The sequence below is a fragment of the Pongo pygmaeus genome, chromosome 3 (assembly GCF_028885625.2).
Source record: "Pongo pygmaeus isolate AG05252 chromosome 3, NHGRI_mPonPyg2-v2.0_pri, whole genome shotgun sequence".
Classification (NCBI taxonomy): domain Eukaryota; kingdom Metazoa; phylum Chordata; class Mammalia; order Primates; family Hominidae; genus Pongo; species Pongo pygmaeus.
In genome coordinates, this window is record NC_072376.2 from 82,086,018 (window position 1) to 82,158,106 (window position 72,089).

Sequence of the window (72,089 nt, forward strand, 5' to 3'; positions counted from 1 at the left end):
ATCACTGATGGACATTTGGATTGGTTCCAAGTCCTTGCTATTGTGAATAGTGCCGCAATAAACATACGTGTGCATGTGTCTTCCTAGCAGCATGATTTATAATCCTTCGGGTATATACCCAGTAATGGGATGGCTGGGTCAAATGGTATTTCTAGTTCTAGATCCTTGAGGAATCACCACACTGTCTTCCACAATGGTTGAACTAGTTTACAGTCTCACCAACAGTGTAAAAGTGTTCCTATTTCTCCACATCCTCTCCAGCATCTGTTGTTTCCTGACTTCTTAATGATTGCCGTTCTAACTGGTGTGTGATGGTATCTCATTGTGATTTTGATTTGCATTTCTCTGATGGCCAGTGATGATGAGCATTTTTTCATGTGTCTGTTGGCTGCATAAATGTCTTCCTTTGAGAAGTGTCTGTTCATATCCTTTGCCCACTTGTTGATGGGGTTGTTTGTTTATTTCTTTTAAATTTGTTTGAGTGCATTGCAGATTCTGGATATTAGCCCTTTGTCAGATGAGTAGGTTGCAAAAATTTTCTCCCATTCTGTAGGTTGCCTTTTCACTCTGACGGTAGTTTCTTTTGCTGTGCAGAAGCTCTTTAGTTTAGTTAGATCCCATTTGTCAATTTTGGCTTTTGTTGCCATTGCTTTTGGGGTTTTAGACGTGAAGTCCTTGCCCATGCCTATGTCCTGGATGGTATTGCCTAGGTTTTCTTCTAGGGTCCTTATGGTTTTAGGTCTAACATGTAAGTCTTTAATCCATCTTGAATTAATTTTTGTATAAGGTGTAAGGAAGGGATCCAGTTTCAGCTTTCTGCATATGGCTAGCCAGTTTTCCCAGCACCATTTATTAAATAGGGAATCCTTTCCCCATTTCTTGCTTTTGTCAGGTTTGTCAAAGATCAGATGGTTGTAGATGGGTGGTATTAATTCTGAGGGCTCTGTTCTGTTCCATTGGTCTATATCTCTGTTTTGATACCAGTACTATGCTGTTTTGGTTACTGTAGCCTTGTAGTATAGTTTGAAGTCAGGTAGCATGATGCCTCCAGGTTCGTTTTTTTGGTGTAGGATTGACTTGGCAATGTGGGCTCTTTTTTGGTTCCATATGAACTTTAAAGTAGTTTTTTTTCCCAATTCTGTGAAGAAAGTCATTGGTAGCTTGATGGGGATGGCATTAAACCTATAAATTACCTTGGGCAGTATGGCCATTTTCACAATATTGATTCTTCCTATCCATGAGCATGGAATGTTCTTCCATTTGTTTGTATCCTCTTTTATTTCATTGAGCAGTGGTTTGTAGTTCTCCTTGAAGAGGTCCTTTACATCCCTTGTAAGTTGGATTCCTAAGTATTTTATTCTCTTTGAATCAATTGTGAATGGGAGTTCACTCATGATTTGGCTCTCTGTTTGTCTGTTATTGGTGTATAAGAATGCTTGTGATTTTTGCACATTGATTTTGTATCCTGAGACTTTGCTGAATTTGCTTATCAGCTGAAGGAGATTTTGGGCTGAGACGATGGGGTTTTCTAGATATACAATCATGTCATCTGCAAACAGGGACAATTCGACTTCCTGTTTTCCTAATCAAATACCCTTTATTTCCTTCTCCTGCCTGATTGCCCTGGCCAGAACTTCCAACACTATGTTGAATAGGAGTGGTGAGAGAGGGCATCCCTGTCTTGAGCCAGTTTTCAAAGGGAATGCTTCCAGTTTTTGCCCATTCAGTATGATATTGGCTGTGGGTTTGTCATAAATAGCTCTTATTATTTTGAGATACATCCCATCAATACCGAATTTATTGAGAGTTTTTAGCATGAAGGGCTGTTGAATTTTGTCAGAGGCCTTTTCTGCATCTATTGAGATAATCATGTGGTTTTTGTCTTTGGTTCTGTTTATATGCTGTATTACGTTTATTGATTTGTGTATGCTGAACCAGCCTTGCATCCCAGGGATGAAGCCCACTTGATGATGGTGGATAAGCTTTTTGATGTGCTGCTGGATTTGGTTTGCCAGTATTTTATTGAGGATTTTTGCCTCGATGTTCATCAGGGATATTGGTGTAAAATTCTCTTTTTTGGCTGTGTCTCTGCCAGGCTTTGGTATCAGAATGATGCTGGCCTCATAAAATGAGTTAGGGAGGATTCCCTCTTTTTCTGTTGATTGCAATAGTTTCAGAAGGAATGGTACCAGCTCCTTCTTGTACCTCTGGTAGAATTCGGCTGTGAATCCATCTGGTCCTGGACTTTTTTTGGTTGGTAGTTATAGCTTGATTTTGAGTTAGGAGTAAAATAAATCAGTTTTCCTGGGTACGCTTCTGGGAAAAGACAAAAGCAAGGTACTATAATACAGCTGATGCTTGTCTCAGCCTCTTAAATGAATCACAGTGAATAGGAAACACTAGTAAGTTGTTGAAATTGATGTGGTATAGTCAGTAAGGAAGACGGTAAATAAAGAGAACTTTAATATGGAAAAGTACATCTCTTCTGATCCCCAATCTGAAATTAACCAGTCTGAAATTTCTGTTAACCCAGAATAATGCCCTTTTCATATGACTGTGAAAAGGCTGTAAATATCATTATTATTTTTTATTACCTAGAATATATAGTATGATTATTTTCCTGTAAAAAAGCAAAGTCGCAGTAAACAACAATTTTTAAAAACCGTCTCTATTACGGATATTTTCCTCAGGGTATAGTATTTTTCTACATTGTATAATGATAGTTAACATAAAGGAACAGAGTCTGGGATAGGAGAGAGGCATTTTCATTTCTTTCCTTTATCTACTTTTAAAAAAATAGGAAATCAGAGGTATGTCATACTTTTCCAAAATCTTTTAAAATTAAAATTAATGAATAAATATTACTTCTAATTAGTCAATGTTATAATTTGTTAAATAAATACTATCACAACCAATATGCCTAAAAGAAAGCAAATAAAAAATTGTCTGCTGCAGGTTAAATACCACCAAAACAAATAGGACAGTTGGATTTCCTTCTTGGTAAAAAAGGTCAGAGCATATACAGTATAAGTTAATCCACAAAGCAGATAGTCACCATAAATAATAGAGGACAAGCTGCATTTTAAAAGGTAAATAAATGATGAATTCTTTTAATGGCCTAGTACACTGATAAAAATTGGAACGTTTCTAAGACCCTATTTTGTCCCCAGGATTTCCATTATAGGAATTGAATTTTTCAAAAGATATACAGAGAATTTTATTAATATGTTCCCTCTCAAATTATCCATTCAACATAAAATCATGTTTTTATAATAGCCATAAATTTGGAAATTTTTGTATTTTAATTTAGAATAATGCCACTTTATTTCTTGTGTAATCTGTTATCATAGCATGAATCACTCCCTGTTGAAAACTCTCAGAATTTCCTGGGAAAGGAATTGGACAGAAAATTAGTTTCCTATTTGGGAGAATTCTTAGAATTTAAATAAACCTATTGGTTGAACTGAAACCACAAAATTAGCATTTTCTAATTACCACATTTAAATAGCCTAAAGCAAAGAGATCGGCCATCATCTTGATCATCAACACAGCTTGCTTCTCTCCAGTCTTGGGCTTAAGGTACTGCGTTTACATACAGCAAAATTACTATCATTTTACATTATCTAATCTCTTTCTTCCTCTCTTTACTAAGAATATTTGTAATGTTTCCATATGTTTGCAAATATTAAACCTTCTTATGATTTTCTGGCACCTTAAAAGTCCTTTTGCAAATTCTGATACCATTTTAGAGCTTTAGGTGATGAATCAATAGAGTTTTATAAAAATACCAAATCATTTTTTGATAATTTTGTAACTAAAATATTATATATTTTTAAAGTTGATACATAATTTCAGTAGAGACTTGGGGTAAGCTAATTTAAATTATTTTTACCTAATTCTATGAGAAGTTGTTATGCAAACAATTTCTTATTTTTGTAATTATCATAGCAAAAACCATTTCTAGCAGAATATTTCAAGACCATTTTTGTTTCATGTCATTTGGGTAATAAGATTAACTCTACAATGTGAATATCTATCATAAATAATTAGCTATAGATGACTACTTTGTAACGATTATTAAATTTAGATATTCAGAAAGACACAAATAGTATATTTATTTGGGTTCAAAAATATGCCTTCTTTATTAACACATTTAGATTCTAAAATCTGTAGACTGAAGCAATATATATAAATGTCAGCATTAGTATGTTGATTAAGGTGTGAACAAATAGCATGTGTGACCTGATTTTTTTTTCTAATGATTTCTCTGGAAACCATTTTCCCAGTACATGTGGATGTCCATATTTCTGGGTTCTTGCAATTTAATGAAACTCTAGAAATCAAATATAAGACATGTCAATATTTTGATTCTATCCAATTCAATCATGTTTATATATTTATGTCATGAATATTCCAATGTAGCAAAACACGAAGTTATGGCTGGATTCTTTTTTTAAAAATTGAAAGAGATCAATAGCTTTTACATAACGTGCAGACAGGATTTTTCATGAAGACTCTAAAAGAAAAGAATGCTCTCAAATAGATTTAAAAGAGAAACTCATTTTCAAAACTTTTCAATAAAATTAAATTCCAGTTCTCAGCGGATTTAACTTTATTGCCCACTTTAGAAAATCTGATTTGTCATCTAGGAGGAAAAGTATTTTCTTTTTTCAATTGTATTTCAATATTAGCACTTCTTTATTTCTCCAAGCCATATTATTACATTAAGAACAAAATGTTATGTTTTAAAGTGTTAGTGAAGAAAAATGTTTGTAAGAAATTAGTATTTCTAAATAATATAAGAACTAAGAAAAATAACTAGAATGATAAACATTGATATTGAGTAGTAAAGTTTTTAAAATCTTAAGTTTATAAAAATTCACATTACAGCTCCTCAAGTCAGCCTATTTTTATCATAATTTGCTCCGTTGTTGAAAAATCAAGAATTTTTTTCAGGAAACAAATTTAACATAATAATATCTAACTCTTTCTTTTTTGTTCTCTTACATAGGCTCTGATAACCATGAGGCTTCTCATTCTCACCTGTCTTGTGGCTGTTGCTCTTGCCAGGCCTGTAAGTTCAGTAGAGAATTTAGAAAGCCTTAGGCTCTTGTTAGAAATGACCTGACACTTCATCAAACATAGGATACCCAGAGAAATAATCTTAAAGCACTGGATGATCTCTAATCGGCCTCTGAAGTCTTGACAATAGAAATGCAGTAATGCTTCACATTTTCATCATTATTGCATAGTCCACTGAGAGCCTTAACTCTGAATAAAACGTCTGACTTGAATTATAAGCACCCCACAATAAAAAAGTGCTAAAAATTTAAAAGTAAGAAAAAGAATAAGGTAGTGCACAACATAATAAATAGCAACAATCAATGTGATTAGGCCCGTTCCTTGAATCTACTACAAAATTCTCATATTTCTAAAAATGTAATAGTTGTCCAACATTTCTTTACCAAATATAACACAAAGCCACATGTTCCAATGTATCCTACTTTTGGAATCAAAGTCAAACCCTCATTTGAGATGGCTTGTGTCAACTTTTCTTCCCCCCAGAAAGGATAGAAAACTAGGGTGATTCAGCTAATTGAGTGATCAATTTATTGTGGTCACTGTAGACAATGAAACTAGATAATGTGAATTAAAATTACCTTTCTTCTCAAAAAGAATGTTTATATCAATTAGATGGTATGTGAACCATAAAGTTTCTCTGTTCTCCTGTTGTGTGTAGTTAATGAATGAGAAGAATAAACAGGAATCACCTGACTGGAAAAAACACCAGTTTAGAGGGATGATAAGAGATATTTGGACACTGAAATTATCTCATACAGAAGCAAAATTTCTGAAATGCAGATATAGTCTGTTATTTACACTGACAGACTTGCTATCTAAATTCTCCTTTAGAAAGTGCAGAATCAGTAATTGTCAACTTCTGAACCAATAGTCTTTGTTTATGCCATAAACTAAACATCAATAGAAAGAAATCTCTGCTTTCAAGTTACCAAAACAATGACAAAACTTCCTCAGGAATGAACTGTCTGAGCAGGTCTTATCTTGTCATTCTACCAGCAAGTGGGGAAAAGCAGCCCAGAAAATAGATGTTACACTTTTATTCCAAAGGAAATAATAGGGTTCTTTGTTTATTTGTTTATGTCACTGTTCAACATGAAGTCTTGTCTCCACACTCAAAATGCAGATTGAGATCAATTTTCATATAATTTAAGTGATGATAAAAATAAAACCCAGAAAACGTTTGAATTAGGAAATTATATTTTGCCCAACATTTTTTATACTAGTTTAAAATCATCTTTAGAACTATGGTGTAATATAAATAGTTCAGAAAACTAAATAAATTGTTTATTATTCTGGATTCAAACTAACCCAGAATTTTTACTTTTTAAAAGACATTTTACACAGTTTTCTCAACTACCAGCCATAATCTAAAGAAAGGAAGTGATTATTTTCCTTTGATATTTGTCTAAAAATAATTATGATTTCTTTCTTTTTCCCTGAAGTCCCAGAGAAACTTGGTCTCTGACAAATATTGCTATTAAAACACATACCTTTTGAAAATAGCAGTGTCAAAAATCATTGTATTATATGTGTATTATTATATTGTTATTGTCATTTTAGTTACTTTTTGTTTTACAATTCTTGCATTGTTTTTCACAGAAACTTCCTCTTAGATACCCAGAACGCCTTCAGGTAAATACTCTATTCTGCATTCCAAGAACTCACTCTAATTGTGAAGCACAGACTCCAAATGTGCTCTTCCCTTCTCTATGAAACAGCCTGCTTCACTTTTGCTGACGCATCATTTCTTTAGTTCAAGCACTGCCAGATGGTATTTGCTGTCACAAAACTTAGAGGACGGCACACTGACTTAGATAAACATTTATGTTAATAAAAATCTTATTTTTATTCCAGAGAAATAGTTAATTAAACAGAATGTGTTAACATGTTTATTTTAATGTATTCTTGCTTTTTTCACTGTTACACATGTTCAAGCATGTGATTTACAGTTTGGTCTCATTTGATATGTTGAATCTTGAATTAGTTACTTCTACCACAACTTTCTATGAGCACAATTAATCCTACTTTCTGTCCTGCAATTGGAATAATACCATTTAAAATTTATTATTTTTTACAGAATCCATCAGAGAGCAGTGAGGTAAGCTCTGTTTATAGGGAGTCAAGATTCTCTCTTCCTTTTTCTCTCTTTCAGTTACTGTCATGCATGTTGAATGTCTTATTCTTTACAATTTTTATTTCCCTTCAAATGCATCCAACAACTCAAGTACCTGGATTGCTCTCTAAATTCTGTTTTGATGAAATTCCTATTCGACTTCTTAGCCATTTTGGAAAGCATAGACTTATTAAATTTACTGGCCTTGTGAAGAAGGAACTAATTAAGGTGTAGGTGTTCTTTAGATTGTAGAATTAGATCATAAAACTAAAACTAATTATTTGTTCTTCTACCTAAGAAATCAGTTGGTTTACTGAATTAAATGGAGCATTTGTGTTCAAATGAGAATAATGTGGTTTTTTGGTGTTTTTATTATTTTTATAATTCACAATTTAATTTTAATAAGAAATTATCAAAGAAGGAAAGTTTCTCAGGCTTCTTCTGGTAAGTGTTACCCACTTATTCTTAAAAGAAGAAACATACTTTTCTGGGAAAAATTATTTAATTTTTGTTTATAAAAATGTTTTTTTCACTGGGTGCAGTGGCTCACACCTGTAATCCCAACACTTTGAGAGGCTGAGGCAGGAGGATTGCTTGAGCCCAGGAATTCGAGATGAGCCTAAGCAACATAACCAAACCCCGTCTCTACAAAAAAAATTTTGAAAAAAAAAAAATAGTCAGATGTGGTGGCATGCACTTGTGGTCCCAGCCACTTGGGAAGCTGAGGTGTAAGGGTCACTTGAACATGGGAGGTTAAAGCTGCAATGAGTCGTGATAGCACAAGGGCAACAGAGCAAGAAATTGCCTTAAAAAAAAGTGTTTTTTTGTTGTTGTTGTTTAAGCTAAGTTGATCAACCCTTCCCATCATTCAGTCATCCAAACGCCCAGAAAGAATATAAAAGCAAGATATGCATATGTTAAAGAGCTGCTTTATATTTTAATTTGTACCTAAACGTTTGCCTCTCCAAAACACTCTGCTCTCCTTTCCATGACGTATGTAGAGGTTTACAATTTCCTTACTCCTTATAATAGAATGCTCTTAACTATAAATAATACATATGTGTCATATTCTCTATAATTTTTTGACTTAATTGTTGAATAGAAGAACATCACATTTTAATTCAAGGACATTATCTAAATGATTTGATAGATGAACTCAACTATGAATGAATTTTAACATAATTTTTTTTGGCAGCCTATACCATTAGAATCAAGAGAGACAAGAAAGACTCCACAGAATTTACCATACAATTAACAAAGGGAAGTAAGTGTTAAAATCAGGAGACTCAGAACAGTGCCTAAAACAAAGTGAAAGTCAAGGATAACAAATTTGAGTGGAACAAACTTAAAAATATTATTAAATGCGCATTTACATACTAGCCTTACACAAGGAAAGTGTAGGGAAACACCACTTAAAGGTTAGAAATGATACAATAAGGAATCATAGTTCATTTGTGAAAAATAAATTTATTTTTAAATTTGTATCAGCACTAATGAATTCTGCTGAGAATTCTGAAGACTACTGATTTGATTGACTTAATTGTGTAGTGAGAAAGACCCCTTAAGATTAGAAATGATATAATAAGGAATATTAGTTCATTCAGGAAAAATGGATTTATTTTTAAATTTGTATCAGCACGATGTGAAGTACAGTTTCTCATAGATTTCCACTCATTTATGTCTTGTTTCACTAATATTGTTTATCTTTTCTTTTTTATCCCTAAGGAATACATCAATGGTATGAACAGGGTAAGAAACATCAATGAAATTTAAATTATGTTAAAAGTTTGTTTTCATGAAAACATATTTTACAAGGTACACTTTATTGATTTTAGCAGAGAAACATTCTGAGAGAAAAACAGAGTGATGAAATCAAGGTACCAAAGTTTTTCTTGAAAGAGTATGGCAAAAGTATATATTCTTGTAGTAGAAAAAAAGTTTTCATTTAGGAAAAAAAAAGCATTTTTCTATGGTTTTGTCCTTTCCTTGAACTTTTCACTCATACATTTGTAGTGACTAATGGAGTCTGCTGAGAATTCTGAAGATAATGATTTCATTGACTTAATTGTGCAACTGTGATGAAACAAGGCATTAGTGTGAATGAATGAAATAACAAATAAACAAATAAATGCGATTATGTATTCACATTTATCACCAAAATTAAAGTAATGCTTTATCAAGGGTATTATATGAAGTAATACAATATCTGGCTCAAGAATATTTACATAGTCATACTCAATTATTTTCTTTAATCATAACATCTTTGATTTGGATTGTCTACTAGTTTTCTAGTAGAATTGGTATTGAGAGAGCAGGTGCTCAAACTTTATGAGATAAAATATATATCTTCTTAACAATCTTTCACACCTGACTGATTGACTGTCTTGGCAGGATACTAGGAATGAGTCTATTGAGGTGAGACCCTTTGTTTTAAAATTATTAAACCAATATGAGGAAAAGAAACAATACATATTTCCCAAAATAAATTATTATTTTAAATAAAAACTATGGCAGATAACTCTAATTCAAAGAAAGAAAAGATATACTGTATCATACATTGGCCAGAATAACCAAACCAACACAAATATTTTAAATTTAAATTCTATGGATAATGTCACTGATCTCTGGGTTGCTGTAGTCATGAAAACTGAGCAAAACATACTAGATGGAGCAAGTTCTTTCGCTTAGGTATTTACACACCATTGAATCAGTGCTCTCCTTTAGTCCAGTTGTATTTACTGCATGAGCTTCAGTGCAGTGTCCTGCTCAGAATCCAGAAGCCAAGTTTTAAAAGAGGGAAAACAAAAAGTCATGCTGGATAAAGGAAAATGTAAACTTGTTTTCACTGATTTACTACAATATAGAGGAATCCAAAACGTTTTATTTAAACTTCAAAATGCAGATTCATTTAGCTCAGAGATAAAGTAGGCAGTTTTTTTAGTTTTTCTTATTACTTTTCTATTGTCTCAGTTTTCTATTTTCTTTGACATCCATTTTATTTGGTAATCATTACTTTTGTATTTGACTATTTGTCATGAAAAATGAAATTGATTATCTTTTCTTTCTTAAGAACTGTGTTATGGCAGAGCCTGAGGTAAGACCCATTCATTCTAGGGAACTCTACACTTACGTATCAAACATAGTATATGCAGCATGCTTCATTTTAAAAAGACTGTCTTCTGAAATTAAGCAAAATAAGAAACTGAATTTTAAAATGTTAACATTTTAATTTTAAATTAATCCTAGTCTAATTTTAACTTATTGAACTTCTCAAACAGGAATATTATACTCAAGAATGTACAATGTTGTGCTAGATAAAGTTGACATTGGAAGACGGAATTTAAGCCATTTAAATAATAATTAGTAAAAAGATCGCTCATTCATTAAAATATAAAATAAAAACAAAAGGTGCATGGATGTTTAAAATGAGAGTCCCACAGAATGCTGACTCTGACATCCCAGGGCATGAGATTACTTTTTAATTTTAGATACAAGTGCATGTATGTAAGATTTTTACATGAGTATGTTAGACACAGGTAGTGAGCATACTACCCAACAGGTATAGGTTGGTGCAAAAGTTATTGTGCTTTTTACCATTAAAAATAATGGCAATATTATTAGGTTGGTGCAAAAGTAATTGCAGTTTTTACAAAGTAATGGCAAGAACCTCAATTACTTTTGCACCAACCTAATAGTTTGTCAACCCACGCCCCTCTCCCTCTCCTTGGGCAGAAAGAATGTATGGCAGCAATTACCTAGGATCAGTGAGCTATACTACCTACTCTACAAATATATTTTTTTAAATGCTGACTTATTACATATGGTTAATCAACCATCCCCAGAGTAAAGTCTGTTGAATATTAAAATTAATCTGTTAAAATATGTATGTATTTGGGAAGTAAAATTATATATATATATAAATATAAACATAAATGACTTTGAAGAAAAAGTAAATATTTCAAAGTAAATATTTTAAAAGCTAATGTAATTTTAATTTCATCTTAAGATTGTGCATTGTATTTAATGTTTCCATTTTATTCACATCAAAGAAGCCCCAAGGACAGATGAGAATAGATGTTTAACCCAGCGTTCTGGGTACCCAGCTAAATATGGTTCTTTCTTAGAGGTTTCATTTTTGTCACAAAAATCTATGTAAATTTTGCATTCTACTCAATGATAAACTTGTGTTTGTTTTCCTAAATTAAAAACAATTGTTTTTAAGTTTTTATGTTCCCAGATAAGTTATTAAACCTACTGCCATAATTTTTCAAGTAAAATTGACACTCCAAGAAAATACAATATAGTACGCCTGAATTTTTCCATACCACTTATTCAATTATAATGTTACCATGGTAAGTATTTCACCATGATGATATGGAACTAGTTTCCTTTGAATTCTAAAAATCCCAGGGGATAATTAACACTAGATTTCTTTCTTTTAGAAGACGGAATCCAGCATCAGTTCATCAAGTGAGGTAAATAATTTTGATATTAATTCTGTGTCCCAATTAATTTAAAAAATTATGAAAACTTGTACCGTGAGGATTACATATCCCATAAGGTCTCATTGTACAAGGCAGTGTATATGTGGCACTATTCTAGTTTTAGCATGTGAGTAGCTATCCAAAAGAAGTAAGAAAGCAATTGTTTGTCAGAGACAAATTGACAAAATTATTTCTCGGCAAACAATCTTATCTGGCCATCTGTGATGTCCAAATTATTTATTTAACCAATTACTTTGTCTTTCACAGATTTTGTTAAAACTCAATCTTGTCATTAAAAATTCTAACAACTACCATGCTTATAAACCCATGAAGTAAACATTTCATAAACCATTTAGAATTTAACCAATTCTAGATTAATCAGACACTGGACTCCTCTAGCTACTCTCCACCCTTTGCCCTGTGTTTATCTTGAGAAAAAAAAGCCTACATAAAAAGTGGTGCGGTTTTTCCTTTGACTTTGGGAGAAGACCTTCATGCAAGTTACCAAAATAAAACCAACTCAGTTAAGTGGGGTTTCTGTTAATTGAATAAAGATCATTACTTCACATCCACCCCCAACGTTTGGAGCAATGTAGTGGTTAAAGCAGTGAGAAAAGGAAAAGCAATGTGATTATAATATGTGGTTCAAATTATTAACCTTGTCTCAATTTTTTGGGAATTTATCACTAAAATCAATTTACTGCAATTATTTAGTAACAGTTTTGTTGATTCATATTTTAACTTTAAATGTAAATTAATGTCATGAAATTAAAACTATGCATGTTTTTATTTTTTTAAAGGAAATTTCTCTCAGTAAGTGTGCGGTAAGACATATTTGCTAAATTTAAAATATACTAATATTTTCCAGGATAAATTAAAATGCACTTACTTTCACACACACAGACACACACACACACACACACACCAAGGGAAGACATGCTATACCAATGTCATCTGGAAAAGTGGCATTAAAGTTTTATCAAAGGCAAATAAATATACCAAGGAATGAGTGAGAATGTTGTATTAATAAATTATTTATCCTTTTCAATATCTGCTAGACTTTATTGTAACTAGTCTGATGGGATCCAGATGTTTTCTTATTCCCCCTCTAAAAATAAAGCTAGCGACTTTTTTTTATCCCAGGTATCTAATTCACAGTTTCAGTTGAATATTTGTAATTTATAGTCTCCTTTTGAATCTACATAACATAGTATTTAAGTGGCAGTCTATAGATCTGGTTACACTTGAGTTCAACTCATAGCTCTACCTTTTACACATATGTGATGTTGAACTGTTCACTTTCCCAGTGTAAGTCTATAACTAAATCCTAAAATGGCAATAATAATAAATATTAGATGATGTAAAGCAATTAATGTAATCCATGACACAGAGCAAACTGTCAATAAATGTTGGATAGCATTTGAAAAATTATTTTCCCTGTCCATTTAATATTCTAATCTAATTTGGCCAAAGTTAAATCTTCACAGTCAGAAAACAAAAAAACAGTTTTAACTTTCTTAATAATTCTGATATATTGTAACTAAAATTGGCTGGTACTAATTTATATCAGACAGAATTATAATTTAAACTCAAGAAATTGCTTTTTAAAATGTTTTTAAAAGGGAATAATGGAAGAGGTCCAAATTATTTGGGGTAGAAATGGCACTCAGGTGTAATAGTTCCTCATTCTCTACCCTTGGGAAAGAGCATTGTAAGATTCTTGTTTCATCATATGAAAATGATGGGGTTGGACTGAATGACATCCAAACAATTGAGAATATTTTTCTTTTTAAATAGGAACAGTTTTGTAGACTGAACGAATACAACCAACTTCAGCTGGTAATATTTTATTCATTATAATACAAAATCATGTTCTACTATAGAATTAAAACATATTGAATTTTAAATTGGGGCCATTTCTAAATATTTTTTTATTTTTCTTAAGAAATTATTTATTTTAGCCTTGCCCAATAATTGGCAAGTTATTTGTATGATTGCCTGCATATTTGCTGGCAATGCTCATTCTCTTTATTCCTGGACTAAAGTTCTATATATTATCCACACTTACTAACCAGGGAGAAAGTGACTACATTCTACCGCAAATCCACTTTTAACCTCCCGGATGATACATTATGTCCTGGTTGAGAATTTCACAAATATGCTTACCTGTGAAATCACAGATATGTCAAATAAACCTTCCATTTAAGGAAACAGGATAGATTCTGGGAAAGGAAACAGGAATGCTAAACATCAGATTTGCTTCTGTCAAAACTCACATAATCTGCTTATCACTGGTTTTGACCCTTTTGAGTACATAAAAGTCTTTCTTTTGGGAGGACAATAAAAACCTTTCAGTTACTACAAATGAATTTGACATAATGAAGACTTTGAGAAATGCTTGGTTTTAGTTTAGCAAAATTACATGCTAGCATTTTTAATCATTATCAGTAGAGGAAGATGAAAACCAATAATGAATTTAATTTGGACCCTAACTGTACTCTTGTTTCCATTTTCAGGTAACTTGTGTTTAAAATAGTATCCAAATAAATTTAAACACATCAGCACCCCAATAAAATTCATCATTATTGATCTAGAAAATTACCTGAATAATATATTTTAGTACCATAGTTATGATATGGCTAGTCTGTAACCTCCCCAACTGTTAGAACCTACTTGTCCTCCTGAGAGATTTTGTAGTATTTTACAGTGGTATCTCCAGTATTTAACATTTTCCCTGAACAAATGAAGGTACCCAGCAAATGTTTCTTATTAAAGAGTAAATAAAATGAAAATACTAAAACAGAATGCTTTCTCCTCCCTAGCAAGCTGTCCATGCCCAGGTGAGATTATTTATTAAATCTAAAGTATTTTAGTGTTTCCTTCATGTGTTATGTTTTTATAATGCATGCTTCTTTTTTTAACATAAATATATTCTGAGAGAGTGTTCTACCAACACTATCTGGTAACATTTTACTTAAAAGTCACAAAAGATAAAATTTAAATAATTAATAAATAGCCATAAATAGAAAAATATGTAGTCCTAGAGAAATGGTAGGTTATTATTTATCCTCAGAGTATGAACCTTACTAATTGTTTATTTTTCCAAACTATAGTGAGCTTAGCCTTTAGCTAAAATTTTTTTCTGACATTAGAAAATAAAAAGTGTTTTGACATTTTTTCCTAATTGTGGCATAGAATACAGTCTATTCTAAATTTCATGAATGATGTTATGTATACTTCTGGTGCAATGTAAGATAAATGTACTGTACCAGAAGATGTCTAAGTAATTTAGAATGTGTTTCCTTTTACGCAGGAGCAAATTCACAGAATGAATGAAAACAGCCATGTCCAAGTGGTAATATTTTGCTTAATATATTACAAAACGATAATATTTTGTTAAGCTTAAACATGTTTGCTCTTAAATAGCCCCCTACTCTTGAAGAGATTTTTTTCTTCTCAAACATTTTTCACTCCCAACTTAAATCTCAGTTCTGACAACTTCTAAGCATATGACCTTGAGCACATTGTGTATTCTCTTGGACCTTTGGTTTCTCATTTGTGGAGAAAAACAATATGTGTCTATCAATTTATTTCCTCCTCCAAAACTCCCATGTCTTGATGTTTACAGTGACATATTGTGTCTTCACATTTAAAGATAATAACTGTATGTTTAATTCAGTGTCTCTTGTCCATTAATGATTCAATTTATATACAACACGCTAATTAAAAAAAAAAAAACATGTAAAGAAAGCCATGGAACATCCTCCGTATGAATGCAACTAGAGAAAGAAACTTTTAGTTCCTCACAGTACATCAAATTTTACCCTCAATTTTTTTTTCTGAAATTCTGTAATCACTTTCACTGGCTAAAGTAAAAAGAAAATAAAGACAAGTATTCTCTTCATTTGGGCCCCAAAGAATTACTTGGTCTTAACTTTCCATGTGAATATTATTATTATTATTATTATTATTATTATTATTATTATTACTATTATGAGACAGATTCTCACACTGTTGCTGAGCTGGAGTGCAGTGGTGCAATCTTAGGTCCCTGCAACCTCCGCCTCCCGGGTTCTAGTGATGCTCATACCTTAGCATCCCAAAGTAGGTGGGATTACCGGTGAGCATCACAATGCCCAGCTAATTTTTGTATTTTTAGTAGAGACAGGTTTTCACCATGTTAGCCAGGCTGGTCTCAAACTCCTGACCTCAAGTGATCCTCTCGCCTTGGCCTCCCAAAGTGCTGGGATTACAGGCATGACCTATTACTTCAATGTAATTATTTTAAAAAAGAGTGTGACAACTATATATGCATTTTTCATATTAATGAGGGTTTGGAGTAGCAATAATTTGACCTATCCTCATGTTCAGTTGGATGTAAATTACTAAACTAGTGCCTTAGTTTGTTTTGTGCTGCTATAGCAGAATACCACAGACTGAGTAATTTATAATGAACAGGAATTTACTTGGTTAACAGTTGTGGAGGCTGTAAGTCCAAGATTGAGAGGCCAACATCTGTCAAGCAAGGGCCTTCTTGTTGCATCATCCCATGGTGGAAGAGCAAAAAAGAATACACAAGAGAGGGTCAAACTCAGTCAAAACAAACTCACCCTTGCAACAGTGAGCCCACTCCTATGATAATACCATTAATTAATTTGTGAGAGCAGAGCCCTTGTGAACTAATCACTTCTTCAAGGTCCCACTTCTCATCACTGTTGCATTGCATGTTAAGTTTCCAATATATGATCTTTGGGAAACACATTCAAATCATAGAAACTTATTTCTGTCTGTCTGTCTGTCTGTCTGTATCTCTCTCTCTCTCTGTCCCACTTCTCATCACTGTTGCATTTCATGTTAAGTTTCCAACATATGATCTTTGGGAAACACATTCAAATCATAGAAACTTATTTCTGTCTGTCTGTCTGTCTGTCTCTCTCTCTCTCTCTCTCTGTCCCACTTCTCATCACTGTTGCATTGCATGTTAAGTTTCCAACATATGATCTTTGGGAAACACATTCAAATCATAGAAACTTATTTCTGTCTGCCTGTCTGTCTGTCTGTCTCTCTCTCTCTGTCTCTCTCTGTCGGTCTCTCTATTAAGAACAGGGCCAATTCTATCTTGAGGTAGTTACCTTATTTTATCTTAAAAAATTCCAGATTTTATATTTGTTTTAATCTTTACATAGGCAGGTGTCCACAGCAAAATTTTAAATGCTTTTAAAGTTTTTCCTAATTCCAGCAAAGAACATCCACCTGAATATGTAGAGAATTATAAGCAACTGTTTCTATGTACAATGCAATTATTAGTATGTAGAAAAAATTAAGTGTAATCTCATTATGAATCAACAGAAGCAACTATTTGAAAATTATAGAAAGGAAAATAGTTTTGGCCCCGAAACTCTAGTGTTTGAAAAGAACACTGGCCTAGGAATTAAAGAATTATTATTTTTTTTCTGTTCCTGGCATTTCTGAAAGACAGCTATGTTGACCCCGGGTGTGGGGCCTATACTTTGACCCCAGTGGCTTTAAGGAAAATTATAGAACTAAATGGCAAAAATACCCATGAGTTTATAACGTAAGTAATAATGAAATGTATGCTTCTACTCTCTTCTGGGCTCTGATAAGTGGACCTGTGAGTAATGTGGGTTCTTGGAGTTCAGTCTTAAATAGTGTCCTTAAAAAAGTGATTTATTCATTGCCCCTCAGGTATCTTAAAAGAGCACCTTCTGAAAGTTTCTTCAACATGGTTAAAGAAATAGAAGATTTTGATTTATTCTTTCCCCTCACAGAGTAATCATCTTTTATCATGCTAACAGGCATCTTGGAAATGAATGAAATGTATTGATATTTTTCAGGGACTGAAAACAGCAATTGCTCATACACTGTTGCTTTTCAAATGTTTTTCCCTCTAGCCTTTCCAGCAGCTTAACCAACTTGCTGCCTACCCCTATGCTGTTTGGTACTATCCACAAATCATGCAGTATGTTCCTTTCCCATCGTTTTCCGACATCTCCAATCCCACTGCTCCTGAAAATTATGAAAAAAATAACGTCATGCTATAGTGGTGGTAAGTTCATTTAAATTACCACATCTTGATGTTCTACCAAAGGAATGAAATAGAATAGCTTGGAGAAGATACCGTAAGAACAGATTTAGATTAAACATGGCAAATCAATGCCTACTGCAAAGGACTAATATGTTCTGAAATGGAAAATTGATAATATTTTCTGGCACTTGTGGCTAATATTATCAATTTCTTAGTAACATGTGGAACAGTATTATCTATTCTATAAGTGATATTTATTCTAATGAGGGTGGAAAATAACTTCTTTTCAAGTTAAAAATATAAAGACTTCTGACATGCAATTCAACAATATCCTTGTTACGCTTTTACTAATCTTTAAATGACTTCCTTCTGGTTATACCTATGATAAGTATAAAAACACTTATCACAGGTAAGTATAAAAACACTTATCATAATATAGCACATATTTTGGTGTTCAGTAGTCCTAAATTCAAATCCTAACCTTTTTGCTTACTTGAAATTTTATAATAATCCTTATTTATTATAATCCTGAGGCTGATCAAATATAGTAATCTTTGTTAAGTATATTGTGGGCAAAATAAACACTGAATAGGTAGAAGTCTATTTTGCTTGATTTAGCAAATCTTTATTAATGACTTCCTTTAATCACATGATTTTAACAATTTTTGTTATTTCAGAAGAATTAAGTAAATTATCAGGAGCTCCACAGTTAAGGCCCTTGGTAAGTTTGGAAATTATGTATCTAACCATTGATCTTATTTTTTATGGTCAAATAGACATCCTTAACAAGTCACATAGAGAAATAAAGTGTTAGTCTGTCAACACCATCTAAAACGGTCTATAAATTTAATTATTTTCACCACTACATTGGAGCTTCTAATTGCGTGTGTATGTGTGTGTGTGTGTGTTTCCTTTTCCAATGGTGGAAACTTCCCTTCTAATACATTAAACCAAGGAAAATGACCAAATTTTAACCTATGTGAAAGCCTTTTACTCTAATTGCCTTGCCATATCTTCAGTAATACCACAAAACAAAATACAGTTTAGTAATAAAATTGTCTTTGTAGCTTAAAAACCAAGAGCAATGGATAGGTATGTCAGTAACAGGAAAGCATAAATAACATTGTGAGCTTGTCTAATACAAAGAGAAAATAGTAAAATGTGTTCTACCATAAGAGCTTTTCTTTTCTTCAAAAATATTTAATATAACTCACCACATATTTCTATTTCTATTTACAGATATGTTTGAAAATTTCATTCTCCGAATTTCTCCTCTCAAGAAAAACCATCTAATCTGAAGACTTGACTGCTGTTTTAGAATAGTAAAATCCCGTATTGAAGGAAATTGTTCTTTTTGAGTTATCTGCTTAATAGCATATCATTCTTTTGCGTAAGCTAAATTTTCCTAGAGAGTTTATTGTCTAAATTTCAGTTGTGTCTTGCCATATGGAGGGCACCTAATCAGAGGGTATTAAAGTCTTTACTAAGTTTTCTAGTGGACGTTTTGTTTAAAAAGTCTTTGAATTGCCAGTTCTATAAGTGCCATCTTTTAAAATAGTTTTGTGCAGTGACAGAGATTGTTTTCTTTTTTTCTTTTCAATAAATTACACTTTAAGGCAAAATCTATATTTTCTGTCATTATTCCATTCAACAGTATTTACATAATCATCTTAAGAGTCTTTGCATGTAACAGTTGTTCTCATTAAATTAAAATCCATATTTGCTGTCATTATTCCATCACCAGTATTTACATAATCCTGTTAATAGTGTCATGTATGTAACATTTTGTTTTCATTAATTTTTTATGACACTTTCAATCACATTTTAGTGAAGAATTGTAGAACTGTTCACTTCTGGATGGCACTAGCAGCCAGATCATAAAAGGCATTTGTAAACTTGTCCAATATCTTTAATTTATAGTCAGTGGTTTGTAGAACATTTTCCATGAGGACATAGTCAGAGCTGCAGAGAGGAACAACAGTGTGGCAGTTGTGGGCACACTAGAGTTTGATCAACCTGATTACACAGTTTACTTATGCCATCTGGACCTGTTTGAGTCCAATCTGGTTGATCATACCTAAGTTTATAGCTAGAGAAATAGGTAATAGTCATTAAAAGATCAGTTCAGGAACACAGTAACCTGGTGTCCTTCAGAGCCAAAGTAGGAGCTATTTGTCTAAATAAAAATACTTACTTGTTCTGATATTTTCAAAGCCCCAGGTGAGATTTACCTGTCAAGGTTTACTCCAAACTTCTCACACCAATCAATCTGTCATGATCTTTTAATGACCCATTGGATCCACCAGATCACAACACACAAGTGAAAAAGCTTCTCACCTCATGGCCTAGACAATCTAGATAGACATCAGATGCTCAGTATTCTACCAAATTTACATACATCAGTATTCTACTACATATATACAGAGAATATAAAATGATAATGTATTTTATATATATATATGGATAGAATATTCAGAACACTGTTTTATGTATGTGTGATTTTATGTATGTATAAAATCTAATATTTTATGACTTAAAAATCTAAAGAAACCAATTTAGCATTGGGTCTCCTGCCTTCTCCCTATGTTAGGAAGTACAAGGAGAAACAACTTGTTTTCTGATCTAGAGGAAAGCCTGTCAAAATACTGAGACTACTGGGCCTGCAGGAAATTAATGGAGGAGGCAGGCTCCTGCATCTTCATAAAATATATCTCTGCAAAGGCCAAATAAGAAAACAGAATAATATTATAATATGATTCATCACACTGCATTATTTTAGTCTTTAACATTCATGGCATTTTCCCTATAGACGCAGTACTGCTTTTGATTTATTCTTTTATTATAGAAAGAGACATGATAATGATTTCTAGTCAGTCTTTTTTGACCTCCTTACTGCATACAACAGGGAGGCAATATGGGGATTAGTTCAGTTTATATGTATTTAAACTATACACTAGGGCCGGGCGCAGTAGCTCACAACTGTAATCCCAGCAGTTTGGGAGGCCGAGGAAGCCTGGCTAAAATGGGGAAACCCCATCTCTACTAAAAATACAAAAATTAGCTGGGTGTGGTTGTAGATGCCTGTAATCCCAGGTAGTTGGGAGGGTGAGGAAGGAGAATCACTTCAACCTGGGATACACAGTTTGCATTAAGCCAAGATCACGCCATTGCACTCCAGTCTGGGCAGAAAGAGTGAAACTCTATCTCAATCAATCAATCAATCAATCAATAAAAATAAAAATAAACTGTAGTCTCTAAACTGGGAATTTACCATGAATGGCTTAGTCTGTCACTGGGCTACAAAGGAGGCAAACTCTGTTGGCAACACCATCTATTACCTGGCTCAAAGAAATCCCCACATGAAGACCAGATCATCAAGACATTATTCATTCCAAGGAATTTGTGATAAGACAGAGCATGGATTCAAGTATCTGTAAGAAGATCAGGTAGTTCCCTTTCTTCAAATAAATATCCAAAACTTATAGGCTCATGGTAAGGACCAGGATTAGATACAAGATGTTATAATAGGATCCTTCCTGTAGATCTTTGATTTTTCTCTTCATTCAAGGAATATGAATTCATAAACTTCTTCTTATTTAGCAACTGGAAGGTGAGAAGCGTCATTACTTTTTTTGATAAAACTTGAGCCAGAATTCTGTTCACCAGTCATGAATATATTTATATTTTTTTATCAAAAATCGTCCCAGTGTTACTGTCATTAATTTTTTTCTTGGAGCTATGATCATTAGCCTCAAACAGAAATCACTTCTGGTTTAGCCATTTCTCATGAAATAATTATTTATCTCTAAAATTTTAGCTACCACTTTGCTTTAGATGTTTACCTGTTACCATCTTGGTTTGAAACCAAACTTAGCTGTTTCCACTTTCCCTAACTCAAAAAGGCAATTTCAATTTCTGTGTGCCTCTCACTAGAGTTTTTAGTCAACTACACAGAGGTAGAAAATAAAAGTATTTAAAAGTACCTTTTAAAGTTTATTCAGGGTGAATAGGTGAAGTTATAGTCATCTTTGCTGTGCCTGTAAACACATGGAAGTGTAATTAGAATTAAAATACCTATCTATAGATGTTTCTGAATGTTTCTGTTTTCACTATGGCTAAAAACTCTCTTGTACTGCCTCATTTCACATGAGTAAGATAATGGTTGTGAAAAAAACATGAACTGAAGACTGCATGCCTCCCCCTCCCACTGTTCTTTCAAATCCATTTTTACCATTCAGGAATACAAAATCCAAGTGTGACCTGATACTGGGACTTATAGAAAAAAAAACTAGAAATGTGGATTCATGTATAAAATCTCCTGGTTTTAATGTTGTCAATTTTTTAAATACACAATGTGCAGTCCTCTTTTCCTCAATGAACCAAAGTTCACTGGCCATATTCGGATCCTAAGATACCAGTCATATACTCTGCTATACATTAAAGGAAGCCTTTTCTAGGTTTTTGTTTGCTTGGTTGGTTGGTTGGTTTTAATTTGTATTTCCAGTCAACATTAAACTTGAATCTTTGTTATGGTGAAGCAACAATATAGAATGGGAAATTAAGTTAGCCATTAATGAAGATAAACAAAAAATGTGTTATTTCATCATGAAAAACAGGTGCAGTGGGAAGAATTTCAGAAACATTTTGGAGTGATGGGTTCACTAATTTTTCCATCTATTTCAATATATTATACTTAGAAATTGGGGTTCTACTTTCCTAATTTTGAATTCCTGTGTTATTTTAATCTTTATTGCTGAATGTTTGTGCCCCCCTCTACATTCGTTTAAGACCTAATCCCTAATGTGATGGTATCTAGAGGCAAAGCTTAGGGGAGGTAATTAATTAGGTCATGAGAGTGGAGCCCCTCTGAATGGAATCAGTGCCTTTATAGGAGACACCACAGAGATGGATCCAGCAAGAAGGCGACTGTCTGCACACCAGGAAAAGGACCCTCACCAGATACTGAATCTACCAGTGCCCTGATCTTAGACTTTCCAACCTCCAGAACTATCAGAAACAAATTTCCGTTGTTTAAGCCATCCAGTTTATTATGTTATTTTGTTATGGCAGTGCAAACTGACTATAACATTAATTGTGTAATTCAAAATCTCGGTCTCAGACTTTTTATTCAAAAATTTAAGTCCTATAGCTATAAGCAATGAAAAATCTACTAGCATAGAAACATGGCATACAGGAATTGGATTTGATTTTGTCAGGGCTCTCATAGTACCAAGTGACAGAAAAAAACTTTATCTCAAATTGACAAAAACAAGAAAAGAATTTTTAAATTTATGTCATACAAAATCACAAGAGTGAAATACAGTTGTATTTAAGAGCTTGAAGGTGGGCATTAACTCTTTTGTTCATCTCTCATTATTACTCTTTTCTGTACTGACTTAATTTGCAAGCTATGTTCATGTGATTGAAAAGATGGCTTGCCCACATCTTGAGACTTGACAGATATTCAGAACCTAAACCCAAAGGAAGTGATCACATTGCAGCTTCTCTGAGTGTTCATGCATCAGTAGAGCAATGCTAGTTGGTTCTGCTTATAGGAAGGGCCTCTTCCTTTGGATAAGGGACTGTGGTTCCATGATAACCCTGGCCTGAATTATAGGTTCACTTATTTAGCTGAGAATCATTAAACTCTTTATTCCTCATGTTGAGATACACCAAATTGCAATTGCAAAATTTCAAATTAAATTTGGTACATTATTTGAGCTTTTATTATTTTAAAAATTTCTCACTTGAAGAATATATTTCAATGTCTTCCCATTTGCAAAAGTTGCTTTCAATAATTTCAGTAAAGCTAATATTTTCTGGTTCTTCATTTGTTAAATAATTTGAGCCAAGATTTCACCCAGTTTTTTAACAAACTCTAACCAAAATCTTGATGCTTTCTTATATTAGTTTCCGAGGGCTGTTGTAACAAAGTGCCATGAACTAACTGTTCAAAAAAAAGCATAAGTTCATTCTCTCACAGTTTGGGAAGGTAGAAGCCTAAAATCAGTGTGTTGACAAAACCACGCTCCCTTTGACGAATTTAGGAAGAGCCCTTCCTTGCCGCTCCCTACTTCTGGTAGTTGCTAGCAATCACTGGCATCCTTAAACTTGTAGCTGTATTTTGTAGCTGCATCGTCCAACTTCTGCCTCCATCTTCTGAGGCCATCTTTCCTCTGTTTATGTATGTGCACAGATTCCCGCCCCCCCAAATTTTTTTTTCTTTTTTTGAGAGAAGTTCTCTGTCACCCAGGCTGGAGTGCAGTGATGTGATCCTGACTGACTGCAACATTCCCTGCCCAGACTCCAGCGATGTTCCCTTCTCAGCCTCCCAAGTACTGGGACTACAGGTGTGTGCCACCATACCTGGCTAATATTTGTAGGTTTTATAGATACAGGGTCTCACCATGTTGCCAAGGCTAGTCTCGAACTCCTAAGATCAAGTGATCCAGTGAGTGTGGTTTTCCGTGGTTTATGTTATTCATGCATCTAGAATATGCTTGCATGACTAACTCATTACAAGAAAGCCTGATCATAAGCAGTTTTGAGCTTCCTAGCACTGAGATGATTTGAATGATCTCCATTGGTAGATTGAGAATTGTAGATGAAGCCAGCATTGACAAGGACTTTTTGCTTGACCAAACATTACTCAGGCTCCTAAAACTTCTGGGCCCATCTGTGTACTTCCTTGTAAAATCTAGTTTAAGCAAAGAACCTCGCTGAGTCTGCTTAGCAATAATCTTCCATGCTTGATAATGTGATTCTCTTCAATATCTGATCCGGTTTCTCGTCCCCCACAGTTTCCCAGGTGACGTCATATAGGCCTGTTCTCAGCAAGAATCCTGTTAAGTCAGCTTAACCAGAATCCCCCTGACCTCTGTTGTTTCCTGTCAGCAATTTTTCATTCACTGACCATCACTCTGCTTCTTGGCTATAAATTCCTATTTGCTCATGCTGTATTTGGAGTTGAGCCCAATTTCTCTTTCCCAGTGTAAAATCTCATTGTAGTGATCCCTGCACCTATCTCAATAGTTATGAAGAAAGTCTTCCTTACCATACTTTAATAAGTATCATTGAATAATCTTTGTCTTTATCATTATATACCTGAAGAAAGTAGAATCACTAGTCATATGGTATGCAGATGTATATTTTACATTCACTAAAATATAAGGCTGGTCGTGTAGCTAGAATATGGCTGCATGACTAGCTCATACTGTTGTATGAACCTACAGATTATTTTATTGGTTGTCTTTCTTACTGATTTGAAGTTCTTTATATATTTTAGAAACAAGCAGTTATAGTTTTTGCTGATATACTCTCTCTATCTCTGGCTTGCCTTTTAATTCTCTGAATGGTTTCCTGTGATTATCAGTTTTTTAATGAAGTCAAATTTTCAATAATTTATGTATGACTGTGCTCTTTGTTATTGTTAATAAATATTTTCTGAATCCAAAATAGTAAAGATATTTTCTATTATCTCTTGGAAGTTTTATTGTTTTACCATTCACAGTTAGATCTGTTGTCCATCTTGCGTTGATTTTTGTGTATTCTATGAGGAAGGCATCAACAATTTCTCCATAGGCATATCCAGTTGGCATCTTAGTCCACTCAGTCTACCCAGTCAGGGATTGATATTATTCAAAGCTGAGTTTCAGTGAGGTTTGTCTATTTTCAGTTCAGTTTTACTGGTGAAGTATATTTTTTCATCAACTCAACAAATACCTTGGGAAGTTTTCTAGTATTGCTCATCTTTATCAGGTCTCAAGTCCAATTTTTATATCCTAAGTCTGTGGGTCAGCTTCTCAGGCTCTTAGTTTGTACTCTCGTTATTGCAAAGTGCCTACCATTTAACAAAGGCACCCACGCTGGACTCGTCTTTAGGGGATAGTTTCTTACCAGTCTTACAAATACTTTTTGACTTGCTAGCTCCCCAGTGTCTTCAAAAGACATTTTTCAAGTATTTAATCCATATTTTCTAGTTTTGCTCACCATAAAACTTGGTTTAAATAATCTAGCCTATATTTTCTAAAAAGAACATCCTCCCCCCAAGAAAGGTTTTCAATGAATGACTGAATTATTTCATCTTTTTATTTTCTATGACATACTACATAGATTTGAGAAAATCTATGCTCATAAAAGATAATTCTGGTTGCTTAGTGAGAAAGATCTGCAGAAGGGGCAACTGAGAAGTCAGTTTGGAGGCCATTAGTATTTCAGAAAGAGATGATGATGATGAGTCAATATAAACTATTAATAGTGGAGCTACCGAGCATTGGAGAAATTCAACGTATATTTCCTAGGTTGAAATTTCTATACTCATTGATAAATGGATGTGAAAGGTGTATTAATTTCCTAGTGCTGCTTTAATAAAGTATCATAAGCCAAGTGGCTTAAAACAACTGTTATTTGTTTTCTTACAATTCTGGAAGCTAGAAGTTCAAAATAAAGTGTTGATAGGTCCATGATCTCTGAATAATCTAGTGAATAATCTGTCTCATGCCTTTCTTTTAACTTCTGGTGCTGCCAGAAATCTTGGGTATTTATTGGTTTGTAGATGCATCACTCCAATCTCTGCTTCTTTTGTCACATGACATTCTCCCCTATGTTTCTGTCTGTGTCTCTTCTTATAAGAGTAACAGTTACATTGGATTAAGGGCCCATATCACTCCAGTATGATCTCATCTTAACTAATTATATTTGAAACTAACCTAGTTCCAAATAATGAGCTTCCAGAAAGACATGGCATTTTGAGGGGCACTATCCAACCTAGAACAAGGATAAAAGAATAAATCAATGGTGACTGTTAAGCTTTTAGTTTTGATGACAGTGGAGACTGTAAAGCTATGTATTGATGTGGAGAAGATTGATTAAAGATCATGTTGAGGACTGGATTCAGATTAAGAGCTATGCTAGGCCATGCCAGGTATGAGATTTTAATTAGATACTTAAATACGGAGATCAAGAGGGCAGTTGAGTGCATAAGTTTTGAGTTCACAAAAGAAATAAGTTTGGAGATAGAGATTTGGAAGTCATTAGCATAAGAATGTACTTAACGCTAGCGAAGTGAACAGGATCAGCCAGGGTAAGGCTAATCTCTAAGGTACTCCAACCCTTAGGATTTGGAAAAGGAGAAAATACAAGAAGGGAGACTGAGAAGTGTCTAGTGAATTAAAGAAGAAACCAAGGGTTTATTAGGTTAAGGATTTCAAATGAAGAGAAGAATGATGTTTTAAGTAAGTAAAGATGACAAATTCTACCAAATAACACTGAGAGGTTGGGTAAAATGAACACAAATTAGCAATATGAAAATTATTGGTACCCTTGAAAAGAAGTGGCTTCAGTAGGGGACGAAATTTTGATTAGAGTGGGTTAAAAATAGAATAACATATGAGATATGGAAACAACCCTATGGTTACTTTAGTGTGACAATTGATATAAAGTAATCTAAATAATTGGGAGAGGTTTGGAGGTACAGTGTTAAGGATGCAGGTTTGTTCTTTAATGATGGGAGATATTATAGTATAAGCAGGTCTTCGATGATGCTTATGTTGTAATAAGGGCCAGGGAAACACTGGAAATATAAGAAAGATGTGATAATTGCTAGACATGAGTCACTGCATAAACTCAGGAAGATAAAATTGAATGTGCAAGTGGAGGAGTTGGTATAGAGAGAGAGAAAATCAATCACAATAAACAACTCTTCACAGTTAAAATTAATGGCTGTCAGAGTTTCACATCCCTTACTTTCTTCAACGTTGCTGGCTAACACCACATTACCCAGTTCATTTTGATTTGTCAGAATGCTTTGGTGCTGTGGTATAAGCAATGTCAGCAATGTGGAGCAATAGGGATCATCTATCATGTACTATACAGTACAGTTATCATGTTACTAATCTGTGATCAAATCTTCAGTAAAATTCTTTGCACTATTTTATCCATGTGGGAATTAAAGCTCTTACAGCATCACATAGCTACCCTGTGGCAAGCTGTATTTCAGTTTTCACATTTAAAGCTTTTTTCCCAGGGTCACCACAAAACTTAACACCCAATGCTGGATCATTTTGAAAGTCAAAGGCATAGCTATAATAATGACACTGGGAAAATAGGCATAACCCAAAACTTTCTATAGCAAATGGGGTATAAAAGCATCCTTTCTTTTCCTCCATTTTTTGATGTATTTTAATATTCAATTCAAAACATTCTATTCAATTTCAAAACATTCTTCCAGGATTATTTTGAACATCAATAACAAATAAAAGTTAACATTAAAGAGGCCGATTAGTTTTGAAAAAAAGACAGAACAACTGAAATATGCTTAAGGATAATTTATTGAAATAACTGGAAAGGAAATAGATTCTTAAAGAAATAATAATAAGCACAATTCCAGAAACAATTTGTATACGTATGTTTGATATGTCTGTAGCATTTCCAAATGAATATTGAACTTCTGTGGTACTAGTTGAATTAAAATTTGGAAAATGTAAATAGTTCATGAGTCAAATTTCAAATTAAATGAATGACATAATATATAAAATAAATAAAGGGACAAAGTTCATTTTTTCCATATAAACTCATTCAAACATACTTAATTTGGGGTAACATGATACAAAGATGGAAAAGGCATCATATTTCCAGTCTCAGTCAATTCTGTGGAATAGAGAGCAAATATACAATTAGTTATGTTATAACATGTAACTATTTAACTCTCTTCACTTTTAACTTTGGTGTGACTAATTCACAAAAGAAATTGTATTGCAAATGCATTCTGTTGTGGTTTGGAGGCATATAAAGTTTGTGTATAACCAAATATTAGTGAACTTGTTTCAGTGAAATGTCTAGTATTTCGTAATCCCAAAAGGCTTTTTATGTTAGAATTGCAATGCTATTCTCTCCTCTTTTTAACCTTTCCACTTGGAGTAATTTTAACCCATAAATTAAAAGACAATTTTAAGTAAAGTAAATACAAATTTTATGAAGGCTAGGTTAGAAATAAAAATGCAAATAGGCTTTTGTCAAAAGCTCAAATGTATTTCCATAAAAGTAAAATAAATATATATTCTGTTTTTCCTAAAAATAGTGACAATCAAATGTAAGTATATAGGCCCTTGAAAGCAAGCCAGTCAAATTTGTCAATAGTAAATAAATAAAATTAAAGTTATTTGAAATGCAAAAGATAGATAGTTTTAGGTGAGTAAATGATAGTCAACCATTAAATTGATAATTAATAAAAAAAGTTCTTGTATGTATGAAATTTTCACTGTATTGGGCTTCTCTAGGAGAATTACATGTAAAAAGACATCATGTATAAAAATGATCAATTTAATCTCCAAACTCCCAAAACTTACCAAAAATGAGGATGGAAAATTAACTTTGAAATCTTCTTAGACCTTAAAATTAAACAAATACAAATAAATAAATAAATAACCTCTTAGTAAGAAAACTTGCCTTAAGAATGTTGTAAGTAGTGAAATAAACATCTCAGTCTTTTGCCTTCATATATACTTATAGCAAAAACAAGATGTGAAGTAAGGTTTGTGTAAAATAGATGTGCACAAGGAAAATGACAGAACATTTTTTAGCTTTTTTTTCCAAATTCAAACATATTATTAAATTTAATTCTGGCTTTTGTAAGCCTTAATCACTTTATCTAAAACAGAATTCTCAACAGACTAATTAAATCAGAATTCGTGCAATAGTTTTTTTCTCAACACTCAGTTTCCTCTACACAAAAAACCAGAACAATTATACCAGAATCTCTGGGCAAGCATAGGCATTGGGATTTGTGGGGAAAAGTTTTCCAGGTGATTCTATTCTATAGGTAAGCATTAAGAATCACTTATCTATGAGAACACATGGACACAGGAAGGGGAACATCACACACCGGGACCTGTTGTGGAGTGGGGGTAGGGGGGAGGGATAGCATTAGGAGATATACCTAATGTTAAATGACGAGTTAATGGGTGCAGCACACCAACACGGCACATGTATGCGTATATAACTAACCTGCACGTTGTGCACATGTACCCTGAAACTTAAAGTATAATAATAACAAAAAAAGAATCACTTATCTAAACTGTTTTTTTTATTCATTTACTCTACATTTATTCTTTTATTCTACCATCACATACACATCTTGAATGAAACAGCAAAGTCAGTAAATTTGGACTTACACTAATGGGGTTATGAACTGGGGCAAGTGGCTGAGTCACAGGGTAGATCTGGTGGGTGGGGTTAAGTAGAAGTTCTTGGTTGAGCAGAAGGGCTTGAACAGGCACAGCTCTCTGAGGGTAGGGCACCACTTGCTGGGGGATAGGCAGGACTTTGGGCTGAGGAACAGACCACAGGGGCTGACGGGGAAGTGCAAGAGTCTGAGGAATAGGCTGAGGGACCTGGTGCATCAAGGGCTGGAGCAGAGGCAGAGGAAGATGCAGATTTTCAAGATCAGTGAGTTTTGGCATTTGAGGGTCAAAAAAGGGCATCTTTGGAGATTTAAGGACGGGCATCACTCTGCCATTAGTGTAGATAGTGTCTTTAGCTTTAGGGACTTCCATTGTTTCAGGCTGAGGGACAGGCAGCACCACAGCAGGCTGAGCAAGAGGCAGAATGTTTTGTGGAAGAAAACTATAGGGGATAGTCTCAACGAATGGATAGATCAGAGGCTGTGGCTGGGAAGAGGGGTAGATTTTATTCTGGTGTTCATCCTGGAAAGAAGGAAAAAGAATCTTTGAGTCCTTGATTAAGCTATAGTTGCCATTCATAATGAATTCATTTCTCTCTTTTAGACAATGATAAATGAGTAAAAAGAGAGGAAGAAAATATTTCACTTATTTTGGTTAAGAAATTATCTTGAGTCATGTGAAGAAAAATGAGTAAACTGTTTGTTGAAAAATTTTAATCCACTCACTTCATGGGTAACTCCACAGGCCAAAGTGAAATCAACGTTTGGATATTTCAGAAACATTTTTTTTTAACCTTTTTCTGAATTGCCTGGATAGCTGTAGCTGTACACTTTGGTCTTCAGAGAGAATTTACTTTTCAACACAGTTGTACCAATAGTAGACCAAATTGTTTTCATACAGTGTAAAGAGATCAGTTTAAAAAGATTTAGAGGGACAATTCCAAGGTTTATTTTTGTTTTGTTTTGGTTTGATGAAAAAGAAAATCAGTCTTAATTTGTGGCTAATCTCAGGAAGTAATTTAACACCGGCCAAATTCTTGCATTCCTTTCCTTGGGAGAAGATAGTCTCTTCAGTCTTTCAAGAGACATTGATTTTTTTGTTCAAATTTGATTTTAAAAATATTTTATGTGACTCCAAACAATTCATTGATACACAAAGCAACTGAAAATTATAATTGGGTAAACATATCACCATAAATGTAATTTAATGAAATACAGGATTTTGTGTTGTCCATACGGGAATAAAGGCAATATGGGACAAATTTTACATAGACTTTTTTACCAGCTGTATACACCTTTTCATTACCATATCCACCTTGAGAATAAGAGAATCATAGTTCCCAACCTGGAAATGTTCCCACCAACGTGTACTTGTTGAAAACAGATATACCATTAGTAATATCGTTATGTATTTAGTCTATATTCTAGAAATTAATTATAAGTTTAAAAATGCATGCATATGCTAGAAAATATATTGACTTTATCAATGTTTAATTTTTTACAGTGGTTGGTGGGTATATGGCATTTATTTTATTATCATTCTTTAGAATCAACATATATATTATAAATATTTTTGTATGTATTATACTTTGTAATAATTTTAGACATATACTTATCATTAACAAATTACCTCTCCTTGCTGCTGGTCCTCATGTTTAACCTTCTCAACTTTCTGCTAAAGATAAATCATATATAAAGATATGTTACCATCTGTAAAAATTAAACAGAGGAAATTTTGAAAATATGTACATTTTAAATGTGAAAACTTACCTCGTATTGTGTAATAGTTTCCTACAGAAAAATATAAAATAAAATTAGGTTTGGTTTTAACAATTCTTACTTTGCAATATAAATCAAGAAATAAAGGCATTAATTCTTTGATAAAGTCATTAATAACTTTGTATAATTATTAAAGCTTATATATTAAACTGTTCTATTTAAGCTTGTTATGTAAAAGAAAGTCAGATGAATGCAGTCAAGAAGGACACGGTACAAAAAAAAGCAATTAATAGATGCTAATTTCTCTCTACCACCATGCTCATTCCCTGACAACAAATGGTCTCTAAAACCCCATCTGATTTTTAAAAAAGGAAATACTCATTGAAAATATATTCTAATAACAATTGATACATTATGACCACTTCAAATGAATCATAAGAGTTAAACACTTCCCTTAAGGATCATATAACCTTTCTGAAGAGACAGAGTCTATTGATGTATCATTTACTTATCAAAGTGATCACACACCCAAGAAGAGTGGTGTAAGAATAAATATCTACCTGACTCTCTCAGGTAGATTTAGGACTACACTAAATCTCACTTATTTACTAAAGTAGCTATGGTAATTATAAAATGCGTCCTTTTGCACGTCTGCCTACCTACTACTTAGCAAGCTCTTAACTATCACTGGTATCTCTAACTTTTCAGTTTGTACCACAGCTCCTAGTCAATGTCTGACCCATAGAAGGCCATCAACATATGCTTAAGGTGAATAAGTTCAGGGTAAAGAGAGTTCAAGGCAGAAAACAGGACTGTATGGTTCATTAAAAAGAAAAAAAGAAGCAAAATAACACAATTTCAAGTAGCAAGCCAATTTAGAAAGTTCTAGAATGTTGTATTATCCAGATACTTATTGTCCTTAAATACATATAAAGGAAATACATACTAGAACTTATATGTCATTAACATAGCTGCATTAGCTTAACTGCCGTGATGTAACACCATAGAAAAATAGCGCAGGATTTTACTGTTCTAAAATTGGGTAGAATGTTAACTTACCTCACTGCTTGAAAGGCTTTCTACAGTCTGTGGAAAAAAAAAAATTGACAACCAGCTAAATCTTCTAGATCATTAGGGAATTTTACTATTTTATGGTTCATAAATTTTCTCTAAAAAAAAAATCTTACCTCAGAGGGTGCATTGGATTGTTCCTTCTGAAAAGATGTTTAAAAATTCAATTTCTACAGCTAACTCATTGTTAAACATGTATCCTACTTAATTTTTACATAATTTATGCAGAGCTATCTCTTTCACAAATTTGAGAAATAAAAAATGTTATATGATTTTTGAGGTTTGAAAGGTAATTACTTTAATGTCTTTTATATTTAGTAATTTTTATTAATATAGTTTATCTTATATTTATTAAAGACAGAGTTTTTGATGGGTAAAAGAAGAGTCACTTTAATTTGTATTAAATATTTTTATTATGTTATTATTAATATATTTATGATCATGATTATGATTGTGTCTGTACTTCATCTTATGGATGTCTTTGTACAGACAGACACAGGATTTGACCCAGTGCCCTAGGCTTTAAGGTATATATACATTTTATCACTGGAATAAGATATATTTATCTAGGTTGAGAATCTGTGGAGTTGTACTTATGCAATATTATATTTTGTTGCCATTTTTATGATTTTTTTACTACTTATTGATTTGTTTGCTTTTTCTTTAGTGACTAGCAGCACATTGGTGTAGGAAGCATTTGAGGCACTATAGGAAACTGTTGAGACAGTGGGTATATATAAATGATTTTGATAGAAGCCAAGAGAATTATCATGAAATTCTTCATTATTTATACAGTAAAAAATGTTGGTGATGTTATTCTCTACAAATAGGCATATAGTCCACTATTTCTTGATTGTTTAGGAAGTTTTTCTTGTGCACATACCTCCCTTGCAAAAGCAAGAGCCACCAGGCAGGCAAGGATGAGGACCTTCATGGCTACTAAGTCCTGTGAATGTAGAAAAAATTGAATGGTGGAAGATTGGTCAATCGGATATATTTTCTTATTTAGGTAAGGTTACTTTTTATAAAAAAAAAAGAGAGCTAATGTATAACAAAAATGTCTGCATTTAGAAAATAAATAGAATAAATACTAAATAGAAGTTATATCGTATGACTGTGGTCAAAATCTATTCTGGCTTACTATTCTCATGTTTCAAATTCCAAACTTATTGCCAGCTATTCAGATTTTTCAGCTAAGAACTCTATCTGCACTTTTCTAAAAGTCCCATTTACACTATTGAATTTTTCAAAAGGCATAAAGAAGTTATAAATATGTATGGAAAGATTTATGCAGCACATCAAAAAGCTTATCCACCATGATCAAGTGGGCTTCATCCCTGGGATGCAAGGCTGGTTCAACATACGAAAATCAATAAACGTAATCCAGCATATAAACAGAACCAAAGACAAAAACCACATGATTATCTCAATAGACGCAGAAAAGGCCTTTGACAAAATTCAACAACGCTTCATGCTAAAAACTCTCAATAAATTAGGTATTGATGGGACATATCTCAAAATAATAAGAGCTATCTATGACAAACCCACAGCCAATATCATACTGAATGGGCAAAAACTGGAAGCATTCCCTTTGAAAACTGGCTTAAGACAGGGATGCCCTCTCTCACCACTCCTATTCAACACAGTGTTGGAAGTTCTGGCCAGGGCAATGAGGCAGGAGAAGGAAATAAAGGGCATTCAATTAGGAAAAGAGGAAGTCAAATTGTCCCTGTTTGCAGATGACGTGATTGTATATCTAGAAAACCCCATCGTCTCAGCCCAAAATCTCCTTAAGCTGATAAGCAACTTCAGCAAAGTCTCAGGATACAAAATCAATGTGCAAAAATCACAAGCATTCTTATACACCAATAACAGACAGAGAGCCAAATCGTGAGTGAACTCCCATTCACAATTGCTTCAAAGAGAATAAAATACCTAGGAATCCAACTTACAAGGGATGTGAAGGACCTCTTCAAGGAGAACTACAAACCACTGCTCAATGAAATAAAACAGAATACAAACAAACGGAAGAACATTCTATGCTCATGGGTAGGAAGAATCAATATCGTGAAAATGGCCATACTGCCCAAAGTCATTTATAGACTCAATGCCATCCCCATGAAGCTACCAATGACTTTCTTCACAGAATTGGAAAAAACTACCTTAAAGTTCATATGGAACCAAAAAAGAGCCCGCATCACCAAGTCAGTCCTAAGCCAAAAGAAGAAAGCTGGAGGCATCACACTACCTGACTTCAAACTATGCTACAAGGCTACAGTAACCAAAACAGCATGGTACTGGTATCAAAACAGAGATATAGACCAATGGAACGGAACAGAGCCCTCAGAAATAATGCTGCATATCTACAACTATCTGATCTTTGACAAACCTGAGAAAAACAAGCAATGGGGAAAGGATTCCCTATTTAATGAATGGTGCTGGGAAAACTGGCTAGCCATATGTAGAAAGCTGAAACTGGATCCCTTCCTTACACCTTATACAAAAATTAATTCAAGATGGATTAAAGACGTAAACGTTAGACCTAAAACCATAAGAACCCTAGAAGAAAACCTAGGCAATACCATTCAGGACAAAGGCATGGGCAAGGACTTCATGTCTAAAACACCAAAAGCAATGGCAACAAAAGCCAAAATTGACAAATGGGATCTAATTAAACTCAAGAGCTCCTGCACAGCAAAAGAAACTACCATCAGAGTGAACAGGCAACCTACAGAATGGGAGAAAATTTTTGCAACCTACTCATCTGACAAAGAGCTAATATCCAGAATCTACAATGAACACAAACAAATTTACAAGAAAAAACAAACAACCCCATCAAAAAGTAGGTGAAGGATATGAACAGACACTTCTCAAAAGAAGACATTTATGCAGCCAACAGACACATGAAAAAATGCTCATCATCACTGGCCATCAGAGAAATGCAAATCAAAACCACAATGAGATACCATCTCACACCAGTTAGAATGGTGATCATTAAAAAGTCAGGAAACAACAGATGCTGGAGAGGATGTGGAGAAATAGGAACACTTTTACACTGTTGGGGGGGACTGTAAACTAGTTCAACCATTGTGGAAGTCAGTGTGGCGATTCCTCAGGGATCTAGAACTAGAAATACCATTTGACCCAGCCATCCCATTACTGGGTATATACCCAAAGGATTATAAATCATGCTGCTAGAAAGACACATGCACGTGTATGTTTATTGTGGCACTATTCACAATAGCAAAGACTTGGAACCAACCCAAATGTCCAACAATGATAGACTGGATTAAGAAAATGTGGCACATATACACCATGGAATACTATGCAGCCATAAAACAGGATGTGTTCATGTCCTTTGTAGGGATATGGATGAAGTTGGAAACCATCATTCTCAGCAAACTTTCACAAGGACAAAAAACCAAACACCGCATGTTCTCACTCATAGGTGGGAATTGAACAATGAGAACACATGGACACAGGAAGGGGAACATCACACACTGGGGACTGTTGTGGGGTGGGGGGATGGGGGAGGGATAGCATTAGGAGATATACCTAATGCTAAATGACGAGTTAATGGGTGCAGCACACCAACATGGCACATGTATACATATGTAACAAACCTGCACGTTGTGCACATGTACCCTAAAACTTAAAGAATAATTAAAAAAAGACAAATAAAATAAAAAAAATATTTATTCATTAACTTAAAAATATTTCTTTAGAACAGATTCTAAAAAATCTGTTCTTGCCAGACACTGTCTAGGGACCAGGACTGCAGCAATGAACAAAATATTACAGTCCTGATTTTACTCCCTCATGGAGCCTCAGTTCTACTGGAAGAGACTGATCAAGAAAATGTGTACAAAAAAATCACATTTTATTTTTACCTTTTTTCTTTTCACTAAACGCTTACCATGAATATTTTAGTTTAATTATTTCTCCTCATTTCCAATAAGACTGAGATTTTCATTTTGACATTTTTGTTATTTGTGTCACTATCCAGAGACTTTGTTGGACTATTAAGTTTGTTTCTTCTCCGTTTATATCCATCTTCCCCACATAGCTAATAATGTCTGTTCTCCTTTATGCCACATGACTTTAGAGATTATACACCAGGCTTCTTCTCTTCTCTTTATTAAAATGTACACACGGTTCTCTTGATGATCCGCCAAGAGGTCAGGGCCTCTTGCCCACTGCCGAGCTTGGGACTACCTCTTCTTGTGAAATATATGTTAATATTTTTGACGAAATATACTAAATCGTCTCCTTGTTATGTGTTCTTACATTTTTTATAATTTATTTCAAAATAATGTTTGTGCCACAATATTACTTGCCACTCAAATCTTCATTCTCAGATATTGAAACTCAATTTTTGAACTCAATTTTTGAACTAAAAATACTTCATGAAAAAGTCTCTAATTTATTTGAGAAATGTTCTTTTCAATATTTGAAGGTTGAATATAATTCTCTCTATTACAGAAAACAAATATTTTTTCTAGATTTTTTATGAATGTTAATTAATTTTTTATTAATTTTACTTTGCCTAAGACCACTGTAAGTTTCCAAATTTTTTATGTCAGGGTTCAGAAACAGAATATAATACTCTATTATATATAATTACACATATGGAAGATCCCACAGCACTTTCTATATTTTACAAGTAGTATAAACTTTACTAATTTTATTACTAATCTACGAATATATATAATAATTTTATATACTAATATATAATTACAATACTAATTTTATATACTAATACACTAATATATACTAATACTAATTATACTAGTTTTTATACTCATTTATATACTATAAATATACTACATACTAATATACTTTAATATACTAATTTTTAAGCCAGAGCTTCATTATCGACTGGTATGCTCTAAGCTACTTTTTCTTTTAGATCAACTATTATCTTTGTTTATGGTTTCCAAGTCTTTTCTACCCCATTAAGAATTTTCTTACAAAGTAAACCACATTGTTTCTTTTTAACTTAATTGTGTATTTCTGTCTCATTTTAATATTGTTTTGAAATATTACAAACTAGATAATAAACTGGGAAGTTTGAGGCTCTAAACAATTTTGATGAGTAAACTCCTCTAAAAACATTGTTTATAAACATTTAAAGTAGTAAATGCCCCCATACCGTTCCCTCCATTTCTCGACTCAGTATGCTACTGCTGTAAACTACCTGTTGGACAAAGCTTTTCCAGTAATTATTTATCTACCCATACTATAATTTAAGTATATTTCTTTTTACGACTGTGATATGCTAAATCAAACTGGAAGATTAATTCAAAAAATGAATCTCCTTTTAATATTAACTATGAACTAGCCTCATACTAAATATATATATATATGCATAAAATTAGTTATTATATTTTCTTAAACTCATGAAGGCTATATGTCATTGCAATTTTTTTTACCAAATTCTTCTGGGCACTTCTATCTTTTTTGGCCTAAGTGTTAAAAATAATCTCAGTATTACCTTAATTACTTTTATTTCAAACACTGTATTTTAAGTAACTATGTTCCTTCTATAGCTCAAGCTACTTTGAAATACATGGTTAGGAGAAGATACAACAAATTTGTATCTAAAATTCTTACCGTTTTTCCAAGATTGAAGAAAAGTGAAGGTAGTGCTAGACGGCTGATGGTCCATCAGCTTATGTGACTGTTTATATACTATATTTAATGACATGCTAATTTCGTGGTTTGAAATAAGGTCAATAGTGAGCTTTAATTCCAAGAAGTCCACATGATTAGAAAATGATTTCTGCCTATTATATGTCCCCAGAAATTGTGGGGATCATTGTAACAAGGGAACAATACAAGTTGATAAAAGAAACCTATCCAGGAAATGCAATTGTTCAATAACAAAAGACAATGACTGGAGGACAGTGACACTCTGGCCCTGTCCCCAAGTTATTATGGATATAATTAGGTCTCTTTAGGGCCTAGTGGGGCCTTGAGATTTCAGTTGTGGGAAAATTGTATGTGAACGCTAGAGATACACAGGGCTTCACAAAGGCCACAGTTTCATGTGAACCTGAGCAGTTGTTAGTGCTTTATGCTGAAATGAAGAAACTGACAAGGTAACAAGTCCATGATGGTAGCTTAGTTATGTGAGGCAAACTGTTTCTCCCAGGGCCACTTGATTCGGAAAAAAAATAAATTATTTAGTTAAAACAAATATTTTGTACACAAGATAAATAAACTTTCCTCTGTAATAGAACAACTTGAAGAGAGAATCTGGGTGGCTGGTATAGGCAAAATCCTCAGGAAATCTGTAATAAAAATTTTGCAAAGTATCACGGAGTTTTATTTACCTTTTAATATTGATTATCTCTTTTCAGGTCAAGCATAATTATGATAATATTAATGATGGTTATTTTTTGCTTAGTTCTAACCCTTTGCCAAGCACTAAGCAAAGATATTATCTTGTATAATCTTCACAAGAACATCATGAGGTAGCTCTCCTCTTCATATTTAGGTTGAGAAAACAGAGATGCCAAAAGGTTAAGTAACTTGCTCAAAACCATATTGTTAATGGCAAAGATATCATTTGGACTCAGATCTGTCTGACTACATGTGATTCTGTTTGATCACATGTGAGTCCCAGAGCCCATGATTTAACCATCTGATAATTTTTTATAACATTTATCTATCAATGTAGCATTTGGTTGAAATATGTGGAATTTAATTATGCCTGAATTGGAAAACTAGGGCCTCTGTGCTGTGTGTGGCAGGGGAGCTTGCCATTAAGGAACTGCTCTTTTAGTTGAGCCTTAGAGAATGAGTAGAATTTTGAGAGATGATTAAATGGGGATAGATATTTTGGCTGAAGAAAACACAGGAACCGAAAGAGCAACATACCAGTTTGAGGATAGTCAGAGGGCATACATTGCACGTTACAATTGCAGAGGTTTGATAGAGTCAGATCATGGATGACTGTGAATGTCAGGCATGCACTGTGACATAATTCAGTGGAAGCAAATATATTAGAGATTTGAAAGAAAAATGGATTGTAAAATTTCTTGGATTTCATGACTTTATGACAATAACTCAGGTAACCTAGTAAAGGAAGTTGTTATGTGATGTTACTGCAGTAGCCTAAGACAGACATTATGATGATCTCAAGTAGGGAAATGGTCCTGGGCATCTTAGGCAATAGAAAGACAAACTTCTCATTAAAATATGAGAAACATGAAAAATTGGGGAAATGAATTAATATATTATGCCTGAGTGACTGAAAAGTTAGCCATGTTATAAATCAAAATATGAAACCAGGCTGAAATTAGAAATGAAACACTGAGTAAAACCTTGTATGTGGTAAATTTGAAGGTGTCCAGAAGATGTTTTAAATTAAATGTGATACTCAAGAAATAATCATAAGTATAATTTTTAAAGGTAATTTCTCCCCTCAAAGGAGTAAGTGAAGGTCTCTAGGGAAAGAGTATCAAGTGAGAAAAGAAATTGTACAAAACAAAATTCAAGTATCCTTTCTTTTACAGGGGCTGGTATAGCAAAAGGAAATAGGAAAAAAACCCCAAAAAACTACAGTATCAAGAAGAAGAGAGTACAGAATCCATTTCCTCTCCTTGATATCCTGCATTGCTAGAGGAAGCAAGTGAGGTCAACAGTGAAATGCTACACAGATGACAGAGATACACTCCAAATGGTTAAGAAGGAAGTAATTTGTGAGGAATTAAAAGTAACATATGTGTACTGCCCTTCTGAGAAACTTAGAAGAGGAGATAAGGAGAACTGTAAGATTGTGACTAGGTGTACAGGGATAATCAGAACCACGGGAAGGTATTTTTAGGGTAAGGAAGACTTGTAGCTTACAAGAAAGAGGCCAATAAGGAAAGAGTTGAAACATACCAAAGAAGTGGGAGTAAATTAATGGAACAAGTTCCCATAGAGTCATGGTGAAAAGAATAAGACCTATAAAAAATGTACCAGTTTTCCTAAGAAAACAAAAAGGAAGAAGAAGATAAGTAGATATAATACATGTTTGAGATAAAAGGTAGAGAAGTTGAAGTTAAATGGTCTTAATGTTCTAGTGAGGTGAAAGGGGGAGTTCTCAACTGAAATTGAAGGACATGGTTATACATAGTTGAATCTTTAACTCAACTAAGCCTGATACAGAAGGACAAATATTACACAATGTTATTTATATGTGGAATCTTGTTTTAAAAGTTGAATATATAGAAACAAAGAGTAGAAGGATGGGTATCAGGGGTTCAGGGTGGAAGATAGATAAGGAGATGTAGGTCAAAGGAAACAAAGCTGCAGTTATGTAGGATGAATAAGTTTAGACATGTAATGTACAGTGTGAGGATGATAATCATTAATATTTTATTGTATAATAAAAATTTGCTGAAAGTGGATTTTAGATGTTCTTACCACAAGATAAAAAGAGTAACCTATGTGAGGTGATGGACATATTAATTTGCTTGACTACAGTAATCATTTCACTATATAAGTATCAAAACATCATGTTGTACATCTTAAATATATGTAATTTTGAAAGAGCAGAAATTTTTGGTTAATGTGAAAATGAAAATGAATAACAAATCCACGAGCAATAATTATGACTTATATGAGATTATATATCAGATTTTTTTTTATCTAAGTAGTTGTATGGCACGATGGTGGAGATTTAGTATCAATAGGTTAAGAGAATTGTTAGGATAGGGTTGGGATTATTAGTGTTTGTGTTAAAAATGGCAAACCATCAGGTATTGGTTAAGCTAACATACTAAAAAGAGGGCTTGAATGACTAGAGACGGCAAGAAAGGCAAAGACCTGGCCTAAGAAGAGACCAATTTTGAGAAGTACAAAAACAGAGATTTTTTCAGTTGGGAATTTCAGCATTAGAAAGAAGAGAATTTCTGGATGATAACTAGATCCAAGGAATAGCCATACATTCAGAATGCTGAAAATAGGTGAACATCAAGTTTGTTAGAAGAAAATGTATTTCATATTAAATATCTATGTTTGCAGGCATTTCCTAAATTATCCAGAATGAAATGAAAAATAAAAGGTACATTTGACCACAAGGAGGTCAAAACCTTCATGGGAAAACATATAAAAATCTACTTGTTACGACATGTAAGAAATATGCTAATAAAGCAGTAAGAAGGTGCAATTGACAGAAGGAGAATACCTAGTTCATTTTAATTGATTCATGGGAGAGGAAAATAGAATCTCCATGAGGCCGTGAGTCCTGAGCAGAATCTTGAAGCCAGATAAAGCAGTTAATCGAGGAGGATAGAGAATTCTAGCTAAAAATAGTTAAAGACTGTAGTCTTGGATATGAGAAACAAGTAACTAGAACTAAATCAAGTAGTGAACCTGGATAATGAAGTTCAAGGAAGAGAGAGGATGAAGATGTGAACAGAAAAAGAGAAAGCAATCAGACGACGATGGACAAAGCATGCTTTGCTCCTTAGGAATGTGAATTTTATTCTGTAGATGGAGGGATCTATTGAAGAATTTAAGATGGACAGTAACATTTAGAGAATGGCTATTTTTAGAGAACAAATGATACAGGTACAAATTTATTAAAATGAAACTGACCAAGTTTAAGCTCATGTTCTTTGTTTTTGTTTTTGTTTTTGTTTTCCAGTAGGTAAATATTGATGGCTAATGTTTATAAAAGTACAGAAAATTGAGGCAAAAAAGAATACTGAATCCCAAGAAAGAGCAGGGTCTTGGTCGAAGTACAAAAGTAGAGACTGAGGTAGGCTTCAAAATACTTGAGTTGTGCCCATTTACAAAATCAGTCTACAAATTTCCTTGCCTCTTTAGTAATTGCTATTCATAAGTGTTTGGCTGACTGTGTTGGATGTTACCCATTCTTATAATTTTTATTTTTTCTATTCACTTCCTATGACAGATATATTCAGAACTTAAGCACAAATAGATGCCCTTCTAAATTAAATCAACTGAGTATAGACCTACATAACTATTTTTCTTTATAATATACCTTGCATTAATATCATGCTAGATCTATGAATGAAGGGGACACTCCTGATTGTCACATATATTTCATATTTCTCAGAAAACTCAGGTCAATGTCTACTATACATTTGAATTTTTCAGCTGATATTCATTTTATGTTCATACTGAGCCAGGAGGAAGCCAGGAAAAGAAATGATGAAATTACTCCAGCGTCCTAAGTCCAAATAGGAAAGGCCCTAGCTACCCAATGTGGCTTTGTGGTTTAGCTCTGAGTTGCCAAGGCCACAGGCAACAAAGTTAAGATTTCTAAGAAAGTAATACAAAAACAAGCATGCCTTATCCATTCCATATATCATTTGTTTTTTCTTAGAAAAATGCTTTATGCATTGTGCAATAAATACAACATATCCTTGTAATGCTCATCAATTTTTAGTCACACTAATCAGTGTAATTACAGACTTGATTAGGCCAGAAAAGTGGGCAAAACCATGATCAAGGAAAGCACTAGAATAAGAGGCTTGCCTAAGGAAAAATTGAAAAGCCAGAGATTTAAGATAAAACCAGGTGCTAAGAGCCCAGTAAGCATCAGAACACAATGACAAATAAGCAAAATGTCATGTGGGGCAACCCAGGTTTTCACAACAAACAATTTAATAATTGTTATTTTCTGCTGGGCGCGGTGGCTCACGCCTGTAATCCCAGTACTTTGGGAGACCGAGGTGGGCGGATCACAAGGTCAGGAGATCGAGACGATCCTGGCTAACACGGTGAAACCCCGTCTCTACTAAAAATACAAAAAATTAGCCGGGTGTGGTGGCGGGCGCCTGTAGTCCCAGCTACTTGGAAGGCTGAGGCAGGAGAATGGCGTGAACCCGGGAGGCGGAGCTTGCAGTGAGCAGAGATCACGCCACTGCACTCCAGCCTGAGCGGCGACAGAGCGAGACTCTGTCTCAAAAAAAAAAAAAAAAAAAAAAAGAATTTGTTATTTTCAGAGGTAAAATTAGGAGGGGGGAGGAATAGCATTAGGAGATATACCTAATGTAAATGACGAGTTAATGGCTGCAGCACACCAACAGGGCACATGTATACATATGTAACAAACCTGTATGTTGTGCACATGTACCCTAGAACTTAAAGTATAATAAAAAAAAGAATTGCACCCACTGAAATTTGATAAGACAGCCCTGAACGAGAAGCAGGATATATTCAATGCAAAGAGTTCCAGTACTATATGTCAGCAACAGAATTTGTTCACCCGATGCTCTTTTCTATATTGGGTGATGAATATGAGATACGCAAGCATGAGATGTGGGTGAAGCATAAAGATAATAACTGCAGCCATGTAAATAAAGCCTTGAAGAAAGCAAGCAAATATGAAGGCAGGGTAAAGGGTAAAATAAAAGGACATCAAATGTTCAAGGAATAATAACTGGAAGAGGATCTACATATTGTCTATGTAACATTCTAAAGTTATTTTAGAGAAGGAAAAACTTTAGACCTGCAAAGTTCCATGACTTGGTCAAGATTTTATCTCTAATTTACAGGGACTTTATACTAGAAACCTCTTTCTTCTAATATTCAGAATACTATTTAAAAACTTCATCAAAATATAGAAGGAAAAAGGAAAATAAAATAAATAAATCATGTGGATTTATATAATGATTCAAATTTATGAAAAAATGACATGTAATTAACAAATTATTATATAAAGAGAAATAGTGTAGCATTTCTTATACAGATAGTGTTTTAATTCCTTCAATGAGATTATTTGAATATAATCAATGACATCTTCTCTGAAATATGGCTACTAAAATTAATTAATAAAGGTAATCAAGAATCATGGAATAAGAAATATGAGCTTAGAGAATACGTTCATGAAGCAGGTATCATGAAAGCGTAAAGCCCATAACCCTGATTCATAGCACACACTTCTCATTTGATACTGACTGCTCTTATTTTCCATATAATCATAAAATTTCATTCAAGCTCAGGATACATTTATGAAGCACGTACTATACTTTAAACCAGAGTTTCTTAACCTTGGCACTATTGACATTTTTAAATAGGTTAATTCTTTTTTTATATTTATTGAAATATTTGCTTCATTGTGGCGCTCTGGAAGTGAACCTGAAATGTCTGTGAGGTATGCCTGTAAATTTTTTTCCTTGATTTTTATTTATTTTCTTTTTCTTTTTTTTCATCTTTTGTGTAAGTTTCAAGGGATACATGCACAAGTTTGTTATGTGGGCAAATTGCATGTTGTAGAGGATTGGTATACAGATAATTTGGTCACCAAGGTAATCAGCATAATACCCATTAGGGAGTTTTTCAATCCTCACTCTCCTCCCAACCTCTAGCCTCAAGTAAACCATAATGTCTATTTTTCCATTCTTTGTGTCCATTCTTGTGTTGCTGATGTTTAACTCACTTAAAAAAGTGAGAACAAGTAGTATTTGGTTTTCTGTTACTGCATTAATTTGCTCAGGGTAGCCTCCAGTTCCATCCATGTTGCTGCTAAGGACATGCTATCATTCTTCTTTATAGCTGCATAGTATTAATATTATATGGTGTATCTGCACGACATTTTCTTTATCCAGTCCACCACTGATGGGCTTCTAGGTTGATTCCATGTCTTTGCTATTATTAATATTGCTGCAATGAACATACATATGCATATGTCTTTATGGTGGAGTGATTTGTATTTCTTTGGGAATATAGCCAGTAATCAGACTACCGGGTTAAATGGAGCTATATTTTAAGTTAGTTAAGAACTCTCCAAAATGCTTTCCACAGGGTCTGAACTAATTTACATTCCTACCAGCAGAGTATAAGCATTCCATTTTCTCTACAACCTCACCAGCATCGGTTATTTTTTGGCTTTTTAACAATAGCCATTCTGACTGGTGTGAGATGATACCTTATTGTGGTTTTGATTTGCATTTCTCTAATGATTAGTAATGCTGAGCATTTTTTCATATGATTGCTGGCCACACGTATGTCTTCTTTTGAGAAGTATCTGTTCATGTCCTTTGCCCATTTTTAATGGGGTCATTCATTTCTTCTTGTTGATTTGTTTAAGTTTCTTGTAGATTCTAGATACTAGACCTTTGTTAAATACAAAGTTTGTAAATATTTTATCCCATTCTGTAGGTTGTCTGTTTACTCAATAGTTTCTTCTGTGTGCAGAAGCAGTTTAGTTTCATTAAGTCCCACTTATCAATGTTTTTTGTTTGTTTCTTTGATTTTTGCAATTGTTTTGGGAGATTTTTTGGAGTCTTTGCCAAGACCAATATCCAGAATGGTGTTTCCTATGTTTTCTTCTGGGGTTTTTAAAGTTTTAGATTTAGGTTTTACATTTAAGTCTTTAATCCAACATGAGTTAATTTCTATACCTGATGAAAAGTAGGGTCCAATTTCAGTCTTCTGCATATTGTTAGCCAGTTATCATTTAGTGACTAGAAAGTCCATTGATCAACCAGAAAGTCTTTTCCTCATTGCTTCTTATTGTCAGCTTTATCAAAGATCCGACCGTTGTAGGTGTGTGGCTTTATTTCCAGTTTCTCTAACCTATTCAATTGGTCTATATGTCTGTTTTTGTACCAGTACCATGATGTGTTGATTACTTTAGCCTTGTAGTATAGTTTGAAGTCACACAGTGTGATGCCTTCAGCTTTGTTCTTTTGGCTTAAAATTGCTTTGGTTATCCAGGTTCTTTATGGGTCCAAATGAATTTTAGAATCTTTTTTCTAATTCTGTGAAAAATACCATTGGTAGTTTTATAGAAATAGCATCAAATCTGTAAATTGCTCTGGGCCGTATGACCATTTTAACAATATTGATTCTTTCTACCTATGAGCATGGAATGTTTTTCCATTTGTTTGCGTAGCCGCTGAGTTCTTTCAGCAATGTTTTGCAATTCTCATTGTAGAGATCTTTTACCTCCTTGGCTAGCTGTATTTCTCAGTATTATATTCATTTTGTGGCGACTGCGAATGGAATTGCATCCTTGATTTGGCTCTCAGATTGGATGTTATTGGTGTATAGAAATGCTACTGAGATTTACACATTGAGTTTGTATTCTGAAACTAACTCAAACAAAATTTGCTGAAGTTGTTTATCATATTTATAAGTCTTTGGGCAGAGACTATGGGGTTTTTCTAAGTATAGAATCATAACATCTGAGAAGAAAGATAATTTGACTTCCTTTCTTCCTATTTGGATGCCTTATATTTCTTTTGTCTGCTTGCTCTGGATATGACTACCAATACTATGTTGAATAGGAGTGACAAGAGTAAATATCCTTGTCTTGTTCTGGTTCGCAAGGAGAATGCTTCCAGTTTTTGGCCATTCATTATGACGTTGGCTGTGGGTTTGTCAGAGATTGCTCTTATTATTTTGAGATATGTACCTTTGATACCTAGTGTGTGAAGGGTTTTTTAAATGAAAGGATATTGAATTTTATCTAACACTTTTTATGAGTCTATTGAAATGATTATATGGGTTATGTTTTTATTTCTGTTTATGTGAAGAATCACATTTATTGATTTGTTTATGTTGAACCAAACTTGCATCCCAATAATAAAGCCTACTTGATCATGGTAGATTAGCTTTTTGATGTGCTACTCTATTCACTTTGCTAGTATTTTATGGAGGACTTTTGCATCTATGTTCATCAGGGATATTGGCATAAAGTTTTCTTTTTTATGTGTGTCTCCGCATGGTTTTGGATGAGAATGATGCTGGCTTCATAGAATAAGTTATGAGCAAGTCCCTCTTTTTTGATTTTTTGGAATATTTTCAGTAGGACTGGTGCCAGCTCTTCTTTATATGTCTTGCAGAATTCAGTTGTAAATGCATCTGCTTCAGGGCTTTTTCTGGTTGGAAGATTTTTTTATGACTTACTCAATTTCAGAACTCATTATTGTTCTGTTCAGGGTTTCAATTTCTTCCTTGAAGAAGAATTTCTTCTCCAAATTCTTCAATTATGGAAGAATGTATTTTTCTAGGAATCTCTCCATTTCTTCTAATGTTTCTAATTTGTGTACTTACAAGTGTTCATAAAAGCTTCTGAGGGTGTTTTTTTATATTTCCATGGGGTTGGTGGCAATGTCTCCTTTGTCATTCCTGATTGTGTTCATTTGGAGCTTTCATTTTCTTTTTTCTTATCAGTCTAGCTAGAAGGCTATCAATCTTGTTTCGTCTTTCAAAGAACCATCTCCTGGATTCATTAATCTTTCATATGTTTTTTCTCATCTCCATTTCATTCACTTAAGCTTTGATTTTGGTTATTTCTTTCTTCTGTTAGTTTTAGGGTTGGTTTGCTCTTGTTCGTCCAGGGCCTCTAGATGTGATGTTAGGTTGTTAATTTGAGATCTTTCTAACTTTTTGATGTGGGTGTTTAGCATTATAAACTTTCCTCAGCACTGCATTATCTATGTCTCAGAGATTCTGGTATGTTTTATCTCTGTTTTCATTAGTTTCATATAATTTCTAGATTTCAGCTTTAATTTCTTTGTTGGCCTGAAAGTCATTCAGGAACAGGTTGTTTAATTTCCATTTAATTTTATAGTTTTCAGAGATCTTGCTATTGATATCTATTTTTATTGCACTGTGGTCTTAGAGTGTGGTTGATATGCGTATTAGTCCATTCTTGCATTGCTGTTAAAATACTTGAGAGTGGATGATTTATAAAGAAAAGAGGCTTAATAGGCTTATGGTTCTGCAGGCTGTACATGAAGCATAGCACTGGCATCTGCTTCTGGGGAGGCCTCTGGAAGCTTACAATCATGGAGGAAGGCAAAATGGGAGGTTGAACATCACATGGCAAGTCAGGAGTAATAGTGAAAGAGTGCAGATGCTACACACTTTTAAACAGCCAGATCTTATGAGAACTCACTCAGTATTGACAGGACAGTACTAAAAGGGCTGATGCTAAAGCATTCATGAGAAATCTGCCCCCATGATTTAATCTCCTCCTTTCAAGCCCCTCCTCCCACATTGGGGTTACATTCCAATATGAGATTCAGTCAGAGACACACATCCAAATTATATCAGTATGATTTAGGTTTTGGTTTTTTTATTTGAGAGAATTGTTTAATGGCTGAGAATGTAGTCGATTTTATAGTATGTACCATGTGCACATGAGGAGAATGTATATTCTGTTGTTGTGTTTAGTATTCTCTAGATGTATTTTAGGTCCATTAGGTCAAGTGTCAAGTTTAGGTCTCGAATATTTTGTTAGTGTTCTACCCTTACTGATCTCTCCCATACTGTCAGTGGAGTGTTGAATTTTCCCACTATTATTGTGTGGTTATCTAAGTCCCTTCAACAATCTTTAAGAACTTGTTTTATGAATTTGGGTGCTTCAGTGTTAGGGGCATATTTATTTAGGATATTTAAATCTTCTTGTTGAATTGAACACTTCATTATTATGTAGTGCTCTTATTTGTCCTTCTTGATCATTGCTGATTTGTCTGTTTTGTCTTAAATAAGAATAGCAATCCCTATTTTTGTTTTGTTTTGTTTTGTTTTGTTTCTGTTCCCTTAATACATCTTTCTCCATTCCTTTACTTTGAGCCTATGAGTGTCCTTGCATATGAGATGAGTTTCTTGAAGATATCATGCAGTTGAGTCTTCCTTCCTTATTCAACTTGCCACTCTTTGCCTTTTAAATGGGGTGTTTAGACCATTTACGTTCAAGGTTAATATTGATAGAAGCAGATTTATGATGTCATAGTGTTGTTAGCTGGTTGTTATATAGACTTGATTGTGTATTTGCTTTATAATGTTGATGGTCTATGTATTTGAAAGTTTTGTGTGCGTGTGTGTGTGGCGGGGGGGGGAGTGCAGTGACAGTCTTTCATTTCCAAGTTTAGCACTCCCTTTAAGGACCTTTTGTGAGACAGATCTGACAGTAAAAAATTCCCTCAGTATTTATTTGTCTGAAGTATTTTATTTCTCTTTTGCTTATGAAGCTTAGTTTGGCTGGATATAAATTTTTTATTGGAATTTCTTTTCTTTAAGGATGATGAATATAGGCCCCCAATCTCTTCTGGCTTGTAGAGTTTCTGCTGAAAGGTCCGCTATTAGCCTGATGGAGTTCCCTTTGCAGGTGAACTGCTCTTTCTCTCTTGCTGCCTTTAATATTTTTTCTTTTGCTTTGATCTTAAAGATCCTGATGAGTATGTGTCTTGGGGATGGTTGTCTCATGTAGTATATCACAGGGGTTCTCTGAATTACCTAAATTTGCATCTTGACCTCTCTAGCGAGGTTGGGAAAGTTTTCATGGACCACATATTCAAATATATTTTCCAAGTTGTTTGCTCTCTCTCCCTTTCTTTCAGAGACACCAATGATTTGTAGATTTGGTCTCCTTACATAATCCCATATTTCTCAGAGATTGTGTTTATTATTTTAATTTTTTTCTTTATTTTTCTCTGACTGAGTTAATTCAAAGAAACTGTCTCTAAGCTCTGAGATTTGTTCCTCAGCTTAATGTATTCTGTTGTTAATATTTCCGTTTGTTTATATTATGAAATTCTTGTAAGTGAGCTTTCCAGCTCTACCAACTCAGTTGGCTTCATTCTTAAAATGACCATTTTGCCTTTCATCTCTTGAATCATTTCACTGGATTCTTTAGATTCCTTGGAATGGGTTTCAACTTTCTCCTAAATTTTTATGATCTTTATTGCCATCCAGATTCTGGATTCTATGTCTATCATTTCAATCATTTCATTCTGGCTAACAGCAATTGCTGGGGAGCTAGTGTGATCATTCGGAGGTTAGAAGACACTGTGGCTTTTGGAGTTGCCAGAGTTCTTGTAGTGGTTCTTTCTCAACTGTGTGGGCTGATGTTCTCTTAACTGTGGTGTAATTTGAGTACAGTCAGTTGTCTTCATTTCCAGATCCTTTCAGAGGGTAGGGGCTTTGTGCAGGCCCTTTATTTGTGGCTGAATTCTTGTCTTTGATTTCACAGGGAGGAATATTAGCAAAGTATTTTTGGTGTTGGAGTTTGGGCTGTGATTTAGTAGATGACGCTTAAGCATAATGGCCAGTAGGTCGACTCTTGCTCATCTAGGTGGCTCCTTTGTATTTCCTTGCATTTTCAGCCATGTTCCCACTCAGTGCTCTGAGACTATGAGCAACTTTCCCACTTGAAGGCTGGCTGCAGATCTCAGCACTGGACTACCTGACTGTAAACTACAGCCCCATGGTGAGCTCAGGCTTTATGTTCTCTATCCAGCTTGGGGGTAGCTAGGGTGGAGACCTTGGCAGTGCTGGTGGCAGAAGGTCTTTCATTTGTGTCTTGGGGCTTCACCTCTGAAAACACAGGGCTACTGCCAGTCAGAATGATGACCCTGGGATGGGACAGCTGTGTTGTAGGCCCTAGTTGGGGGGTTCTGCCTGGTGATGAGCAGAAAGGTAGAGAGGACTCATAGGGAAGAGAGACTGGACTCCTCTCCGTATGATAGTTGTAGTATTCTGGATGCGCCAGCATAGCTCTTAGGCTCTTTGTCCCTTTCCCAACCCAAGGACAGCAAGGAAGGTACTCCTGCAGTAGCAACAGCAGAAGGCTGGAAGTTGCCTCTGGGAGCTCCAACCCAGAGAGACAGAGAGCTGCTATCAATGGAAACATTCAGCTAGGGATTGGGTGGCTGCACTGTAGGACCATGCCTGGGCCCTTCCTGGGGAAGAGCAGAGACTTGGGGGCTCACAGGGAACAGAGACTGGGCTTCTCTCTATATGGCATTTACAGTGTATGGGAGGTTTCATCAAAGGGCTTATGGTCTCTATTCTTTCCCCAGCCAGAGGGCAGCAAGGGTGTTACAACTGCAGTAGCATTGGCAGAGAGGCTGAGGGTTGTCTCTGGGAATTCCTCCCCAGAGAAACACAGAGCTGCCACCAACTGAAGTGCTCTTGTAGGGGTAGGGCAGTCTTGCTGAAGGCCCAGCTCAGGAGGCCCTGCCCAATAGGAATAGCAGGGGCAGGGACCCACACAGAAAAACGTCCTGCCCACTTTTCTGTAAGTCAACTGCACTGTGATGGAGGCCTGTAGCAGTTCCTGGGCTCCCTCCTCAGCCAGATGACAGTAGTGGTTAGGGTTACAGTGGTGGCTTAGGATGATTCTTTATTGTGGGGGCTGTGCTGTTCATTGTAGGATGTTTAGTGCATCTCTGACCTCCCACCCATCAGATGCTATTAGCACCAACCAACCAGCATATAGAACCAAAAATGTCGAGAAAATTCCAAGTGCTCTGAACAGGCATGAAAAGCCCCAGATTGTGTTAGATGATGCAAAAGATTACACTATAAAACACAGATGAAAAGGCCATCTTCCCTGCTAATGAGTACATCATAATCATAAGGTAACACATATCTAGATTTTGTCATATATGTAATTTTGTTACTCCACAATCTTATCATTATCCTTCCTAGTCTCCTATGCTTTAAACCCTCTTTAAAATTCCAAAGAGAAAATTATTTTATCCCACCAGAACCAAGGACCTTCCAATGATCTTGTCCATATTTGAATACCTTTAAACCACTTATATGTATTGCCCTTTTCCTACTTTGAACTTCATGGTAATAATTACTATTATGCTCTTGCACATATACCCAAATGCCTTACTTATCTCTGACTTTACTGGCTTAACTAAATCATCTTACAGATTTACCCAAATTATACCTTCTGAACAAGAGAAAATGGCTGAGAAAAAATATTCAAACATGACCACTGCTCTGACTATAAATTAAAGGTCATTAGCATGTAATCATTCCTAAAGAAGATAGGCAGTCACATTAAATACTGACTTCCATGTTCCTAGACCATTGTTTCATCCTTAAAGCAGCAATAGCATTTCCCTTGGCTCCATGTTTAGTAGCAGAGGACCTTGCTTCCCATTTTACTGAGAAAATACAAACACTCAAAGTAAGATTTTTAAAATTTGCATCACCATGTCTTTCCCCACCTACATCTTTTTCCATGTTCTCCCTCAATTATATGGCTCACTCTTACTCTGTTCTTTCTTTCTTTGGCTTTTATTTTAATTTTTATTGACACATAATAATTGTATATATTTATGGGGTACACTGTGATTTCAATAAACATATACAATGTGTAATAATCAAATCATGGTAAGTAGCATATCCATCACCTCAAAAATATATTATTTCAATGGAAACGTTCAAAATTATCTTTTTTAACTATTAGAAAATATACAGTAAGTTGTTGTTAATTATAATCCTCCTATTATGCTACAGAATATTAGAACTCATTTCCTCTACCTTGCTATAATTTTATGTTGGGTAATCAATGCCGAGCTATTACCCTTATCCTCCCTACACTTCTAAGTCTCTAGTAAACATTACTCTACTTTCTACTTCTGTAAGATCAACTTTTTTAGCTTCTGCACGAGTTAGAACGTGCAGTATTTGTGTTTCTGTGTCTGGCTTATTTTGTATAATATAACGTCCTTCAAGATCATCCATGTTGTCCCAAAGGACAGGATTTCATTTGTTTTTCTGGCAGAATAGTACTCTATTGTGTACATGTACAATATTTTCTTTTTCCATTCATTTCTTGATGGAAACTTAGGTTGATTCCATATCTTGGCCATTGTGAATAGTGCTGCAATGAACATGGGAATGTAGATACCTCTTCAACATAATGAATTTCTTTCCTTTGGAATATACATAGTAGTGAAATTGCTGGATCATATGCTACTTCTACTTTTAGTGTTTTGAAATATGTTTATATTGTTTTCCAAAATGTCTGTACTAATTTATATTCCTGCCAGAGACATTTGAACCATAGCAACTCCATCTTGAACAGGAGCTGGGTAAAATAAGGCTGAAACCTACTGAGCTGCATTCTCAGGTGGTCAGACATTCCAAGTCACAGGATGAGATAGTTAAGTCAGCACAAAATACAGGTCATAAAAACCTTGCTGATAAAAAATGGGCAACCAGCAGCCCTCGCAGCTGCTCTGTATATGGAGTAGCCATTCTTTTATTCCTCTACTTTCTTAATAAACTTGCTTTCACTTTACTCTGTGGACTCACCCTGAATTCTTTCTTGTGCAAGATAAATGAACCCTCTCTTGGGGTCTGGATTGGGACCCCTTTCCAGTAACATTTCCACTAACAGTGGGTAAGAGTTCACCTTTCTCTGCTTTCTCATTTATTACTTTTTGTCTTTTTAATAATAGCCTTTCTAACCAGGTTGAGATATTTCATTGTGATTTTAATAAGCATTTCCCTAATGATTTGTGAGGCAGAGTACTTTTTCACATACCCGTTGACCATTTGTATGTATTCTTTTGAAAGAATTTATTTAGTTCATTCTTTTTACTTAAATTCAGGTTTAAAATTTGCATCACCGTATCTTTCTCTACCTAATAATTTTAAGTTTTTAATTCATTGTCAGAAAATTTAAGAAACATATTTTTAAGTCAAAGATGTTGTGCATATTAGACAGACTATCTAGAGCCTGAGATAAAAACCTATCCTTTCTTCTTCTTTCCCCTTCTTTGCTCACAATCTACCCTATGGATTTGAGTTCATGTTCACTTCTCTCACTTTTGCCTCTAATTTCTAACCTTGCTTAGAAGTAGAGGGTGGTACCTGTGGCTTGCAGGCCAAATCTGGCCAGAGATCATTTTTTAAAATATATTTAAATGCCTGAAAAAATTATAAAGAAAATATTTTATAGCATGTGAATACTACATGGAAATTCATATTTCAGTGGCTAGAAATGAAATGTCATTGACACATAGCCACACCTAATTTTTTTACACATTGTTTGTGATGGCTTGGACATTTTGCTACCAAAACAAAGATAAGCAGTTGCAACAGACACTATATGACTAGAAGATCTGAAATATTTATTCCCTGGCCCTTTACAGAAAAAAGCAATTGTTTGTTGACCCTGCTCTAAGACAAAGCCAGATTTATTAAACTGAGATTTATTGACAAATTCCACTGCAGAATTAGCAAAAAACTATTAACTACTTCACTCTTTCATAAAGATCTACATTTTTTCCAAGGAGGAAATCTATTGTGTTCATCAGAGCTGCATAAAAGTCTGTGAATATACATCAGTCTAAGAAATTTTCTCCCAATTGGGAAGAGGTAAGACATTGGTAATAATGTTATATGTATGTACTAATGTAAATTATTATTTGTAGATGTGTATCTACTCTTTTTAATAAATGTTTTAGTTGAAAATATAAATGATTTTCTTCTTTGATAGTGTCATTTGGTACATAAACAGTAGGAATACATTTAAAACATGGATACTTTGCATTAGTGATGGTGAAAATTTTTTTTGGTTTAATGCCATGAATAATTCAGTTAAGCGAGGTTTATTCTTGCATAGCATCACTAGTCATCTATCTTCCCTAATTATTTTAAGTAACAGAAACCTTGCCATTGAGTGGGTTGCATTATTGTAAGCAAGTGTTTCCCAAACTTGCCACTTCAAAAATTTACCATTTCATTCCCTACTTTTGCTATATTTATTTTTAATTAATACTATTCAGTATGTTTTAAATAGAAAGTTTATGTAATCATAACCCAATAACAGGTTTTTTATGCAAGTATATGTACATTTTAAAAATAATTATTAATATAAGCATAAAATGCAACTTCGTGTACTGCATAAAATCATCTTGTACTTTTATTTGTTCATTAACATACAGAATATTTATTGAACATGTACTACATGGGGGATATTATTCCAAGGCACTGCAGATACAAGAGTGTACAAACTGAGGAAGTTTCTGACATTACAAATAGCAATGTACATTATTTTTAAAAATTGTCTTTATGGTGAAGAGAAAAGATACTCTTTAGCAAAACATAGGGAACAGTGGGTTTAATTCTTCTTTGGTTTCTCTAGGGAAACCCCAAGGAAGACAGATAATGGGGTAAGATATTTCTATATATGAGAAAATATTTTAGAATTCTAAATATAATTTATACTCTCAAAACCTATCTGTAATATTTTTTGTATGATTAATAGGCTAGATCCCTTCTCAATTATACTGAATTCTTTCCATTAAGATTTTTCTACCAAATGTAAGGTGTTTATCATATTTATCATCTTTTTTTCTGGAAGCAATTAACATTCAAGAGCTAAAAAAACAGAATTTATTGATTTTCATTGATGAAAGTCCTTCCCTTTTACTTGTTACTCTAATAATTATGTTCTTGATATAAGAGAAATCTAAAGTTGTCATGACACTCGATAAGTAATACTGAGGTCTCGATATCCTCCAGACCCTGGTTTTGTCTTTCTTTCTTTTTTAAAATTCATTCTGAAGCATTCTAGCAGCACATCTAATAAGGCAAGATTTATTTCAAAATCAAAGAATTAATTAATAGAGACTAGTGCTTATTCCTATTATTTTGTGGTACTATGTAACACTGCTAATTTTCAGCTAAATCAAACTTGCAATTAGGAAAAAGTAATGCAAAAGTTATTACACACAAAATCCAAGTTATTTAGGGGGCTGAATGTGGCTGTCAGAACTACAGTGTGTCAAGGAAAAGAGTCAAATTCTGTAAAATATGTAAAAGGTTTATATTGAGCCAAATATGAGCAACCAAGGCCCGTGACACAGCCCCACGAGGTCCTGAGAATACGTGCCCAAGGTGGTTGGGTTACAGCTTGATTTTGTACATTTCAGGGGGACAGAAGTTACAGTCAGACATCGATCAATACATGTAAGGTGTACATTGGTTTGGTCCTGAAAGGCTGGATGACTTGAAGTAGAGGAGCTTCCAGGTCATAAGAGGATTCAAAGATTTTCTGATTGGCATTTGTTGAAAGAGTTATGTTGTTATCTACATACCTGGAATGAACAAATAGGAGTGTCTGGGTTAAGATAAGGGGTTGTGAAAACAACGTTCTGCAGGTAGCAGTCTTTGGAGAGAATAGATGGCAAGTGTCTCTAATCATACCAAAAAAGGTGAAAGACTCTCAGTCTCTCCTGGATCAAAAAAAGACCTGAAAAGGGAAGGGGATTCTCTGCAGAGTGTAGATTTTCCCCCACAAGAGACAACTTTACAGGAGAATTTCAAAATATTCAAAGAAATATATTTTTGAGTAAAAATACTGTGATTTTTTTTAAGGAAAATGGATGTGCTGTGGTCAAGAATAGGCCAACGCAAACAGGTGGTCCAACATGACTCAGTGAGTTTGGAGCACAGGCACACAACTCTACCCATTATGTAACCTGTTTGTGTAAGCTCATACTTGGCTCTGAGCCACTATTGCCTTTAAGGAGTATAACTGTCCTGCCAGAGATGGGGAGAGAGAGAGAGTAAAGCTGCTGATGCTGTGAAGAGTGCTGCTGCTGCTAATGTGCCTGCATGCGTAAGACAGCCGGCCAACTTGGAGGCAGACAGGAGAGATCAGGGAGGGGGCACGCACTCCAGAGAGTGCAGCTGCAGTTGTGGCAGCAGCAGAAGCTGCAGAGCCGCTGCTGGAACAGGAGAGAGAGAGTAAAACTGCTGATACTGTGCGCAGGGCTCTCAGAGAGAGAGAATAAGGCCGTGTCCCAGCTACCTACCCTCCCCCAGGTGTTCTTTCAGCTACCCACTACCCCTCCAACCACTCCCCTCGGACCTCAGCTCTGGCTATAACCTGACAGATTTCTTTCAGGCCTGTTATTATACCTGATGTGATGCTATTCTAGAGTCAGATTGGAATTCGGTATTTTATTGTTACAGACTGCTTTGTCAGTCTTAAGATCTCTGTTTTAATGGTAATGCTGGTCAGTTTTGCCTGAATTCCAAAAGGACAGGAGTGTAATGGGGCATGTCTGACCCATTTTCCTATTATGGCCAGAATTACTTTTTCAGGTTTACTTTGGAATGCCCTTGACCTAAAGGAGGGATCCATTCAATTGGTTGGGGGGACTCTTAGAATTTTATTTTTGGTTTACAAGTGTCAGCAGGTAGTGTTTTTATTTTTTACTTTACATTTTTTCCCTACTCCTTGTCAATATACATCTGAACTCTGTCTCCAAGCTTATACCAATTGATGGCAATTGCCTTTACCTGGTCACTTTCTCAAATTGAAGTAGTAAATCAGTTGTTGGTAGGCCACTGACACAAGAAACACCTGGAGTAGATAGACGTAGCAGGATACACTTGCACCCCAGAAAGGGATATTCCAGGAGGGACCCAAAACACTGTTCTGGGGCACAGTCTAAGGGCTTCCTATGGAGAAATTAGTATTCACACTTTAACTCTCCTTCAATTTGGAGTAATCTGAGAGTCAGGGGCCATATATGGCTAGCAACTGTAACCTTAGAAAGGCTATACATTTTAGCTCTTCCAGAATTTTTTTTGCTTATTTATCTGCCTGCCCCCCTATGGACATTAAAAGCTCTGATAATGAAGGTTTTAACTTATTTAATTCTTAATAAATTCCTATATTGGGTAAATTAGGCCTTTGTTTCTTATTTTATTATTATTATTGTTATTATTATTTTTGAGACAGAGTCTCGCTCTGTTGCCCAGGCTGGAGTACAGTGGCACAATCTCGGCTCACTGTAAGCTCCACCTCCCGAGTTCACGCCATTCTCCTGCCCCAGCCTCCCGAGTAGCTGGGCCTACAGGTGCCCGCCACCATGCCCAGCTAATTTTTTGTATTTTTAGTAGACATGGGGTTTCACCGTGTTAGCCAGGATGGTCTCGATCTTCTGACCTCGTGATCCGTCCACCTCGGCCTCCCAAAGTGCTGGGATTACAGACATCAGCCATCACGCCCAGCCTAGGCCTTTATTTCTAAGTAGGAGTGGTTTCCAGTAACTGTCAGAGTATTTTGAAAAGTGTTTTGTTGCAAACACTGAGGTGTCAGTGAAGTAAATTTGTTTCTTATTTTCCTTCCAAAAGGAATTTAAGAAATAATTTGGGTTGATTATTGTGAAATGCGAGGGTTCCCAGACCCCCCTTGCAAGATCTGTGACAGGCGTGTGGCTTGTCTGTTCAGCCACCACTCCTGCTCAAACCTCTTACAGAAGGGGAAGCATGCAGATGGGCAGGTACAACAGCCACAGCAAGCGCTTTGGGGCTCCAGCCCCATGGTAGCATCTACGGGTGGGTGCCCATGACTCCCAAAGCCCAGGTGGGTGTGTACTACAGTGCACTCTTTTAGCTTTGCCATCTGCAGATGGCTTAAGTGTTAACCTCCTCAGTGCCCTCTTTGTACCCTGGTCCTTGTCCGGCACCCAAGAAGAATCAGGTTGCCCACAGATGAATAAGGGGGTTTTATCGAGTGGTGGAGGTGGTTCTCAGTGGGATGGGTGAGGAGCTGGAAAAGGGATGGGGAGTGGGAAGATGATCTTCCCCTAGAGTTTGGCCGTCCAGTGGCTGATCTCCTCTCTGATCATCCCCAGCCAAATTCCTCTCAGCGTTCAGACGCTCTTTCTCTGCTATGCCATTCTGCCATTCTTCGGCTCTTCTGATCCTCTACTCATCTGCTTCTGGAGACTGGGGTCTGGGGTTTATATGGATACAGGATAGGGGGGCATGGTGGGCCAAAAGGCAACTTTTGGGCATAAAAACAGGAATGCCTGTTCTCATTTAGGGCCATGGGTTTACAGGCTTGAGGGTGGGGCCTTTGCAGAGGAACCACTCTCTTCTACCTAGTATTTCCCTGTCTCCTGTTTGTATCAGTTTTTTTTTATTTAAATAAAATTAATTTGATATTATCTAGTGCTTTGGGGTCTGTGTGTTTTTGTAACATAAGTATTTTTTATTCTTAACAGAAAGTTGACCAGACTAAAGAAGAAAAGCAGTACCTAAACCAGCTTGCAAAATTAAACCGTAAGTTCTATTTATGGGATCAAGTCTGAGGACAAATAATGTATTTTAAAATCTATTATGTGGGTTTTCAAACTTATAGTACACAAAGAATCACCTGGAGATATTCTTAAAATTCAGGTCTGGTGTATCACCAAGATTCTGAGTTAGCAAGTTTGGCAAGGGGAATTCACAATTTGCGTTTTAACAGGCACCAGTTGATGCTGATTCTGATGGTCTCCTGTGGCACCCTCAGAGGAACAATGGAGTAAGTTTTACAACTTATTTGAACTTTACAAATGATTTTCTGATATTCATTTCTACGTAAGTTGAATTATCTAATCAGCTGCAAACAGCTGATAATTATCCACTGCAGATAATTATTTAATTATTTACAGAAGAAAGTAAAAGAACAATATAAATGATGATTTATAGAAAAATCATTTGAAATAATGAGTTTAATTTTATTATGTGAGTTGTTATTCATTAGAGAACTTGTAAATTTGTGATAAAAGAAATATTTCTATATTTCTTCATAACAGTGTGAGAACAAAATAAACAGAGAAAAACACATAGGTGGTCTCTATTAGTTTATAGTAGCTTTTGAGCTACTATAAACATGTTCATATAAAAAACAAATGCAAAGTTTCACTTTTTAGTTTTTACTCCCTTATCTATGGTGATGAATTTTCCCTGCCTTTCACATACAGAAGAAATATGAATCAAAGTGAATTGATATTTAAATACAGGACATTAACTGTAGAAATACCTAATGTTAACTCACTTTAAAGATGTTATGAACTAGAAATAGCAGTTTAATGTATCATTTACCTACAATTTTGTCTCCATTCTCTTTAATCATAATTGTGGCTAAGTGTATTTTTATACTCAATCTTGAATTATAAAATTAAGATAGAAACTATTCTCTCACTTTCTTTTTCTTCAAGAGAGCTGATACATCCAAAGAGGTAAGACACTTTCATTCACTGGAAAACTGGATAATAAAACATGTATTGAACTTTTAATAGTTTCTTAATTTTTCAAAGAAATGTCATGGGTAAAGAAGAAAATTCTATGTAAGTATTTTCCTGATGATGTTGTGGAGTCCAAACATGTTTTATTCTCCTGGAAGAATCAATACTTACTTCTGAAATGTATGCATATTATGTATGGCTAATGTTGCACATTGATTGCATTTATTTACAGTACACTGACAAAAGTCTCAAATGTCTTGTAGAATTTAGATGGAAACTCGTAATACCAGTCTGAGGAAGATAATTATTCTCTGATAACTTAGGTTAACATTGCCTGGTGAATGATTCCATTGGCCTAAAAAATGGTTCAATTTCAATTCTATTAAGTATAATATATAACCTACCATGCATAGATGCTGGCAATCACATACCTAATATAGTAAGTTCCCACCTTCTCATTTTTGGTTGTTGATAAAGTCATTAAACTGGCTATCACATGTAAGATAGAAAATTTTATTTATTTTAACATATTTCTTAATGGGTGTATGCTTGATGTCTCATATTATTTTGAACTGTCATATCAATGTGATAGGATTTTTAAAATTATCCTTACTAATACAATAAATATATTATTAAATATGGCACTGTATTAGTCAGGGTTCTCGACAGGGACAAAACTATGGGATATGTGTATATATGAAAGGGAGTTTATTAAGGAGAATTGACTCACACCATCACAAGGTGAAGTCCTATGATAGGCCATCTGCAAGCTGAGGGGCAAGGAAGCCAGCAGTGGCTCTGTCTCAGTCCAAAAGCCACAAAAGTAGGGAAGCTGATGGTGCAGGCTTCAGTCTGTGGCCAAAGGCCCAAGAGCCCCTGGCAAACCATTGGAGTAAGTCCAACAGTCCAAAGGCCGAAGAACCTGGAGTCCGATATTCAAGGACAGGAAACATCCAGCATGGGAGAAAGATGAAAGATGGAAGACTCAGCCATCCAGATTATTTCACCTTCTTCCCCCTGCTTTTGCTAGCTAAGAGGCAACCAATTGGATGGTACCCATTCACACTGAGGGTGGGGCTTCCTCTCCCAGTCCACTGCCCCAAATGTTAATCTCCTCTGGCAAAATCCTCACAGATGCACCCAGAAACAGTACTTCGCATCCTTCAATTCATTCAAGTTGACACTTAATATTAACCATCACAAGCACTCAATACAAAGATGCACAAAGAAAGAAGATAGCTATTCGTGTTAACAGAAGAGAGTATTAAAGAATATAGGAGTAGTGGCGTGGAGAATCTCCACCTAAGTTGGATGTAGTAAGAGACTCCTCCCCGTAATACCCAAGGGTGGACAAAGTAGTAGCTAAAGGTATTATTTTTAAGAAGACTTCAGCCCAGTTTGGACTGATTGCCTGTAATCAGTGTTCCCATATGTATAATAAAACCACAAACTCTAACAAACAGTGAAAACGTAAATGCTTTATCTTGTTTTTTTAATCTTCTATTAACCATTTGTGTTTTAGAAAAGGGACAATATCACTAATAGTTCAAGTGATTATGTACATTATATATAAGATCCTAACAACTTTAACAATCTAAGCTTTTAAGAACAACAATTGTGAAACCCTTGCATGGTCATTGTCTGAATTCCCTGCAATTTTCTATCTTCTTTTGTGTGTATCCAGGGGAGGTATCACCAATATAATACATATTTATAGTATCAGCTGTATCCAGCATACCCAACGTATTATCCTTATTCCTATCCGTATGCTTACAATGCATCTCAGTAAACACAGGACATAATTACAAAGGTAAGCTAAGTCTAGTGACATGTTTTTACTATCTAGAAATATCAATGCTGACAGTTAAAAGAGGAAAAACAAGCACAGACCATAAAACCAACAGCAGTTCCAGTCTAAAAATTATAGTCTTCTGAAACCCCTTGAAATGTATTCATAAAGCCCCTGTCCCACTATGGTTAAAAGTCTGGGCTCTGTGGAGAAGAGCCCCTATCTAGGCCCTGACAACTACTGTTGTTAACTGTTGTTGTTTTTAAACCTCAGTTTTATCATCAACAAAATATATATATTAATATAATACTTAAGAACTTTAGAGAATTGGTGACACTTCTGAAAGATATATGACATAAAATCTCTTGATCAGAAAAATGTATAGTTTTGATTGCAGGCTTTTCTGCCACTAAATCTGTCCCTGGATGTTGTTTAAATTTTGTGCCCCAAAATGTAATCTTTGGAAAAGCTGCATAAGCACCATCTGTAACACGTGAGAAATTTCATGTTATGCCCTAAGTAACTCTAATAAGCAATTGCCACGGGAACTAACATAATACTAACAAGGGAATATAAAAATATTATCAATTTCCATTTTAGAAAGTGAGTTTTATCTTTCTGTGTACAAAATTAGTTGTTCCGAATTGTATGAGAGATGAAATATTTCACTACAAAATAAAGCAAACTTTTGGAGATAAAAGAGGACTGTTCTGAAATTCAACGTTGAAATGGTTCATAAGATTGCAATTATTTTTCAGAGCATTTGGGAGATTGTATTCCAATAGGATTCCCTGTTTCCATTAATGATATGGGAAGGAGACTGAACTTGATCCCCTAGGCATTAGATAATAGCTAATGACATTTAATCGAGAAAGGATGTATTACAAAATTATTTTGGGAAGTTAAACATGAATGCAATACTTAAGCTGTATGTAAGTCGGAGAATAAAAGATAATGACGGAAAAACAAAAGAAATTTACATTAGAATTGCAGACGGTGGATAATAACTTTTGTTTATTCAGATACTCATTTAATGGGTATTTAATTGTCTCCTGTGTGTCAAATGCTATTTTGGGCACTGCATTATATTAACTAAAATTATCTATAAATATCTACTCTGCACCAGGCCAGGACCTACATGTATTTACAGGAAGAAACATTTTACAGACAATCTGTTATTTTCTTTTTCTGTACATATTTCAGTGGCAAATTCAGTTTCTACATGTGTATTTTCATCCCTGATGCCACATCACACTACCACCAGTTTTTGCAAAATTGACAAAAAGGCAATGTGAAATAAAACAAAGGCCATAATACTTGCCTTCTTAGTTGACCTTTGATTAGATAGTTCTAATATCAAACTGCTAAACTGGTTTTACTGCTGTTCTGAGTAATAAAAAACTATTATTTTCATCAAAGTAATGGATATCAGCACATTTTTATGTATATGCTCTTTATTTCTATTTTTTATATTTCAGACATAAAACATTTCTTTCATCACTTTCTTTTTCAAGTTTCAGTAGCACTGACTGAAGCACCTTGTATCAGAGGTCCTGCGAAGTCACATATTTCTAATTTGGTCTGTCATCTTTTATATCTAACCAACATATGGACTTCAAGCACAGCTAGATTATTGCACGTATTTACTTTAACATTTGATTTGCTCCTGGATTCCTTTGTCACAGCATATATACTAAGCCTCCAAAGTCCTCACGTTTCTTATCTCAGTCCCTACAGACCAGAAGATAACCCCCATGTCACTCCATAGCTTTAGGCAAGAATTCAGAACACAACAATGTTCTCCATGAGTTTGTCAGCAATTACTTTCCTTCATTTATACATCGAGTGACACTAGCTGTCAGGCCCTCTTTAGATACTGCACATACAGCAAGGTCTAAGAGAGATGAAAGTTGGCCTTCAGGCAGTTTACACTGTAGTTGGGAGATAGAAAAAACAAGTGAAAAAATAATGCATAGTATCTCAAGTAATCATAAGTGTGCTAAAGATGTAGAAGGCAGGGCTAAGGCAAAGAGGCAATTTAAAATAGGATGGTCAAGAAAAGCCTCTCTGGCACAGTGGCATTTTAGAAAACATATGAAGTACTTATGTTCATAAGTTAGCATGAAAAAAAAAATTCAGCAGAAGAAATAGCAGGGCTGCATTCCACTGTGGTAGAAATACATTTGTTGCGTTTGGGAAAACTTTAATGAAAACAGCATGAATAGAGAAGGAAAGACGTGGATTAAAATAAACTATATTACAGAAAAGAGGTGAGTAGATGATTGAAGCGCCATAGGTCAAAGATAGCCTTTGGATTGAGATAAATGCCATTGGATCAGGCCTTGATCTGATTTATATTTTGGAAGGGAGGCAAGGGTTGAAGCATAGATCCCTTACTTTGGCATTACAGAACCCTGCTGGCCCTTAATAGTTTTACATCCTTTTGTTCTACCTGTTCATTCTTTTTTTCCATATTCTCCTAACCTACAACTTAATGTTTATGATTTAGTACATACTTTCAATAACTCAAATAACTCCAGTGAAGTCTGATTTTGATTAATTATATTTGCTAAAATCTCAATCCTACTAATTGTTAAATCTTCTTACACTGCATCTCTACCAAGAAAACTCAAATGTACAAAGAAAAGAACTTATTTTATGTTTTATAAGTGTGGCGTACAATGTTGCTAAGCAAATAATGTTCTTGTATTTAGTTTTATAGCTCTCACCCTTTCCCTTCAATAAAATGTCCAAGTGTATCATTAAGTTTTCTGAAATACCCAACTCATCTTACCTTGTAGTCAGTTCCAGAAAACAATCTACTCTGAATTAAAAACTGAGCCCTTTTGATCTAACCAATTTAAGCTCTCTACTTTCACTTGTTTATAAATTAATCTATATTTGACCAAATTTGTAACTCTCTGCAACATCTTGATCATTGACATGATTCTAATGTTTTTCCAGAGATATATTCCTATTGTTCCTGGTTTTGTATTTCCTCCTTTATACTTAGAGAATTTTAAAAATTAAGATGTTCTTTTTCATGAAGATTATGATGATGAAAATTATAATAATGATAGAATCTAATATTTGCATTTGAGTCATTTTAACTTACAATGTGATTTTTATACACTCTCTTTTAAGTTTCATGTATTACTGTAACATTTTATAAATAAGAAAATTTTAGTTTAAAGACACAAAGCAAACTAAGCAACCTATAAGGTCACTGCAACATGGTAGTTAACATTTCCTTCCTGTTGTTTCATCCTCTTGGCTTCCACAACATACAAACAGCCGAGAAATACCTCTTCTGCTATTCTTTTCCATCACAGATTTTTTTTTCATAGACTTTCTATTTTCTCTTACACATTACATCAGTGCTCAGCAGGATATCTGTCCTCAGCCTATTCTCTTCTGATTCTACACATCTTGATTGTATAAACTGTAATAATCTCATAGTTTGATTACAATCAATAAGATGATAAGTGTCCAATCTGCAACTCCATTGTTGACCTTCTTCTCCCAATTTTAGACTCATGTTTTCCTGGGTTTCTCTGCCTTAGCCTTTATCCTTGTCTGATTCACAAATTATACTGTAAACTCCTTAAGAACAAGAGTAAAGCTTCTCATGTCATGTCTCCAGAATAAACAACATTCTATCTTATCTAGTAGATTATCATATGTTGTTCAGCACTTGTCAATATATATTTCATTTTAGTAATTCAAACAGGAACATAATATAACATTTTTAGTTAAATAAATAAATATCATGGATATTGGTCATAAATGGTTTCATGTTTCCATCATAGGAGAATTGCAGAATAAGGAGAAGGAGGAGCAGCAACTGGAGCAACAGGAAGACAAGGAGGATGAAGAGGAAGAGGAGAAGGAGACAGCAGTAAAGAAGGTAGAGAAGGAAGATTGAGGAGAGCCCAGCATAAACATCACTACAAATACCCATTCATGGGTTGTATCCTTAAGCAAAAATTGTATTGCCTCACCTGTGATAAAGCAGTAGTTCTTTGTTGATGTTTCCTTTGTAACAAAAGGTCATGACATTTTCAAAGAGAATAGTGTTTGGCATAGAGGATAAGATATCTGTTTTCTTTAATTATGAAATATGAAGTCATGTTCTGGTTCATCAGTCTTCTAAATTGGTCTGCTCTTCCTGGAGGGTGGGACCATAACTAACACGAGAAGATCACTCCTTTTTTTCTGGTCCTCTATCCTTGTTTGACCTATCATACATAATCCCCACACGTCCTAACTTGGGGAAGCAGAAAATGATGAGTGGAATAATGCCTACATTTTGGTATTCCAACATAATATGTAGATGAGTTAAGTTTATCTGTAATTTTAAAGTGTGTATATTAAGATGTATCAATATTTCTTACCATGTAGTTTGCTGTTTGTTAGTGCCTTTGGGCTATTAGTTTGCTTTATGTTCACTAGAACATGAATACCTTAGATCTACTGGAACTGTACCTAATATTTTTGGATAAATGAAGTGATGAAGAAAACCAGAGGTAAGAAAGGAGAAGAAAGGGAGAAGAAAGAAAGAAGAAAAGAAGAAAATCATTTGACTTTCCCCAAGTAATCGAAGCAGAGTTTATTTTTAAAATCAGATATAGTTCAGTAGTTACTGAACCACGGGCCAGGCACAATGGCTCATGACTGCAATCCCAGCACTACTTGGAGGCTAAGGCGGAAGGATTTTTGTGGTCAAAACTTCAAGACCAGCATGGGCAACATAACAAGACCAAGTCTCTACCAAAAAAAATTAAATTAAATTAACCAAGAGTGATAACACATGTCTGTAGTCCCAGCTAAACATGAGGCTGAGGTTGTAGGACCACTTGAGCCCAGGAGTTCCAGGCATCTGTGAACTATGATCTTACCAATGCACTCAAAACTGTGCTATGCAGCAAGACTCCATCTCTGGAAAAACAAAATAGTTCCTGAACCCTATGTAACTTTTTTCCACTCAGAATGTAAAGAGATTGTATTTGTTTTACACATGAGAAGAGACTTTGTATCTATAATGCTTATAAATCTCATGACAAAAGAATAAGAATAATATTCATCTAATTTGATTTGAATTATTTATTTGCCTTAAGAAATGATTTATATTTTCTTGTATATTACCCAGAGAATAATCATAATTTCCAGTAAAGCTGTTCCAATACAGCATAAAAATTTACCTAATAAATACTTCCTTAAAAAATCTGATACAAAATTAAACCACAAGTTCTCTTTACTGGCTAAAGCCTAAGGATAACTAATGCATTCAAGAGACAAATATGTGATTGTTTATTTTTTTTATTTTTTGTGGAGATAGGGGTCTCACTATGTTGCCTAGGCTGTTCTTGAACTTCTATACTCAAGCAATCCTCCTGCCTCGGCCTCCCAAAGTGCTGGGATTACAGACATGAGCCACTGAGACCAGCCTTGTTTCAAACTTCACAGTACCCAAACAATCACCTGGAGATATTGTTAAAATGCAAACCACTTAGGGCAACCCCACGATTCTGACTCAGCAAGTTTGCGAAGCTGGACTAAGAATTTGCATTTCCACAGGCTCCAGCTGATGCTGTCTGTGATGGTCCCATGTGGCACACTCTGAGGAACAATGCACTAGGCTGTATAACTTACCTCAACTTTATACATAAGTTTTTGATATTCATTTCTTAGTACATTGAATTATCCAACCAGCAGTGAGTAGGGTAATTTTTACACAGATTTTCCTAGGAATGTAATGAAAACATTTTTTCCTTCACTCTAGTGTAATCATGTCAACACATGGCTGCTATGGAGAAATATGCAGCCTTAAAAACTCCAGGAAATTAAATTGAATTTCCAAATGCATATATTCAGTCATATGTGAGATATGTATCAGTGAGCACTTAGAGTCATTTTGCCATAAATATAAGAATTTTTTTATCATATAGTACCCAAAAGATTACTGAATTTGGCAAATGTTTACATTCACTTTGTAACTTAAAATATTCTAAAGTCAATGGAAGATGGTAAAAGTATGAGATAAATAATGATTTGAAGAAAAACTCTTGAAGTATATGATGACTATAATTTTATTATGCCAGTTACCACAAGTTATCAGAGAACATGTAAAATCTTGATAACATGGTAAGTATTATTTTTGTCATAGAGTTGTTCCACCTTGGACACATACTTGTGGAAACATCTTTATCACTGCAATCATTTCTATGCCTGGTTTCCTCCAGCATGCTTTTCCGTCATCTGACTCACTCAGGGCTAGACTAACACTGGGATTAACATGCAATGGGTCCAGTTGTTTCCGGATTACTTTGTCTTCACAATCATCTTTTGCAAAATACTTTGTTATGGTTATTTTTATCATTTGTAAAGACAGATTTTGGGCATTACTTTTAGTTTCCATAATGTGATCTCATAATTGCCATTATTTAACAAAAACAAATGGGGGACTTCAGAGTGTTTAAATACATTGGCCCTCTAGGGTAGCACATCATCTCTTGAAGCTTCACTTCAACTTCACTACTTCTGTAGTCTCATCTTGAGTAAAAGGTAATATGTTCATGTATAATCGAATATGTTATCTTAGTCTAGAGTGTTGCTTCCTAAAATCTTTTGAAAACTAATTATAAAATGTGTATTTATGTAATGATAATTCCTCATAAAGAAACAATTGAGAGAAATGATGACCCTCTTAGGATCTGAAGGTAAGTTGAGAATCTCAATAACTTTATGTTGAAATCAGCAATCATCATGCAAAGTAAATAATGTGGAATATGGAGACATATTCCAACTTCTGATGGAAATTTCTGAAAAGCTTTTTATTTCCTTATCTACATACTGGCATCTACTCTCCTACTTTTACCTTTATTCAAAGTTCATATTTTAAGAAAATAGCATATGTTCTCTTTTTTGCAAATGTATATATTGTTTCACAAGTTTAACTTTTAAAAATTTACTTTTTTCCCACAAGTAAACATTTCTCACTACCTTTTCATTGACCTCTCCATCATTGTAAACAGTTATGTCATTCTGCATAATAAAAAATATTGTATAACAGTCATGCTTTACTACCTTACTGTTTTATATTATTTAAGTTGTTTTCATTCAGTTGTGATATGGCAGAAGAGAAAGATTTTACTATTTCATATTTTTATTATTTTTCACTGGTGAAATATTTTTTTAAAACCATTACAGATATATTTATATATCTATGTCTATATATCCATCTTTCAGTTTATCAAGGTTAGTAAAAGAAAACTACTCTTCTATGAGCATTTTTTGATTCCATACTTTCAATAAAATTTACAGGTATAAAAAACACTAAAGTTTTTATGCTTTTTGTATCATAAAATGACTGATGGGTAGGTTTATCTATCAGGTGATAGAAAAACCCCAAAGTACATATTATTTTTACAGTTACGCTAATACCAGAAATTTCCTTTTTTTTTTTTTTTTTTAATTTGAGATGGAGTTTTGCTCTTGTTGCCCAGGCTAGAGTGCAATGGCACAATCTTGGCTCACCGCAACCTCCACCTCCCGGGCTCAAGTGATTCTCCTGCCTCAGCTTTCTAAGTAGCTGGGATTATAGGCACTCACCACCATGCCCGGCTAAATTTTTATTATTATTATTTTTAGTAGAGATGGGGTTTCTCCACGTTGGTCAGGCTGGTCTTGAACTCCTGACCACAGGTGATCTGCCCACCTTGGCCTTCCAAAGGGCTGTGATTACAGGCATGAGCCACCACACCCGGCCAGAAATTTCAGTTTAAATAACTGAGGCAAATCAGTGAATAAGTAACAAAGCAAATGCCATAAATCATGAGTTCTGCTTTATGTTTTGGAGATTTGGGGTTATTAATAACAGTAATTTTTTTATAATTAGGTAAAAAATATTCTTGTAATGTTTTATCACAAGTTATTGGTAAAAGAGATTAGAATAATGAAGACCATTACCTTTATATGAATTACTCTATAGTTTTCAATAAACAGGTAAAAATGTCATTTATTTGTAACTCTTGTGGTAATTATGTGTTTCACTGAAAATGTCTTTATTTAGATGTTTATAATTTACAAATAAATAATCTAACTTTTTTTGTTTAATAACAAAGGAACTGGGTTAACTGGCTTATACTGTTTATGATAACATATCACAGTCCCAGATTAGGTTAATTTTGTTGAATGAGATTATTTAAAATATTAAGTCATCTTCACCAATTCAACTTCCCAAAGGAGGTATGAGTATTTTCTCTGTGACTTCTTATCAGTTTGATTGCTCTCTACCCAATATCATTAATGTTCTAATCTGAAGGTTACACAATTTTTGCAACTCTCAAGACAGAAATCTGGCTCATTTTCAGTAACGTTATTATAAAGCGATTGCCCATTGCTGGTCATTCTAACATCCAAACATCTCTTTACACTGTACCTTAAATATCATCCCTAATGTCATTATTTAAGGTGCCCCATAATATCCAGTTCTATCTTCCCTACATTTTGAACTGTTCCAGTTTTATCTTCCGATAAACTGCTCCAGTTTTATCTTCCCTACATTTTGAACTGTTTGCACTTTCAATATGGTATCCTCTCTCTTTTTCATTTTCTTGCAGTCACCCAACACCTCTTTACTCATCCCACATAATCCAACTCAAGCTTTACTTTCTTCTTTACCTTCATACCCCTATTCTCTTGGTCTGTGTAAGGTGTTGATTTGTGTGTTTCTCTAATGCCTTAGCATTTCCATATCAGTGCACTCACTTTTACTTATCAGTGTCTCCAACAAATCTCCAAGTTTCACGATGTCAGGCAATGGGTTTTAATTGTCTTTCTATCTGGAGTGTGTCTCCCAGTGCTTTGGAGCATAGCATAATCAATAAACTTTTGATGGGCAAATGCAAGAAAAAATGTGATACTGAATTTCCACATATGTTTTCAGAGAACCCAGCCAACTATGAAGTTCCTTGTCTTTGCCTTCATCTTGGCTCTCATGGTTTCCATGATTGTAAGTATATCAGGACATTTGAAGAATATGTTCTCGGTACCTATCCCAAGAGTCTCTCTATTCCTTGTGTTCTGGCATATATTGGTGTTTACTTGAATACAGTTTTATATGTTTAAATGTTTCCACATGAACTTTTTTTTGTATTAACCTACATAAATTATTTAAGGATTTAGAATAAATAGTCATTATTCACCTACAGACACTAAAGTATATTTAGCTTACTGTGAAATAAAAGAAAGTTTTACTGAACTTCTTAAATATATGGAACTGAGAGCTTGTAAAAGTATCTTTAAAAATGTAATGCTCTAGACAATCTGAAGCTAGAAATCTCAGGAATGAACTAGGTGCACTTGAGTGGAATTCAAGTATTAGAAGATGTAAAAGTAGAAATTTTCGAGTCATTCCTTGCAAAAACTAACTTAAAATTATTAGTACACAATTATTTAGCACACACTTTCTAAAATAAAGCTGCTTATTTTTAATTATAGAACAAAACTTCAGATCTATGACATGTTATGAGTTCCCAGCTTGTATTGTCATTTACTACTGTGTATCACTAGGTAAAGCACTTGACTTCTCTGGAGCTCTTTCTTCTACTCTACTTCCTTCTCTTTCTCCTGTTCCTTTTCTATGACATTAGTAGGAAATTGGCCATGAAAGAATAAAAATACTTCAACTTACCTGGTAAATTCTAACAGATATTTCAAAAACTAATTTGATTATAAAATCACAGTATACCACATTATTTGTTATAAAAGGATAGGTGTCTAAAAAATAAAAAATAAAAATGTAAGGAAAACAGAGAAAAACATAATGCTTGTTTCTGTCAGTAA

General features: G+C 34.4%; 3 protein-coding genes across 6 annotated transcripts in view; 2 read left to right on the plus strand and 1 right to left on the minus strand.

Moving 5' to 3' along the window:
• Window positions 1-3,552: 3,552 nt before the first annotated feature.
• Window positions 3,553-17,741, plus strand: CSN1S1 (casein alpha s1). Its single transcript, XM_063664403.1, has 13 exons — window positions 3,553-3,579; window positions 5,012-5,074; window positions 6,682-6,714; window positions 7,160-7,180; window positions 8,921-8,944; window positions 9,031-9,072; window positions 10,266-10,289; window positions 11,638-11,670; window positions 12,480-12,503; window positions 13,477-13,518; window positions 14,502-14,519; window positions 14,993-15,034; window positions 17,592-17,741. Exons 2-13 carry the CDS (start codon window positions 5,024-5,026, stop codon window positions 17,739-17,741), a joined length of 504 nt encoding a protein of 167 aa, XP_063520473.1. The 5' UTR covers window positions 3,553-3,579; window positions 5,012-5,023.
• Window positions 17,742-28,035: 10,294 nt separating this feature from the next.
• On the minus strand, window positions 28,036-38,354 carry CSN2 (casein beta). 3 transcript variants are annotated; one of them, XM_063663185.1, is made up of 8 exons: window positions 38,307-38,354; window positions 33,577-33,639; window positions 32,682-32,708; window positions 31,674-31,694; window positions 31,534-31,575; window positions 29,896-30,426; window positions 29,071-29,112; window positions 28,036-28,372 (listed from the first exon to the last, which is right to left on the minus strand). In XM_063663185.1, exons 2-7 carry the CDS (start codon window positions 33,625-33,627, stop codon window positions 29,107-29,109), a joined length of 678 nt encoding a protein of 225 aa, XP_063519255.1. In that variant the 5' UTR covers window positions 33,628-33,639; window positions 38,307-38,354; the 3' UTR covers window positions 28,036-28,372; window positions 29,071-29,106. The 3 variants fall into 3 exon arrangements, with proteins under 3 accessions (XP_063519255.1, XP_063519247.1, XP_063519266.1); XM_063663177.1 differs by having other exon boundaries at window positions 31,534-31,578; XM_063663196.1 differs by lacking the exon at window positions 31,534-31,575.
• A 30,393-nt stretch (window positions 38,355-68,747) lies between these two features.
• STATH (statherin) overlaps window positions 68,748-72,089 on the plus strand; it is a 6,585-nt gene continuing 3,243 nt past the window's right edge. For both annotated transcript variants that reach the window (XM_063663151.1, XM_063663153.1), the window contains exons 1-2: window positions 68,748-68,807; window positions 71,191-71,256. In XM_063663151.1, the coding sequence (XP_063519221.1) occupies window positions 71,206-71,256 (51 nt within the window). In that variant the 5' untranslated portion in view covers window positions 68,748-68,807; window positions 71,191-71,205. The remainder of the gene's footprint in view (window positions 68,808-71,190; window positions 71,257-72,089) is intronic.

Coding starts and splice junctions, on each gene's coding strand:
- CSN1S1 (XM_063664403.1), top strand. CDS start 5,024: ATGAGGCTTCTCATTCTCACCTGTCTTGTGGCTGTTGCTCTTGCCAGG. Junction 6,715..7,159: donor GATACCCAGAACGCCTTCAG/GTAAATACTCTA, acceptor TATTTTTTACAG/AATCCATCAGAGAGCAGTGA. Junction 7,181..8,920: donor ATCCATCAGAGAGCAGTGAG/GTAAGCTCTGTT, acceptor TTTATCCCTAAG/GAATACATCAATGGTATGAA.
- CSN2 (XM_063663177.1), bottom strand. CDS start 33,627: ATGAAGGTCCTCATCCTTGCCTGCCTGGTGGCTCTTGCTTTTGCAAGG. Junction 32,709..33,576: donor CTCTTGCTTTTGCAAGGGAG/GTATGTGCACAA, acceptor TTTTTTCCACAG/ACTGTAGAAAGCCTTTCAAG. Junction 30,427..31,533: donor AGGACCAGCAGCAAGGAGAG/GTAATTTGTTAA, acceptor CCTTCTTTCCAG/GATGAACACCAGAATAAAAT.